Below are 68,754 nucleotides of genomic sequence, written 5' to 3'. Positions count from 1 at the left end.
TTCGCTCACACAAAGGAGTCTGATCACGTCACTTTGCTACTCAAACAACTCTGCTTGGTACTTGTAAGCTGCAGGGCATTTATCTTCTTGTACTTTAGATTGTCCAGTCTTTAGAAAAATCAGTACAAAGAATGATAAAACCACCCACCACTCTAGCAGCTCCCCATTCATTTCAGGATCCAGTTGAGGACAGATCAGTCAAAGTTGTCAAAGGACAGTTTTCAAAGCTCTCTGTAGTTTGATACATGCCCGTTTTATGGAATTCTTCCACTCATCTAGCGCCAGCATCTCTGGTCTCTATGCAATATCACCACTGTGGATGAAAGCCTTTTTCTCTGCACCTCTGTCCATCTTGAATAGACTTCCTATATCCCCTCTGCCTCATTAAATCTCTTTTTCATTTCAAATATTATCTATAAATATCTCATCTCTTCATATTTCTCTCTTGCTTCCCCATGTTAACTCTAATTGTGCCATTTAACTCCCTAAATCTTTTTTTTTTTTTTTTTTGGTGGGGGAGGGTGGGAGGAGATGGAGAGGGTCAGTTTGCACAAAGATGCTATGAAACCAATGTTTTGTCTTCTGGAAAAAAATAACGTTACTTGTTTTTTTTTTCATTTTAATCCTTGTACAGATTCACTAAAACTGCATAGGAACAGAACAAACTCACTAACCAAATTGCCAGGAAACTCTAATTCCAGACTGCTAGTTGTAGGTAATGCTTACTGCTGGTGGATTTGCAAAGTAAGAAAGATAAAGGCTGGTCTGCTTACAGTTATATTTTCAGCAGTTTAAAAAACTTACCTTGGCAAACTGATCAAATACACTTTGGAATTGGAACTGGAGAATAAATAAGAACGAAGAAGCCACTTCCTCAAGTCACTTTTCTGATCAAATTTCCACCTTAAAACTTGAACTTTGTGTAATCAATGCTTCAGTCTCAAGTGTCTCCTATTAATTGCCTGATATTTTCATTACTTGCCATGATGGCAGCAAAAGCTCTTCTACAGGTACTGGTATTGTAATTTATCTGCAAAAATAAATCACACATTATAGCACTGCACTTTCTCCCCTTCTTCCCCCTCTTTGGCTTAATTGAATCACTTCTTTAAATGTCTCCAGGCCTGATGATTTGAGAGAGGTTTATTGTTTGAAATATTTTAAGAATTATATTCCTTGAGTTGCATGCAAAATGATCTCAGTACTTAGTCCAGATAAAAGTGCAAGCCTAATGCTTCTAAATAAGGTTACTAAAGGCTCCTGTCTGAAGCAGTTTGAGTAGAATAGCACCCAAACTTACTTCAGGGATTTTACAGAGAAATATGAATTCACTGTAGAAAGATTTTATGTACCATAAAGGATCCACTTTGTGAATATGATGCATCTGTAGCTGCAATTGCTTAGTGAGGATTCTTGGATCTCTAGTAAGTGCTCCGAATGCTACAAAATCATACTTATATTTTATTTTACTTTTATACTAATGGTTTTAATATAGAATCCACAATAGATGGTAATGTAGTCAACCATACAGAATATAGATACAGCATTGGGGCAACATCAGGAAACATTCCTGGCCATTGGAAGTCCAGAAACTACCAGTGAAGAAAACTAGATTTGGCGTAGTACTTACTTGTAAATGAGACCAGTGGATCAGCTTTCAAACCTTTGATAGTATCCATTGCAGATCTATTCCTTGCTGCTGCCATTAATTTGATCCTAAATCTAATGTCAGCATTTTATTCAAGCCACAAATTATTCAGTCACTTACAAACCCATATGCGAGCAGAAGGAGTCTAGAGGGTTTGGGGTCTGTAGTTTTGGTCTGGCTCATTGGGGTCAGTTGCAAAGTCTGGTTTTCTCTTTTAAAGTCAATGGTTCAAACAATGTTCCCAACACAGATTCACCACTAGATTGTTCTGAGAGGGGCTGATGTTGCCCCCTATGGAAAGCACCACAGCAGTACCCACAAAATCTGAACTTCTCCTGAGATGTGCCTGAGGCCATAGTCATCCTTGTGGGTGTCCTCTGCCTGCCAAGAGGGGAAGAGCAATGGTCTCTCTAAATTTCTCCATCCATGTGCCGAATAAATTTTGTTATGTGCACCAAGGCATGTGTGGATGAGCACCACCAGAAGCATGCTGCTGCCTGTGGGCGCTCTGCTAATCAGCTGGGCAGTGTTTGAATTGCTCTTGGGTGCCTGTCCAAGCACTCAGCATACAGGGAACCCTGGGGAAGAGCCGCATGCACTGTTAACAGAGCATCATGAACACAAAAATAGTGATGGCGACAATGCGCAATATCTTGGGTTGTTGCTCTGTAAAGTGTGTGCTAACAACTATGCAGGTATGCCCACTGCGCTCTTGGGGCCACATGTGCTACGCTGAGTGAGATATATAACCTGCTTTGAACTTCTCTTCAATTTGCTTTTTTTTGAATTTACTATTTGAAAAACACATCAAGCCTCAAATGGACTGACCTTTCTGCTAATGTATATCGCCTAATGAACGGATGCAATTAACTAATTTATATTGGAATATTGCACTTTCCAGTTCACATTTATCATCTCTAAATGCTCGATCGGGTTTGCCAGTTTAAATTTTTTATTATTACCCTTTAAACTAAAGGAATAAGTCTTATACCTAATTAACTGAACTTACATATTCAATTAATAGATTCATTACACCTTAATGAATATGGATGCAGCAATGGGGTAACAGCAAGTTGCAGTATGGGGTTGTTTTTGCCTACGTATCCTGTAAGAACCATGCTAAGAATCTCGGAGTAAATTTTTTTCATTTAAACAAACCTGTGTGCTAAGAGCACCATGCCTGTACAATCTAACATTTCTGAATTGGACAGTTTCTTGGTCCTTGCCCTTATTCCCTCGTGTAAAATGACAGATAGATTCCTTTGTGTAAAATGAACCAAGTGGCAGCCCTTCAGTTTCTGGAGATGCAAGAAATCTAGATATTCCACATTGAACCATTCTGAATTTGGGACCTCTGGAAAGAACAAAGTGGGAGGGTGACCCTGATTTAGAGCTTCTAGACAGAGCAGAGCAGGAAGCATCTCACGAGTGAGGTAGCAAGGCAGGGACTGAAGAGGTGTTCCAAACAAGGGTGTGGCGTGAGCTATAACATTGCTGTGAGATGACACAAAAGTCAGAAGATAGAGAAGGACCTCAAAGAACCTAGAGACTACGCTAGCCTGAGCCTGGGTGTCTACTTTGAAATTAAATGGCCCAATGGCCTCAGATTCATGAGCCAAAGTTAGGTGATAGGAGCCAGCCATGAGTTTTTAATTGCAGGGTAGATACACTAGAAGTAGGGAGACAGAAGCACAAGGCAATTCCTTGATACAAGGAGATCTCAGGGATGGGGGAAGGGAAGGGGTGGACTTGGGAGTGAACTAATGGTAAACAAAGGGGAGAGGGGTTGCAATGTAAATGGAAGTTTTGCTGCCCTGCTAAAGATGCTGCCTTTTCCATGGCCAAAGATTCACTAGCCAAATGCAACATTTTATATTGTTCTCGTGGAGACAGAATCAAGTCCTCACCTCCCTTGAGTTTTCTTAAAATAATATCAGGTAGGCTTAGATCTACTGACCATCTAGCATCTTTATTGTCTCACCAGTAGCCATAACAAACTTTACTGCTCCTGCTACCGCAAAAAATTTAGGGTGTGTCTACACAGCAGCCTTATTTTGAAATAGACTATTTCAGAAGAGCTTATTTCAAAATAACTCAGCTACACACAAAGGCTATGTCTACACTAGCCCCTTCCTTTTGGAAGGGGCATGGTAATGAGTGAGTTGGAAAGATACTAATGAGGCACTGCTATGCATATGCAGTTTCTCATTAGCATAACGGGGGGCTGTGCACGATTCAAAAGCGCCGCTTTTGAATTGCGCGCCGCCCGTGTAGATGTGTGCCTTTCAAAAGGACCCCCTGGACTTCGAAAGCCCCTTCTTCCTAAAACCATCTACACGGGAGACGTGAGATTCGAAAGCAGCTGCCTTTATGCTAATGAGGTGCTGCATATTCATGGCAGTGCCTCATTAGCATCTTCCCAACTCGCTCATTACCATGCCCCTTCTGAAAGGAAGGGGCTAGTGTAGACATAGCCAAAAATGGGTTAGCATGGGGGGAGGCCTCAGGGCAGGGATGGGTTGGGGGAGGTTTCAGGAATAAGAACAGGGGACTGGGGATGGGAGGTCAGGACAGGAGGGTTTGGGGGTTTAGGCATAATGGCAGGGGTCTGGGCATTTGGGGGTCATGGAAAAGGGCTGGGGTTGGCTGAGGGCAGGGGCCGAAGGTGTGGGGGGCTCAGGACAGAAGGTCTGGGGGGATTCAGCAATAAGAACAGGGGGGCTGGCGGGTTGGGGGATTCAGGAATAAGAGAAGGGGCTAGAGATAGTTAGGGCTGATCCTGCTTTAGGCCGGGGGCTGGACTAGATGAACTCCTAAGGTCCCTTCCAGCGCGAGGTTCTATGATTCTATGATGGGGGCTCAGGGCTGGGGGCATGTAGGAATCAGGGCAGGGGGCTGAGGGTGTCGGGGGCTCAGAGCAGGAGGGTTTGAGGGTTTCAGAAATAAAGGCAGGGGAATGGGGAGCAAGGGCACCATTTCAGGAGGGCAGGAGCTGCAGCCACATATATCAGGTCACTGCTGAGCTTCCTCCTCTGATGATGATCAGGGAGCAAAGGGACAAGCACAACTTAGGGGCTGTCCTGCCCTCTCCCCTGGGAAGCTGGGAGCAAGAGGGAGGCACACGTTCTGTGCACTTTGCCCTTGCTTCCTCATAGCTGGGGAAAAGTCCTAGAGTTCCAGGACACATGGCTGCAGCCCTCCCTCTCCCCACACAAGGATGTGGTGGATATACTGACTGGGGCAGCCCCGTATGGGGCAGGGACACACACATTTCCCACCCAAACCTTTCACCTGCCTGACTACCTGCTTCTTAGCAAGGCAGCCTGCAGGAAAATCTTGGGAGTCCCCACTTTTCTGTATTGAGCTCCCTGTGGCTTTGGGCCCACATGCATGGCACGTCTTGCATACCCACTAGCTGTGTCCCTGCAGTGTTTATTAATGGAAGGAACATGAATTCACAGGAGTCTTTCAGATCTATTCATGCCAAGGGGCTGATGTTTCTTCTATGGACTGAGATCTCTATCTGGTTCATGTTAGTAGTTATGCTTTAGAGATCACAGGACAAGATTGCTGGAGAGAGAGAACAGAAAGAACATAAACACTATTTATGGAGCCCAGTTCTGAGGTTAAGTATTGGTACACTCAAGTATGGACCACATTAATGCTGGTCTCCCTGCTTTTGGCTACCTGAATACCCTTTAATGACACTTAAATGGCATGTTCCCACCTTGGAAACTCAAGTCCAGCTGAACCATCATTAGCAAAAAATCAATAAGCTACAGGCAGAGAGCATTAGTCTCTTTGTGCCGTTCTGCACACGTGACCCCCTCCACCTATTGGCAGTAATAACAGTCTTTTCACATGAGCCATAGCCTAAGGCCAGGATTCATCACAGGCCAGAGATGCTGCACAGAGCTGGGGAGTTCCATCCCAGTTGCCACTTTTTTAACTAAGCTCCTGTCAGAGTCTTGAAGGATGCTCCTGTCATCTGTTTGGCATTGCCACTATTCCTACTGTTATGACACCATGTACAGGGCCTGAGAATGAGTGAGGCCAATAGAAAACAGTAATCACGGGATATCAGCTGACTAGCTCTCTACACAGTAAAGATGCAGGAACAGGAAAGGTGGGTTGTATGGAATCCTAATTTGGATTTTAAATGGTTCATAGCATTTCTTTTTCCTTATGTTTCATGTGTTCTTTCCCCCTGCAATGCCATCTACATATTTGTTAGAGCTAGGAAAACACTTGGATAAACCTCCTATGATTACCACTCAGACAATAACTGAATTCACTACAGCAGTATTTGTGCCCCTTTTTTATTTGGTTGCAACAAAATTTCTAGCCAGTGACTTTAAATGGACCCAATAAATGTGAATACTGCCAATTTTAAGCAACCATTAAAGACTACAACTCTGGAATAAAGCAGATCTCATTGCTCCCTTGCTCTGGGCTATGGCTACATGCCACAGTCTAGGTCTCTGTTAGGGAAGGAATTGCTATCAGCATTCATCACAATCAATTACTTTTCTTAAGTAGCCACTTATGTCATCTTTCAGGAAGGAGACACTGTGCTTACCACATTCTTGCTGTAATGAACATGTCCTTGGGAACCTGCTGTGATTTTTTCACACAGGTAATGATGCAAGTCATTTCCTTTCATGGCTGTAATAAGGTTGTACCTTTTTACAGGCTGTTAAAACAAATACCCTGAGCATGTAGTTTTGTGATGCAGTGGCGCAAAGGGATCTCCCAAAATGGAATACATTGGCTTATAATCACATTGCACCTCATTACTGCCCAGAACCAAAGTGATTTCTAGAATTGCTCAGTGGAAGCAAGTGGAAGCATTTTACCCTTATCCTGATACTGCCAAATTGGGCCCTTATTCAGGATGGGACAAACCCAAAACCCACTAACGTTCATGAGAATGGGAATTCCCACTGATTTCAGTTGGTTTTAGGTAGGTCCTATAAACCTGATGCTGCCACCATCTACACAGCCTTATTTACACTAGGACAGAGGTTCCCAGTCTGGGGTGGTCTGTGAAAAAATCTAACATAAATAAAAACGACCATAGAAAATAAGTTGAATAAATTGCAAAGTTACAATCAATTATTTTTCAATTAAATATTTTCCAATAATGTTTTTAATGGGTTTCGGAAAATCTATGTTGTGATTTTCTTTTTCATTTAATGAAGTGTACATAGCGGCTAGAATTGGCTTTGACAGGGGCCTGCAAATGATTTGGGGGCAGTGACTGGGGGCCCATACTAGTGAAAAGGTTGGGAACCACTGCACTAGGCTATTTCAGACCCCTAATTCACAATGAATGCAGAGCTGCTGGAGTTAGGAACAGATAGACGAGATTTAAACACCTTTATCACCAGGACACCTAATCCACCAGATTGGCATGGGAACTGTGGGAATGCCTACACTGTGGGTATACTTACAATTAAGAACCCACAACTGGCCTCGGCCAGCTGGCTTAAAGGTCTTTAATTACAGTGTAGACATTCAGACCCACGCTGGAGCCTGAGTTATGGGATCTGCTCCCTTTGCAAGGTCTCAGACTTGGGCTCAAGCCCAAAAGTCTACACCAAATGTCAGCAATCTTTCCAAGGCGGAGTGCCAAAATTTGACCTTTTGACCACCATGTACGGTCCGAGTGCCTGTGATACTTTTTAAAGTCATTAATAGTCCCACTTGTAACAGCTTCATTAATAAATAAATAAAGATGCAGCGCTTTACCATTTAGGTGGTGGTTGGTAGCATTAGCTGGTCTTTTGTTAATCCATAGGCAGCATGGCTTTGAGTAAGCTCCCTGCTGCATTGCCGGGGGGGGGGGGGGGGGGGAAGAGGGGTTAGCTCCTGCCTCACGTGTTGATGAAAATCAGCTCACATGCCACACTTGGTACTAGGTGCCAGAGTTGCTGATTGCTGGTCTATACCATAGATAACCAGCTGCTTCGTCCAAGCCCCGTAAGTCTGCTTTAGGCCAGCCCTGGGTATCTAACTGTGGTTTAAATACACAGGAGGGATCCAAAAAACTAATGTAGAAATGACCGGCCTTGAACATCCACAGCCCTCCATGAAGTCATCTGCCAGGATGAAGCTCTGGATATTACTGTATTTAATACCAACAAAGCCAATTGACGAAAATGATGTGTCTGGTTGTTCAAGTCAATCAATGTGTTGACTGAGTTAGGGACACATCTGATAGGAACAACCAAGACGCTAACAACCTTTTCAAGAAAAGTAGGTAAGAGTCCCTGGGAGTAATATCATTCTATTCAGGGTCTGATCCTGTAGGGTGCTCAGAACCTTTCGCTCTCTTTCAAGTCCGTGTGAGATAAGGTCCAGAATACCATGCATTTTCAAGCCCCTAACCAGTTTACTTCATCATAAAGACTGCAATTAAGCTAGTGTTTTGGGGGCACAGACTTTTTCCAGGCTTTGCTGGACTGTACCTCACTGTAGAAAGCCACTGTAATGCACTGAAGCCAATTTCATTAGAGGTTCCTACATTATTCTGCCTCATAGCTGTGTCACAAACAGGGCTCTTGCCTCACTAGAAAGGTAAGGCATTTACCCCAAGAAGTGTATTACTAATCAATCTGCAGATAGACAAATTCACCGCACTTCTAAAGCAACATTTTTAAATTTCTCTAAACTGTACAGAATGTGCTTTTTATTTTTATTTTTATTTTTTTAAAACGGCAGACTAGAGCATATGTCTTTGGCAAGCTCTCACTTACTGGCACAGCCGCCCTTTAAGAAAGGTTTCAAATAGCCAACAACTGTGTAACTTAAATCCCAACTGGGAGCAAAACCAAGGGCTTGCTTCCATATTTGGCAGTTTATATAATCTCTTCTCTCATCTTTTAGGGAAATAAACACACACAAAAGTTTACCTTGGTAAAAGGTAGCCTTGGGGGGAAGACAATGATTAATCCATTCTGTGTGGTTTTAGAAGGAAAAACAGTTCATCAGCTTCTGGTGGTGAAGGTTCCAGTATAATCTAGTTCTGCTAATATAAATAGAAGCCAGCAAAGTCAGATAGTGCACAGGATGGAAAACTCATGATGAATCATCAGGTCATGTTGAGGGGATCCAGTCAATGCTTGTACTGTCAGATGATTTCACTGGCTGTACAGACGCCAAAAATATCATATTTCAATGTATAAGTAAAAGTGTCAAAGTTCAGCAGACGCAGGGATGATTACAAAGCAAATTCGAGGAGCGTGGGTGCATGCATAACTAGCATTACAGGGCAACAAGAGGAACCAAAAATGAACGGGAAAAGCAAAAGAACATTCAAGGAGAAATTTGCCTTGAAGAACAGCTTTATAAAAGAAGCTCTGTCAGAATTCCTGGGAACATTTGTATTGATAGTAAGTGTCAGCTGCTTTCCTTTCTTTCCATTAATTTAATGATGGACAGTATTTGTAACGGGGCATGTGTTGCTTTTCCTTGCACGCTACAACTAGCATGGATCACTGACTGACAAGTAGTGCACGGCAGTGAATGAATTGTTTCTATTTAGGAAAAATTTGTTATTACTTTAGTCACTTGAAGTAATTATGCACGACTATTAACTATAAACGTACAATATTCACTGAACAATTTTCTGTTAAAGCTTTCATGTGATAGCTGAGTAGGTTTTTAGTGACTTACAAACTTCTGGAAAATGTGCCGATACGAGGAATACATTTCAATAATTCTGCTTTTCTATTTTTTTAAAATCAGGAATTTCTCATGCCTGAGTTCCATTGGCATTATGTAATTAACCATATTGCACATATAGGTGTCTTTTCACTGTGTGTCACTGATTTAATCCTGTGTTTTCTAATGAATAGAATGACTGTTGCACAGCTGAATTCCCAGGGATCTGAAAGCTTATCATGTTGTTTGTAGCTTTTACACCATTATATTTGCTGGAACCTGCATCTATTTTCAATTTCAGGCAGATATTAGACCCATCCATTATTTGTTCACAACAACATAATGTTTTCCTCTTTACTTCTTGTTTAAAAAGTTTTCTGGGATCCTTGTATATTAAAAATTAGAACACAAAGTAGTTTTGATTGACAAAAAACACTGAAATGTTATTAATATTCAAACAGAACATATAGTATGCTTACATTGTGCTTTCCAAACATTAACTAATCCTTGGTGAGTCCAGTATTCTTTGTCATAGATGGGGAACCTGAGGAACAGAGCAGGTTAGTGATTTATCAAAGAGGGAGTTCACCAACACAGTGGGGATTAGAATGCTAGTTCTAACCAACTCTCCTTTTGTGTAGATGAAATAGAAGTGTCTTGTGGTTTTGCTAAGTATTTCCTCAAAGTGAAACTGCATCAGAAAATTAAAAACAAAAATGAAATAAAAAGACCTGCCAAGACCCCAACCAGATATTACTAGTAAGGAAAGGTATTTTTTTTTAATTTTTATTTTTAGTTTTTGCCTCTGGTCACGTCAACTAGATTTAAAGCATGTTCTCCTGACACTTATGTAAGAGTGACAAATAATATTCTTCATCATGTTTCAACCAGCTCTTAGCACAGACGTAACAGTAAAAATCCAACTTTAAAAATTTCTAGAACCTCTATGTGGTATTCTAGAATTGCTCTCAGAGGCAAGAATCCCAAAACATTTCACCAACATTAATCAATCAAGTCTTACAATGACTCTGTATGGAAGGAAAGTATTTTATATATTAGGAAGGGTGATTAGAGAGGTTATGTGAACCACCCAGGAAGTCCATTGCAGAGCTGTGAATATAACGCAGATCACTTGCCAGCCAGTCCTCTCTCTTAACCACAAGATCACCCTCTTCCCTCCTCCATTAATCAAATTATGTAAATGGGGATTGCATGATAGTGCAGATGAGCAAAGAAAATGCTACTGTTTAATCTCCCACCTCTAGATTGGACGGAAATGCAATCCTCCAGTGTGTTTTATTGTGGAACAAGGAAACCAAACTACATATACTGGGGTTGGCAAATGTGACTAAATTTCACCACCTACTTCCCCTATTTTAGTTTAAAGTTGTTTTGGCCTTGGATAATGCTGACAAGACCAACAAATAGACAAAACTGGATAGCTCAGCAACCAGCAAACTGCTAAGGAACTGTGTTGATGTTTTGACTGCACAGGATTATCTGAAATAAACTATAGCACAAGGGTGTCATAACAAGGTGCTCCCTTTTCTGCACTGATTTGCCTTGTGATTTAAAGGGATCCAATTGGCAACAGGATCTCTCACCTCATGGTTCAATTTAAAAATATTAACATTGATTTAATTTTGAGCCGGTACAAGAGGCAAGACTGCTCTCTGTGGAGACAGATGTCAGTACAGTGAGGGGGTGGGCAGCAGAAGTAAGAGCTTCCTCATACTGCCCCACTGAGATTCCTTAATCCCTTTCCAGGCTGAGTCAGACAGTTTAGTTAGTCTGTTCAATCCAGAGCCTCTCTGGAGACATAACTAATGTCAGTTGTGCGGGTTGTTTGTAGGTCATAAAATGGGCTAAGGACACCTATTGATTTCCCATTGACCATATATTGCAATGACTTTGAGTCATTACCAAGTTGGGATTTAATAGCATAATAAAAGTTCAAAAATAGGCAATCACTGATTCCTCAGAAGTTGAAATGGAAGGTTGCATACCTTATGGCTAACTTCAGGATTCCAACCCCACTGAATGCCCTCCAAACAAAGGCAAAGCAAACCTACTTGTGCTCCAGTTCTTCTGGGGTTGGACAACTCCAGAACAAACCATTCTGGAATAACTCCATAGCGTAGACATGCCTTGGGACACTGACACCATGGATATTAGACCACTCCATATCATTATGAAAAGTTCACTCAGGCCTGGCCTACAGTAGGGGATAAAATCGATCCCAGATACGTAGTTCTAGCGATGCCATTAGCATAGCTAGAATCAATGTACCAGGATGGACTTTGCACCCTAGTGTAAATCAGGGCTGTTTGGGCTTGCGTCGACATCCCTTACTCCACATGGCAGCGTGGAACACCAAGGTCAACAGACAAGACAGGAGAGATCAATTTTGCCATGTCTTCACTGACTCAGCAAAATTGAATTCTGGAGCATCACTCATAGTGTGCCAAATCTGCAGGAAGTATAGACAGATCCTCAGACTTAGACTGTTATTTTTCAAACTCTAAAAAGCTAAGCGTGAGGGCCTAATAGGCTTCATTTCAGGATATTGGTAAAGTATGAATTGGTTATGGGGCAAAACCTACCCTTCCATCAGGATTGTGGAGGTTCTGCCTACAGTAGAACTGGGGTGGATCCACTGAGGACAGAGATATGAGCTGCTCTTTCTTTGTCATGCCATTGAGGGCATGACACAGAGATAGCGACTCATACCCCTGTGCTAGTGCCTGCCTTCATGGGGGTTCACTGCACACCACAAATCCACAGGAAGCCACCAGGATGGATGGCTTTGATATGTAGGTCAACTGCCATCGCCACCTTTATACAAGGGGTCATAGGTGCTGCTGCATAGCCTAATCCAGTATTAGATCCCTCTGCCACATAGCAGGAGGACTGCTTTCACCATCAGTCACAGAGGTATTCCCCAGCCCACTGAACAGTGGCTCTAGCTATGCTCCGGGACCACAATTAGAGTGGTTCCACCACACACAGGCCGTGAAAATGTTACACTTAATCGTGTGTCATTTCTAAGCCGCCAGACTTGGACTAGAGCAGTTTCTATATGGGAGAGCGATATTAGCAGAAGCAGCAAATGTGTGCTAGGAGCAGTGTGCATTACACTGACTATTTTGACCTGCCAATTATTTGCTGAGGTCCAACTTGTTCATTTCCCTGGTTTTGCATGTGTGTTGGTGGCCTTATGTACATGTGAGCAACATCTAAACTCTCAGTGTAGTTTAAAGGCATTTTTAAAGAGGAAAGTCTATCTTTAACCCACCCAGTTATGGTGTGCCTGCAGTGTGAGCAGCACATATGTAAAAATAGAGACACCTGTTTTCTTCACAGCAGGTGCAATATAATGTGACTTTTGCACACTCAGTATATGGAAACCCTAGTGTGGGCCTGATCATTCCAGTTCTGGCCGAGGTTTGGCCCTGTATGATAGGATTTGTACCCCTCCAAAACTGCCTGCTGGTTCCTCTCCAAATCTCATGGCCCTTCCATGGATTTCCATATTACATCTGATGTCTCACACATCTGTGTATGCCCGACCCCTCCCCACACCAACCGCCCACACACAGACAGCTGCCTGGCAGCTCCACTGCTATCCCGTTACAGGGCTCCTGCAGCTGCTGCAGGCCCTGAGCTGGGAGGCCTGTGGGGAAGGAACAAAGCCTGCATCCAAGCCTGCCAACAGGGGAGGCAAAAGGGGCAGTTGCTCCTTTGAATTGCCATGGTAGTGCTGCTGTGCCACTGTGTGGGCTGGGGGAGAGGGGGATGGGCAGCACTGGGGGGCCAAATGCCCTAGGTCCTGCCCCTTCAGCACTTGGGTTCGCTCATTCTGGTGCACAGAGCTGAGCCACCCTCTCACCTTGCCCCAGGCCTGTAATGGCTGTTGGCCCTGTTGCCTGTGGCCCCTTTCCTCCCAGAGCTCTGGGGGACTACAGGGAGAGACAGCAGTGGGACAGTGATACAGCAGAACAGAGCAGGAATGCAGCAGAGGGGTGGAGACATGATTTCCCACTGATCCCAGGCATCTGTGGGGGGCTAGATGCCTCTTTAGTTTAAACTTTCTTTTGTTTCCTATAATTTTCCTTCTGTTTTCTTACCCTTTCCTAAAGCCCCTGTAAAGTTGTCTTGCCTCAGTGCAGCATACGCCAACACAGCTACAAAGGCACCAAAATGATGCTGATGGGCCGCTCTGGCGTGAAGTCCGACTTGTTCCATTTCACACCAGTGTCCCACGTTGGACGTGAAGCAGTGAAATGTTCCAAAGAGGGCACGTCCCCTTGTTTGCTCCATGTTTGCTCCTGTTTTATTTTCACTCTTGCGAGACTGTTTCTTGTTAAAACAATTTCCCAGAAAACTGTCTCCGCAGTCCAAGAGGCAGGTAGGACAGTGTGTGTTTACTTGCTCAAGTCGAGCACAAGCTTCTACTTCCAGTGCCAGAGCAAGCTGTACAGGCTCCCTCTACAAGGAACTTGTGTGTTATTTGCCTGTGGCCTCCTGCTGAAGCTGGAGAACATTTTGCCTCTTGTAATGGTGGATGGTATTGTATATGGTACATCTGTACTGTAATTGAGGCGTGATTGCAACATACGTACCCAAGATAGCTTTGTACTTGACTAGCGTAGCTGCTGATGGACAGACTGCAACACAGAGCACTGAAGCCTGCCTAGAATCCTCGGCATTTCTCAAGCATTTAGCCTGCGCTGAAATCCCACCCACCATGACTTGGCTGTTATTGGTACCCGAGCTAGCTAGATTAGACCTAGCTTGGATGTGTGTGTAGCAAAGTGATACTGACACATACCTCAAATGGAGTGCAGGTAGATCCTTAAACTTGACTTTGAAGGGGATAGAGAAGGGGACGTAGGAGATCTGGTGTCCTTCCCCACAGCCTTTGCTGTGGTTGAAGGCACAAGGCCTCCTGCAGAACTTAGGCATGCAAAACACCTATTGAAATGAGTGAGTGTTTGTGTGCATAAAGGCAGCAGTCTGTGGAGAGCCAATACACCAGCAGCGTGCAAGAAGCTGTCACAGGTTGAGGTAGCAGTGGTTGTTTAACTAATGACCAATCACCTATTTATCTTGTGCTCATCAGTATCTTTTTTTGTCTTCGTTTCAAACAGGAAGCATTTGCATTCCTGCACTCACCACTCTATTTTTTCTGGTTCCTTATTTGGGTTTGGACCAAAATACTACATCTTGGTTTATTCCGGTCTAAAAAATCTACAAATCAATCAGTACATGGATTAATGGTCAGGTCAGAATCAAATCAATAAATCCATTACAATTTAGTTGATTTCATATTTTCCTTCTTCCATGCACTGTATGAACTCCTGCATATTAAGAATGGCAGCTTTCTATACTGTAGATACCCAGCTGGGAAGACATATTGGCAGGCCTTGTAAAGTGGAGCTTATTGGACAATAGCCAGTATAAGCCTTGATTATTTACTTTTATTGACTAAATGAAAGATGTTTTTAGCTTACATTATGGAATTAGGCTTACAAGTTTTATATTTTTAAAAACAAAGACGATTCTTTTGTCACTATCAAATATTACTGTTTGAAAGAGGGGTTAGAGTATCTATGTAGTGTATGAGAGGGCTCAGAGCAATGTTCCCACTAGTTTCTTCTATCCATGTGCAGAATAAATTTTATGGGCACCACGGCATGTGTGGATGGGCACCATGCTGTTGGCTATAAACACTGTGGACACTCTGCTAATCAGCTGGGCAGCACCTGATCTCTCCTGGGTGGCTACACAATTACTCAGCTTACAGGGAACTCTGGTTCAGAGATATTTTTGAATTATAAGATAGATAAATGAAAGTTATCAGTGGCCTCTAATAGCAACCTATTTACTGGTGGCTATTAATTGACAATTTCCAAAAGGCATCATGTGAACGGCTAGTTAGAAAGAATTTGAAATAAGATGGGCCCGTTATTAATCAGAAAAAGCAATTATAAATGAAAGATTAAAATGCATTTATAATTGAAAGTATGACACATCCGTTACTATGGCAGTACCCTTTATACTAACCTTCTATGCATTGTTAACCTCAGTATGGTCATAATCGGAAAAGCGGTTCTAAAACATCATGGAGTTTTACTCAGTGTAGGACCTCTGGCAATACTGTAGTACAAACAGCACAAAAATAACTGCTCATGATTTGAATGTGGCACAGTTTGGTTCTGAATCTCCAGAATATTTTACAAGTAAAAATGCCTGGTTTTTTTCCTTATCTCCCAATTCCATAAATTAAGGCTGTGATGGGATAAGAAAGTTTTCTGGCTCTTGCAAACTCACCAGTAACAAATTCTGAATCTGAAATGTTATTAACAATCCTCTTAGCTGCGTCTACACGTGCACGCTACTTCGAAGTAGCGGCACCAACTTCGACGTTAGGCGGCGAGACGTCGAAGTCGCTAACCTCATGAGGAGATAGGAATAGCGCCCTACTTCGACGTTCAACGTCGAAGTAGGGACCGTGTAGACGATCCGCGTCCCGCAACGTCGAAATTGCTGGGTCCTCCATGGCGGCCATCAGCTGGGGGGTTGAGAGATGCTCTCTCTCCAGCCCCTGCGGGGCTCTATGGTCACCGTGGGCAGCAGCCCTTAGCCCAGGGCTTCTGGCTGCTTCTGCGGCAGCTGGGGATCTATGCTGCAGGCACAGGGTCTGCAACCAGTTGTCAGCTCTGTGGATCTTGTGTTGTTTAGTGCAACTGTGTCTGGGAGGGGCCCTTTAAGGGAGCGGCTGGCTGTTGAGTCCGCCCTGTGACCCTGTCTGCAGCTGTGCCTGGCATCCCTATTTCGATGTGTGCTACTTTGACGTGTAGACGTTCCCTCGCTGCGCCTATTTCGATGTTGGGCTGAGCAACGTCGAAGTTGAACATTGACGTTGCCGGCCCTGGAGGACGTGTAGACGTTATTCATCGAAATAGACTATTTCGATGTTGGCTGCACGTGTAGACGTAGCCCTTGATGACCTGTGAGCCAAACAAGAGCCTTTTCTCTCTCTCTCATATATTGAACCTGCTTGCAAACTGAAGTGAAACATAACACACATGTCCCTTATTTGTATCACTAAGGTGGACAGTCAGGTCAACACAGGCAGGGGGATATTTTTACAGAGTCCCTTTTCTGGATGCAATTGTACTTTTATCAAAATTAAGTTTCTGCTCCAAACAGCAGTTCACATCTCACTGTAGCTTTAATTTCTGAGGGAGCTGAATAGTTAGCAGTGGTGTGGAAGAACTGGAAGGAAGGTTAGCGAATGTTTTTCAAACCTAAAGTGTTTTTCACAGCAAATAATTTTTAAAAGTCACAGGAAATCCTTTGTGCTTCCTGTTACCCAAAGTGCAAAATTGTGGTAGTCAGGCTTTCCAGTATGTGACATTTCTATTTTTCATGTGCTGTAAACATTCTGTACTGTGCAAAGGTTTTCAAAGAGAATTCAGTTCAGCTTTGCAAGACCAGCAATCCCAGTTCATTGGCTCCTGTTGATTAGCTCTGAGGCACCAGTAACTAAGCTGGGATGTATTTTCAAATGACAGAGTCCCAGAGTCCTTTGTTAAACTAGTAAGATTTTTCAGACTGACACAAGAATCTGAACGTACACTGTGGGACAAGAAATTAACTTTTCACTATAAAGTGAGTTTACAGTCTTTTGCCAAAAAGTCAGGGATGGTGCTTGGTCCTGCTGAGAGGGCAGGGGACTGGACTAGATGACCTCCCAAGGTCCCTTCCAGTTCTAGGAGATGTGTATCTCCAATTATTTATTTATTTATTTTTAAGTGGGGAGGGATAGCTCAGTGTTTCGAGCATTTGCCTGATAAACCCTGAGGTCAATCCTTGAGGAAGCCATTTGGGGATGGGGGCAAAGAGAAGCATACTCTGATTGTTAAAATTGTAGAACCATTTAGGGTTAGAAGGAATTATTGAGAGATATCTAGTTCATTCCCTTGTATAAGAGCAGAATTAACTTCTAAGGCATCCCAAAAATTATTGACAAGAGATATGGCAATTTCCTGCAATGTTCTTGAAAAACCTTATTGTGTTAAATTATATTATTGTGAGCTGTGAGTGGACAGAACTTCTCTAGAGGAAATGGTAGCTGCCAGACCTGGTAGTTCAAAAAGATTATTAAAAATATGCCAGGCAAATATGGACTTCTGGAACAATAAGGAGCTTTTCCAAAATCCTTAGGAAGAGGCTAATGCAAATTCCCCAACTTCAGTTTTGCAAACACTCCAGGCTTCTGAAGCTAAGTCCTAAGGAAAGCGTCACTGTCTGTTACAGCAGGCTAACGGCAAAGGTCTGAGCAGTATAAAGAAATAGACTAACCTGCCCTCTTTTTGTTCTGGTTCTGGATCTAAAATGGATTTGAACTTATAACAAGCAGGAAAACCCAGTTGTGAGCTTTGATGGACTAGAACCTATCAGACCCCATGACTGGAGACAGCAATGACCTCTGGTAATGCTTTTAGTGCGTATGTAGGAATTTTTCTTTTTTTGACATGTTCTCACTCTAATGCCTTTACCTTAAGAAAAAAATGTGCTTGGTTAGAGGCAGCAGTGTAGTAACTTACACCCACAGGCAACACACACTCACTGGTCATAGCCTTCGGAGAGAAGGAAAAACACAGCTGCTGACATGTTTAAGCAGACTAGCTTGTGGGGGATATGACAAAGTAAATCACGGAACAGCCTTTAAAACTCCATTTAGATGAGAGTGAGAGAGATTTCCATCCAGAAGTGACATCTAGGAGCCATTAAATGTGTAACCTCAGTGGACCACAGAGGGAGAAGAACGAAGTCCAGCTCTGCTGGATGCTAAAAACCATAGATTTAACAAGTAAGCTTATTTGGGCTGATAGGCAGCACACACGATTGCTGCCCTTAATTGCCCACTTCACTTTAAGTGATCTTCTGCAGTGAACCCCTTATGCTTAACAATCTGTCCCGCCTACTGTTTACCTTAAATACTTTGGTTACCTTCTTCAGACCTAAGGAAAAGCTCTGTGAAGCTAGAAAGCTTGTCCCTTCCCCCCAACAAAAGCTGGTCCAATAAGAGATTAATTCACCTACCTTGCTGAGCTGTTCTATTAACATTTTTTAAAAAATTAAGCTTACAAAGTTTATCCTATTTTTGAATGAAAAAGTTCAACCACGAGGGCCACTTACCAACAGTATTGTACACATGGTCTAGGATGTGATTGTATATGTGGGAGCATGACTAATGCCCAGCATTCCCATTCATCTGCAGGATCCGGAGAATACATATACTGCCTTTTTAAGATACCACCCCCCCAAGAGCAAGCAGCCCTGCTTCTGTTCTATACAGGCACAGCACCTCCAGACACCACTGCCCAGGCGCTATGCCTCCCCAGCCACCATTGCTGTGGTTAAACATGAGCTTTTACTTTTTATTTTATTTCTTTTTAAGGTTTTACATTTGTAAGTCAGTGCAGGAAGTAAACGAAAGAGACACCTCTTGGGACAAGAATAAGTGATGAGGCTTGAAAGAAAACACCAAATTAATACAGCTTTGTTCATCTCATGAAGCAAAAAGGTATTTTCCCCCTCCTTCTCTTTTCTCTGCACCCCACTTCTCCTATGAGGCAGACACTTTCCACCCCTTCAAGTCAAGGTCTCTACAACCTGAACACCAGCCGAGTGTCGTCTTTCCAACCCTTTCCTGGATTTCTAAAACCCAGTGAGAACGTGAAAATAATTTCCGCCAAAGTAATTGCTTTAAACTGGTTGTCTTGCCTAGTTAGGACAGAAAAGCATTTCAGTATCCAGGGATGAAGAGGGTATTGTTAAATCTGTAAAATATGAGAGAGAACAGACATTTCCGGTCTCCATGGGCAATTTAACAGTTTATTCCTCCTCTCTAGCATGTTGCAAGAACAATAATAAAATTTAACACACTACTTTAAAAATTCAGTATGGTCTAAAGCTCAATATTTCTAGTAGATATTTTTATTTTACTTAGAACAATTTGAACCAGATCTTCATGTATATTAAAAGCTTAAATGTACACATTTCTGCCAGAGCCTTATGACATTTATATCACTGTATGTGAGTAGTAATATTTTTGCCATTAAAAAGAAACGGTTTCAAAATGATGATCATTTTAGGGTTTATGTCCATACTATTTAATTATCTAAATGATCAGCTTTAATTCCAAACCCTTATTTTATTGGATAGTGAAAACAAATGAAGGGAAATCCATTTGAGTCTGAAAGGATATTGATTGTGTCCCAGGAGATCTCCAGAAGAATGGATAGGGCACTCTTATTACTCCAAGTTTGATTAAATTGCAATAGCAGGATAAAACTAAATATGTAACTGATGATAAAGAGCCATGTGGTTTTATAGTGGTTATGTTTTTAACGAATAGACTGAATTTTTATTGCACCATGAAAATTAGAAATTATATCAGCCAAAACACTGTAGCTATGGGAAAAGATGGAGATGAGGAGTATTCTTTGCTGAAGATTTTCAGAAAGGATACCAAAAAAAAAAATAAAAAAAAAAATAACCACCTCAGAAAAATCCTGCATCCTGAATTCTTCCAGTGCTCTGACCCTAAATACTAGCTGTTTTAAAACATGCTTCTGTTATTATTGTTAGAATTGCTATAGTGCTCAGAATCTCTAGTTATGGACTAGGTCCTTTGTGCTAGATGCAATACACACACAGAAAAAAGATGGTCCCCACCCCCAAAGATCTTACAGTTTATTATGAGAATAACTAATCAGGAAATTAAATGGAAAATGACCACCGAAGCAAAGTGGTTTTTGCAAATAATTGGATTATAAAAGAAAGAGGAAATATACTAAGGAAAAAACTTTCTAAGAGATGCCATCAACTTGTTACTTGTCTTTCTGTCAGAAGACAGTGTAGCTACTATTATTAAAAACAACCCTGAACATTCCTGTAATTGAGAAAGATCACAGAAAAATATTCTTTACATTTTCAGTTTTACTTGGTGCATTTGAGAGAAATTTGCGTATTATCAATTTCACTATTTCCTCCATCGGAAATAGTTATTTAGCCAGTTTCCCCTCTTTATGCAGATCCTTCAGAAGCAAAAAGGAAAATATTTTTTAAATAGGAAAATGCAATTTTCCCCCTGTCAAGTTTTGTGGTTTTACAAAGAGGCAGGCATAGGACCTGTAACTTCTTCCTTTTTTTGTTTATATTACTGTCTAGCATCGCAGTAGCTGAGCAACTTTCATGAATGCTTGACCGCAAGACAAAAGCCCCAAGTGGAGTCTTTGATTTTCATTCCTTTTCAGAGTAAAAATAAAGCCAGTCTGGGGTATTTTTAGGGGTGTGTAGGATATTCCGAGAGGTGTGGGTCATTTAAAAATGTTTAGTTGGTTGATTTGCATCACAATGTTGTTCCTTTGAATTTTCTTTAATTGACTATATTTCCATGTGTTAAATGTTTAAGCAGGTCAGACCTGGCCACTGTTTCTTTGTCTGCATTCATTTTAGAAAATTAAACTTTGGAACTGATTCAGCCCTTGCTACAACAAAGTACCGATCACACCCTGCAGCCCATTATGTGCCATGGATGAAGCTAGAAAAATTAATCCTTGAGTAGGATTTCTGGGCTACAGCTGGATGGAGGTTAGGCCCATAAAAGGCTATTAGCCAAGGGGTAGGAATGGTGTCCCTGGCTTCTGTTTGTCCGAGGCTGGGGATGGATGGCAGGAGACAAGTTGTTTGATCATTGTCTTTGGTCCACCCCCTCTGAGGCACCTGGCAGTGGCCACTGTCGGCAGACAGGATGCTGGGCTAGATGGACTTTTGGTCTGACCCAGTAACGGCCCTTCTTATGTTCTCATGTTCACTACAGAGATATTTTGAAATAAGATATCTTATTAAATAAATGCCTAATAATTATCATATTTCAAAATAACACAGCTACACACAAAATGCATTTGGAAATAGCATTTCTGGACACATAGCACTGTTTTGAAATAGTGCCATTTGGTGCCATTATGGCTTATTTCAAACTATCACTATTTTGTATCTCAGTAGTACCTATTTTGAAACAGGTGTTATTCTTTCTGCAGTAAGGTTTACTAAATTTGAAGTAACAGTCACACTACTTTGAATTTATTTTGAACTAGTGTGTGCATAGACGCTAGCAAAGTTATTTTGAAATAAGAGCTGTTATCTCGAAAAAACTGTAGTGTAGATGTAGCGTTCGTGTTCTCACTGCCTCTCTTCCTTGAGGTGCCCACAAGTCAAAGAACGGTTTCAGAGCTGCTTGACACTGGAAAGTTAAATCAACATAGCTATGTGGCTCCGGGATGAAAAATTCAATCCTCTGAGACACACAGTGAGGTTGGGCTGAGATGTGGTGCAGATCTGATGAGGTAAGTGGAAGGATTCTTCCCTCAGTCTGGCTACTGCATAGTGGAGAGCTGGATTTTCTACAGTGACAGAAAACCCCCTTCCGTCACAGTAACAGGTGTCTGTGCTATAGTGCTACTCAGTTTCAACAGAATAGTCCACCAGAACCCCGTTGACAGAGGTTGTCATAGGGGCTCCCAAAATCAACACATTGCTGGAGAACCTACTCATGCCCAGGCTGGCATTAGCACTTTGTGGGCTGCACTTGTAATATCGACAAACCTTGGTTGTCTATGGGTGGAATTGAACCTGGGACCTCTGGAGCTTAGAACGTGATCCTCTACAACATGAACTAAAAGACAGTCAACTATTAGCTAAGGCTGTAGAACAGACTCATTATTCTCTCTCTCTGAGTGGTCTCAGTGCCACTAAATGGGACAGTACACCGCACCCAGAAGGTGTGGGTTACTCGCTGGTGTTAGCTCCCAGGTCTGCAGAAAGAGGGCTGGCTGATATTCCCACAGTGGCACTGGGTGGCCATGTGGAGGCACAGCTAGGGAGCACTGTGCTGAAAAAAATCAAACCCCAACTAAATGTACCCTCTGCCCTTCAGATTCACCAAGTACCCCAACTTAGCCCCCTGAGGCTGCCCCAGGACATTGCCTGGGCAACCACACAGACTTTGGTCTACTAGAATACCAAATTTCACCCATCTTCTGGTCTCTGTCTCTGATTCCAGCCCCGATTTCTGCCCCTCAGTTCTAAGGTGGTACTACCTCTGATTTCCAATCTCTGACTATGCCTGATTTTCACTCTTACTCTTGATTCTGGGACATGTCCTTGCAAGTGCTTCAATTCCTGCCTGGTGACTCTCATCCCTGATGAGCAAACCTCAGCGCAGCTGTGACTAGCTGTGCCCTTGTCCCTTACAACTGGTCAGACATATCCCCACCTGAACCCATCACAGGGTTGTATTTATTTAAACTCCCCACTTGATGGACTTTCTGAAATTCTATATCCTGATTTGTCCCTTCAAAATCCTAAACAGCCAGGTGGGAATGCGGCTATTTTCTTAAGGACACCATGTCAGACACCTTTCCCTTAGAGATGGTCCGCCAAGCTTCCTACTGGCTCCCATGATGATCTTTGTGTTTTCCCAGACTCAGAATGGATGAAGCTAGAACACAGCTTTCAGCCCACTTTACTGAGCTGCATTTGAGGTACGTCAGCCTCAAAGAGCCAGATGCAGCTGTACAATAATCCAGACAAATATTAAAGAGATCGATATTGCCTAAGAAAGAGGGAGCATGCATATTGCCTGACAATAGAGAATAGTGAATGTCTGCTAGGGTGGGGGGATGGAGGGAGGGAGAGGATGCAGAGACAAGTAGGAATGCAGGTCTGATACCAGAAAGGGGCATAGAAGGCGTCCTCCCTTCACAGAGAAATTTGTACTGAAATGTCTACAATGTCAGAGCGATCCTTTGAGCAAGCCAATATGTATGTCTAAGTGTGGCTGTCCTCCAAGAAGTGACTAAAACAAACACTGTTGTCTTGCAATGATGTCCAGATTAAGAGTGCTTCATGTACAAATTAAAGGGGCCTTTTTGGGGAGGACAGGCACTCCAAAGTACCTGCGGCTACACGCATGCTGACACTTCGAAGTTGCCATGGTGGAGAATTTGCCTAATGAAGTGCTGCATATTCACGACAGCACTTCATTAGTAACGTCCCATCGCCCTGATTACCATGCTGGGGGCAAGTATAGACCCAGCCAAAGATGGGTTTTGCAACTAGCACCACGTAAGATCAGCCTGTTTTTTTTGACTTCTTGTACAATTATCATCCATTGTAAAGATTTTGGAAACTGTATTCTGTCCTCAGTGACACCTGGGCCACTCCATTGTAGGCTCACACAACTGGTTGGAGCTTGGTACACAATTCTGACGATGCATTGCATGTAGCTCCTTGTTTAAACTTCGTTAGCTCTTTGCAGCTAAAAGCGGTAAAAAGCAATAAACTTAGTACTGGCACTAGAGGGAACCAGATGTGACTCCGAATACACAAGAAACAGCTCTACTGAGTAAAAGAAATACCTTTTTAATATACTTTTCAGAAAACCTTTTTAATACCAACAAATTCTATTATATACATCATTGCAGAAATCCTGACTACACACAGATGGAGACAAAAAGGCTGAACAAGGTCTGAAGAAGTGGGTCTGTCCCACGAAAGCTCATCATCTAATAAATTATTCTGTTAGTCTTTAAAGTGCTACTGGCCTGCTTTTTTGTTTTGATAGTATGTAGACTAGTATGGCTCTCTGTTACTATTCACAGATGGAGACAGTGTACTTTCCGTCTCTGATACTCCGGGGAAGTTCTACAAGTTGCCAGAGCATAACAAGGCTATAGGTTCAAAGGACTCCAATTGTTTTCCTTTCCCTGGTGTTTGTTATATTACCCAAGACAAAAGAAAGGCTTCAGTGTCTGAGAAGCAAGTCTTCAAAGTGCTACTTGACTGCTTTTCTAGCACAGAATGTGCAGACAGCTATCCCACATCCAGCCAAACTACATGTTACTGAAGACAGTAATCTTATTCGTTTTGGGACAAAGAGTCAGTCCTGCAGTTGCTACGGTAAATTTAAGCAGACAAGGCTGCAAACAACTGCTGATGAGATGAGAACCTGGAAGCACAAGATAAGATAAAGGTATCTGCCCTCAATTACACCCAGGCAACCCCCAGTGATTTCAATTGTTTCAGTCAATGCGATTGCCTGGGTGTAACTATGGTCTGAACTTGGCCTAGAATCTTAAAGTATTGAGTTACAACTTCACGAGACAGCCCAGGTTCAGAGCAGACAAACAGAGATTACCAAGCTATTAAGTTGCTGCTTGTGTAAATATATTATGAGGTGGTAGTTTTGGTTGTGTTGAACAAGTTACACCAGGTGTGAGGGGAATTATTTTTCCCACTTACAACAGCACCCTGCGAAAATAATACTAAAATGTCATGCTCCATACTTGCAAATTTAGCTCCTGGTATGCGCCTGATGGTGACAACAATAGTTAGTGCTCATTCAGTGTGCATGGGCAAACATTACACATACGTACTGGGCAAGGTATAAAGTGCATTAGCTACACGGGCAAAGTTTAATTAATATGACAGCTTCTGTGGATGTAGTTATTTTCAAGCACAAAGATGAAAATTTGTCCCAGGGTATCACCACATAGTTAGCAAAGACAGAATTTAGTACTCTCTGCCCCTGTCAAGTCCAGTTCTCGCTCAGACATACACATGTAGCCATGTTAGTCTGTAGCTTCACAAGCAACAAGCAGTCCTGCAGCATCTCAGTGATTAACGCATTTATTAGGTCATGAGTTTTCGTGGATAAAACCCACTTCCTCAGATGGAAAGAAAAGGGAAGTGGGTCACATTTTCAAGGCGCTGATCTCCTTTTTGAGCCTACAAAACTTGTGCCCAGTCACTAAAGGGACACCAGCTGACTGAGCACAAAATCTGAGTGAAAACTGTACCTGCAGAAAGATACGTCGGTACCACAGCAATATTGGGAACTTTTCATTACACATCTAAGCTGTGTCATTCACTAGGTCTTGCCAGGTGCAATTTCTCAGCTATTTCCTCTGCAAAGTCTGAATGAGGTAGCTGTGGAGCACAATTGTTTTACTCATCCTCTTCTAGTTCTGGTCCCATCAGCTATTCCATTACCCCAGCATGGTCATATCGTGAGCTGCTTCAGTTCCATTTTATCAGTTCTTCCCAGATTAAATACATTAAATAAAGGTCAACATAGGAGCCGGGGCAGGCTAGGATGTACCTCAAGGAAATAAAACTAGTCAAGTTTGAAAACAATTAAAAAAGGTATTTAGCTGGGTTTTTGGTTTTGGTTTTTTTTGTGTGTGCACATAAAGCAGATGGAACCACAGAATTGGTCGTCTGCCTCTCAAAATGCAATGCTAGAACCTATACCGTTGCTTTCTAAAACAACCACCCTATATTTAAAATATCCTGACAACCATAAAACTTTGACACCACCACATAATGTGTTGTTTGCACACATCCTGTAAGCACCAGCTGCACCTGGGTGTATGATGCAGGTGGAAATAGACAGGACAGGTCAAAGGCTTTTTGCTTATCTAGTAATGTCACTGGAGGTGTGGTTTGTTTTTGGCAAAAGCCCTAAATGTATATGAGGCATATCAGCCTGTGAGGTGGGAGAGGGGAATATGTGTGTGGCTCACAGAGGGTGTGGGGCTCCTGCTGAGGGTAACTTAGGTGACCGGGTGACACCTCTGTACTGCAGACAAAGAGGGAGGTGGACCCTGAGGGTTTTGAATTGGAACTGGGAGTTGGAAAGCAGTTAGCCTGGGCTGGGAGACAGAGAGCGAAGCAAAGGAGGGGGCAAGGCCCCGACTCACGGGGGGAGGGGAAGGCCCTCAGGGCCTCCTCTCCCCAAAATGGATTGGACTGGCTGTCTCTGATTGCTCTCCTGACACCTCTGTACAATGCTGTGCCCCTGTTGGCTAGTAAACCCACTGTTCTCCTACTGAGTGAGAGCCACTTCTGCCTGTGGATGGGGTGCAGAGCTTGGGGACCCCTGAACCCCACGACAGCTGGTGGCAGAGGTGGGATATACTACACCCCGTGGATGGAGCATCTGGCAGTAAGTGACTGGGGCACAGGAGGAAGAAGGGGCGCCAGCCATGGGGACTCCTCAGCCCCATGACAGCCTAAATGTGCTTTTGTTTTGGTAAACTGTATCAGCTGGAAGAAGCTGGAAGAAACACGTTTTTGCTGATGAAAACTACACCTACACTGGGGTGGGTTTGCTTGATAGCTGTACCAACAAACTTTTTGTAGTTAAGAGGATACCTAAGGCAAAGTAGACTGTTATTGCTGCTCTGTAAAAAAATGTTTTTCACACTCACAATGTGCTCTTCTACAAAACATATTTATATGCATTCAGAGAAACAGCGTTGGCAAGGCCATTTGCAGTGCAGCCAGCTGGTGGCTCACAATAACATTACAACAGTGAAGGATGGGAGGTGACTAACCAACGGGGGCACACAGACTAAGTTGGAATCACTTTTAAGCAACGATAAGAAAGTGACCATGCGTGAGTAGGGTGACTATCTGCCTGTGTTTAATAAGGAACATTGATAATATTACTTGTAGTTGAGCAAGGCCAATGGCAATCAAAAGTACGCAGGACGAACGTTCAAGTGACTCATAATGACTGAGCCCCTTTTAAAAAGAAATAGTGCATAGCTGGAGTCCTTTTAGTTTCCTTCGTATCGTGTGTGTTTGCATGAGGAGAGGTGAGACACACTCCTGTATACCCCTCTCACACGAGAGCAGGGGGAGGCGACTGACCTGACCCAATCCTCTGTGCCCAGTGCTCTCCACCCTCCATCCCTGGCTGGGTCCCTGGTACAGACCTACCTCTCCTGGTACCTAGTTCACTCTCTTCTCAAGGCAACATAGGGGGAACATGCAAGGTCACAAGCCTACCCTTCCCAGGTTTCTGTGAAGGTTCACAAGAGAATATGACCAGCAGCAGCCTTACATCTCTGGGGAGGAGACAAGGGCTTCCAGCCACAGAGGGGTGGAGGTGGGGCGTACGCATGAGACGGGGGCTTGGCTCATGTCTTTGCAGAGGTCAGCTCTTCCCCCCGCTGACACCCTGTGGCTAGAAGCAGCTTGTCCCTTCCTGCCCACAGAAAGACATAACACCTCCAAGCTGCTGCTAGCAACCAACACAACCCAGCCAACTCGTCACCCCTGGCTTCAGCAGGGGCAGTAAGGGGTTAAGCCCTACAGATGCATTATGCACCAGGGCCCAGGGAACCTGACTGCCAGGTCTTCAGTGAACCCAATCACAGAGGTGGCGATTTCAAAGGCACAACGTGACTTTCATGGGGAGCTGTGCGTCTAACTACTTATTGTGATATTCATCGTCTTCCCTACTGGTTTAATGTGGGGCTTAAGCACATGCCTAAAGCTAAGCCTAAGCTCTAGTACTTTGCTGGCTCAGGGTGGACTTGATTATATCTATATGATTTGTTGAATTGGGGCCTTGATGAGAACTAGTGTAAAATGGAAATTCATTATTCTTGTTTGAATGCAATCATGTGACCGGATTGAAAACTCGTTTTAATGAGGAGCCATGTGAAGAAATCAGAGACTGTGAAGCACTCAGATGAGTGTTTCCATGTGTCCACCCATCCCAGAACAGAGGGGAAGAGGCCATGATCCCAGCCACTGACTGCAGGGCTGCACTTCCAGCCACCTGGCAGCACTTCCTCCCTCAGCTTGAACACCACAAACGAGCTGTTTGTGGTGCTCCAGAAGGGAAGGAAAATTGCTAAGCATGGGGCCCCTGGCTTTCTTCATGAGCACTGCATCCCAGGAGCACTCAGCCATGCCAGGCCACAGATGTTGCTGGACAAGGGATGCCTGGATTAGAGGTTCACCTTTTTAGTTTTTCAACATGCTTGCAGAGGGAAACAGAACTTGCTCCTTCTTGTCTCCTTCCAAACTAGACCCACAGTATAATTAATCCTGGCCTTTAATTCTTGTTTCTGACCTTTGCTTATGTAACCCTGGAGTTCTCACTTGTTCCAACCTCTTCTCTATTCTGTCCTGTCCACTAACATGCCTGGACGCCTGGTATTTTAAATATTTTTACATGATATTCTAGCAACTTATATTTTTGTACATAATGCTGTTTTGAGATTAGATAAGCATAAAATCTAAGAAGAGTGTTCTTTTACATGTGGCTTGCACAGTTTGAGTTTCAAAACTAAACTACATGCTAAAAGACTGTTGGGATGTATTTCACAATTTTCTTACTGTTTGTACTAACCTCTTGGAACTGAAATCTTACCAGACAGAATGATCTTCCCCATTTAGCATCCAGCCCTGAAATGGACTCATTCATTTTGGGAACTGGACTTCAGAAAGGGCAGCAGTAAAAGGGTTTCATCCAAAAGAAAAGTCAAAATAAGAATATAAATGTGAACATGTTTCCCACAATAAACCAAGCTGAATTCTGGAAAGGTGGTACACCCACTGGTGTGTTTCTTTCCTCTGATGCTCAGCTCTAAGGCTCTTGTACAGGATTTGCACTGGGGTGAATTTCACCAACAGAGCTCAAAAGCATTTTCACAGGAGAGCCCTTCCAAAGTCTATGGACAGTAAACTCTTTCATATCCAGCATTCTATCATCCAGAAATCTCAAACAACTGGCATTTTAACCATAAGTAAATTTTAGTTGTTTTCTACATGTACTGTATAGTGAAATTAAACACAACTAAATACAACAAATACAGTGTAAGTTTACAGTGTACAATACTGCTGTTATTGGTAAATAAAGCACTCTGAACACATTTTTGTTTATTAATATCTAATTTTTTTTTGGAGTTATGTGTTGCTAGGTATACTTCTCTGTTACCCAGAATATTTGGATATCCAGCAACCTCCTGGTCCCAGGGCTGCCAGATATGAAAAAGTTTACTGTGCACTTGAGAAGCAGAGTTTGGAAGCAAGAGTTAGGTCTGTTGCCTTTTAATGAAGCAAGAAGAGAAATGTAACATTGTCAGGGCACTTTGTCTCCCAACATAGAAGTTCACTTTTATTCCACGAACACCAGATCTCTCTCTGTTATAATCTAGGACACTGGTGGGGGGTAAAATTCTTACCCAGAGGAAGCCATGCTTTTGGCCAGTGAACTGAGGGAGATGAAAGACCAATGCCCAGCATAATGGAAGCACTTGCTGTCCACATGCCATCAATTTCAAACCCACGCATTTCTTCACTAGCACGGTGCCCAGCGATTAAGGCCGCAAGCAGGAGTTATTTACAGTCCAGTCAGATCTCATTTACAGCCTGGTGTCAGCATGCTCACGTTTTCCCCTTCCTTTCTGAACTACAGGCACTCGGATGTGCGTGTGTTGCCCAACACGTCCTGAGCCGAGGGGCCCTGGGTGGGGCCATAACAGTATACATTGGATTTGCAATGGCAGTCACCATGGCAGTATATGTATCCGGGGGCGTGTCAGGTAAGTCACTATTTCATGAAGCATTCGTACCACAGCTTTCACAGGTTTATATATAGTTCAGCTTCATGGTACTCTTATCAGCTGCACATTCAGAAACTCCAAAGTACTGCCTGCCTCAAAGTAGCAGAGGACAGATCAGAGCTGCCATTAACCACATCCCTCTCCGTCTTTCCTTTGTCAATATTTAATAAATTCAGTCACCTGTTCTCGTTCTGGAATGAAACATGTAGCCTTAAGGCCACTAGGGATCCAGGTCCCTACAAATAAATGCTTTTCACCGGGTCAGGAACCAGCCTAGCTATGGAGAGGGGGCTCCCTGGACAGCATCAGGTAAGAGACAGTGAAAGCTGCTAGAGCCCAGGAATATTCAAGTATCAGGTGTAGGTGTGTTATTCATGTTACTCTGTATTCACAAACACAACAAGAAGTCCTATGGCACCTTATAGATAATTAAATTATTAATTAAACAGATTAACCCTAGGGTATGTTTATACTCACAGGCAGCTTTGTCATGCCACAATCAGTCTTCAGGAGACTGATTTTGCTGCGTCAGTGAAGACACAGCAAAATTGATCTCTCTGGGCTCAACCAATCGACCCTGGTACTCCACACTGCTGTGTGGAGTAAGGGACTCGGCATGAGCCCAAAGAGCCCTGGTCTACACCAGGGAACACAGTCGATCCAGATACATCCATTCTAGCTATATGCTAATAGCATGGCTAGAATTGCATATCAGGGATTGGCTTTGATCTCTAGTGTAGACCAGTCCTCCAACCACTGACAAAGAGGGGCAGATCAGCTTAGCAAAAAGCATGTAAGTTTAGCTGCTTTAGGAGGCATTGCTGTTTGTTTTCTATGCTCTCCCAGACAATACATTGAGATAACTGACAGAAATCTTTCCAGATTCAGACAGATAAGTGCCTCAGTGTATTGTGAAACAGCCAAATCTCATTACCTCCACTGAGACAGATAGCTAGGGCTCAATAGTACCACCACACAAGCTTAATTTGGTAGTACAGTGTGTCTGGATGCTATTCTAATCTGAGCAAAGTAACTCCAGCTGTTGCATGTGATGCAGGTGGGGCTAGGTTCAGTCTTCCAAAGCAGCACTGTGAAAATAACCTGGAAAGCACGTCACATTTTTGTACCTTTAAAGGATATTCAGCTGGACTAGTCTAAAATAGATGGGGCTGAACTGTGGCAAAGCAAAGTGGTTGCAAAAGCAGCACAGTTGTGCTTTCTGTGCCATTCCTCTGAAAAGGGATTTTACAAGCAGCACATTTTCTCCAGGAAAGAGCAGATTTGTCAATTGGATGTGACAACCCTACCTCTCATTATGTGTATATGTTACAGAATATCTGTTTCCACAAAGCCTCATTTATAAGCTCTCTGGCTCACTGGAACCCTGCATTCCCAGGGCATCCTTTCCATTGCTGCTTTAGAAAATTCTAACTCCATGGATGCTATGAGCTTTATTCTATGGTGCCTTTATACTAAGATACTGGTTTGAACCAGGATGTGAATTTTCTGGGTCATTACAGGGGCTCTTTTGCATACTTGGCTAAATCTAATTCCTGACCCTCCCCCTCCCCTCGATTTACTCACCTTGATAATTTTTTCTGATTTGTCAACCTTGATTACTATTTTTAGTTCTCTGTGCCTTAAATATTGAGTCTGTTCTGGTCTGGCTATGATCTGAAGAAGTGGGTCTGGCCCACAAAAGCTTATCACCTAATAAATTATTTTGTTAGTCTTTGAAGTGTTACTTGACTGCTTTTCTGTTTTGATAGTATATAGACTAGCACAGCTTTCTCTGCGATATAAGTTGTTTCACACATACACCATTGAAACTTTGAGGAACATGATGTAAAAAATCCTTGCACTTAAGTCATTATGTTAAGAAAATGAAAAATTAGCATGCCCTCTCAGCATCCTTTGCGACTCTCCTCTGTATACACACATTGCACATAGGATAAAAATGATTTAAAAACGTACTGTGGGTTAGGATCATTTCTTTCAATGTTGCTGAAATGATATAAATGTATGGTATGTGAGTGGTACATTAGGGTTTAAATGGTCACAAAAGCAAAATTTATGCTCTTACAGTCCCTATCCCCCTCTATTTACATTATTTCTTACAGAGGAAAATTCCTCATTACATGTTGTTTCACTTTAAGTTGCAACTTTACGATCCCTACCTCTGATGTGCATTGAGAGCCACCTGTATATCACTTTTTCATCTCAATGCATTCCTGAATGTGGTGTTACCTGGCACTTGCTACTTGGCACAGTCTAGCAAAATCCAAGTTTGTCATATATCCATTTTAGAATATCTTTAAGCCTACTTCCTAATGTAACCAGAGATATATGTTTTTTAAGCATCTGTTTTTCAGCCAACATGAGGTTTACAAAGGCATTTACACTTTTCACTATCTGTTACTTTTTCCCTATGTGGATGAAAAGGTGTTGGAAGAAGTAAATAATACATGACCTAATGCACACTACCATTCAGATTTTGATAATGAAGTTGTTACAGTTAACTCAAGTACTGGAGAAATCTTGTCCTTCCTAAATACCTAGGTGCTTACAGGGTCCCTGTCACAAATACATTTGAGCGCTTCCCAACTTAAGTGACTGGTGCTGTAGTGGGGCAGGAGGGGGTGCGGAAAGGGCCACCCAGAGGAACAGTGAGGGGCCATGGGTGGGCACCTCATCTAACAATTCAATTTTGGTGGGAGCACAAGGGGGCAGTGCACCTCCTAAGTGCTAGCATGAATCACCTCGGCTTCCCAAATATTTAAAAAAAGATCCCTCTGCTTACACAATCACTACAGCAGCACCCAGGCCATACCTCTCCTGAACTCCTGTGGTGTGGGGTGAGGGCGTGTCTGTTCTCCACTGAGGAGTGAAGGTGAGCCTGTTCACTGGTGAGCCTCAGATTCCACATAGACGAGCAGTTGGAGGTAATTCTACTTCATTCCAGGGAAGACTCAGGTCCATCTAGCCCCATGATCGAAGAGGGGAGCATAAGGATGGCTTAGTATCACCTTTTCCAGAGTTTGGCTCAGACATATCCAAGTATCCAGGTCAGGATTTGCAGTGTGACAAATCAATGTTACTTCTTAATCTCAATAAATGCTTAGTGAACAGAAAGAATAGCCATTAATGTTCTACTGGCACCTTACCCCATAACAATACTGCGAAGAGCGAGAGGCAGCAAAATAACCATTCACCAAGAAAACCTATGCACATGGTCTAGAGTCCAGAAGTGCTCACATTTACACAACCCCCCACCTCCTCCTTTTACTCTGTTATTGTTATCATAAGTATTGTTTTGTGATTTATTTCTCAGGTGGTCATATAAACCCAGCTGTTTCATTAGCTATGTGTGCAACTGGACGGTTGAAATGGACCAAGTTACCTTTTTATATATTAGCACAATTCTTGGGCGCATTTGTTGGAGCAGCGGCTGTCTTTGGGGTTTATTATGGTGAGTACATAGTAGACACACCTATTGGACTTGCTAGAAGTAAGGAAACTGCTGAGGATCCAATGCTTCAGTGGGTTCCATGGAGGCACAGAGGTATGCCACATGCTGCTCATTGTAGGAGGGGGCCCTCTGTCACAAAAAAGGAAGGAAGAACTAAGGGGAGGGCTCTGACCTCTCAAGTATTTGACAACTTTGCTGACACTGATGTTTCGGAAAACAGAAAAGGTCCTGAACTTCAGAAAAATTACTCATTCTTGGGAAATTAAACACTAAGAATATGCACGTCCCACAAAGCTTTTTAATGATATAATTCTTAGCATGTTTATAGGGCTTCTCCTCCTCCTCAGAGGACTTTAGAAATATTAGAAGACAGATCCAGTCGCTCTTATGTAAGTAATATGGAAGTTGTTCACTGAAGCTGCAGATTGGAAGATCAAGGCTCACACAACCTCTTTGGGGTAGGTATTGATCCTATTAATAGCTGGAAACTGAGGCAGAGGGGGTTAAGTGGTCACTTGTTAAAGTCATGAGTGCAGGAATTTCTGACTTCCCACTCTGGGCCATGCTTCTCTCTATGACATGCTGTGGCACGAGAGGAAAATAAACACTAGACTTGTATATTAAAAGTCCTCCCTGGCTAGATAAATCAAACAAGATTTGGTCATTTCTGTAACTACTGCGTCTTGTTGGAAAGCACTCACCCCATGCTTCTGTAGTCCCACTCTAACAATCAAGGATGGGAAAGGTCAATATCTTTGTGTGTTTGTATTTCACAAATGCTCCCTTTCTTTGTTTTATGCTACCTTCTCCTAGGACCTTGGATTATAGGAACTCTCTTTTCTCCAGTTTCCCTTGGCCCTCCTTTATTCTTTCCTCTTTTGTGCTTGTTCAGTCCCTCCAACCATATATGCTCCTCCCATTATACTCTTGCTTGTGGTTCCTAAAGCCAGGATAACATTTTCAAAGTGGCTTAGAAGCATGTGTCTCATTTAGGCACTTAGGAGCCAAAACCTTTATGAACGTCAATGGGTGTTAAGTGCTTTTTATAATTTTACCCTACAGAAACTGCCTGTGCTATTTTCTTTCTTCACCAAGGATGTCCCAGAGAGGGTATTTCACACAACAGGTTTCTGTTGTAATCTGACTGATGTACATAGAGAATTTTAAAAGCAATATACAATTAGACAAAAGCAGGGCACCATTAAAAAGCTTTCCCCTCTTTTATTAGAAGGTATCTGTGATGGAATCACTGAAAAGAAGGGGACCCAAAGCAGGAAAGCCAGTCAAGGGTTTACACTAAAGTTATTCAGAGTTAACTAATCCCAACCTTACACAAAGCTAGAAAGAAAAACCAAACAAAAACAAAAAAACCACCATGGGGCATACATGGCAGTTTTTTCTCCCTCAATCTCTCTCTTTTTTTTTTTTTTATTAAACAAAAAGGGGAGACCTGAGCACTCTTGCCTCTGAAAGCCGAAGCCCGCAATACATACCAGTGACTTTCATTATGAAAAAGGCAAAGCTATTTCTACACTCACATAGCACCACCTGAAGGCAAGAGTGTGGTAGAAAGGGCAATGCTTAGTCTGTTTTCTTTGTTTTTCCTAGGTTCACTGGTGCTTGTGGGTGGGTGACCTCTTCCTTCCTCCTTGTCAGGGTGCTAAGGTGGCAAGTTGTTTTTAGGTAATTAACACATTATGTACTCACAGGCAGAAAGTTAAGTTATGAACCCCTCACCCATCATATGAGTAGCGAAGGGGGCTGATTGACTGAAAGAAAAAGGGAGGTGGAACAAAGGGATGATTAATGCAGGTTTCCATGGCCTAAAAGCCTAGCCAAGGTTAGAGCCAATTCTAGTAAGAGCTCACTCCAAGTTAGGATTTGGGCAGGATATCTGATCTTTAGAACCAGAAATGTGTTACCTTAAATTTTGCAAGTCATATTACAGGAAGCTTTATGTTGCAATATTTCCTTTTGATATATATACACATAATATATTCTTATTTCTTTCTGTCATAATCAGTTTCCCCCACGATACCACACTGCAGCTGTAGCATGGCAATAAGGTATTCTCTTCTCAGGTCAAGACTTTCAAAACTGAGAAGGAGTTTAGGACGTCTGGCTTCAGACACCTTAAAGCAGACCTGACTTTGACAAGAAGAGTGCTTAGCACATCGTGATAATCAGGTCCCTGTAAGGTGTCTCAGGTTTGGAACCCATTAAGAGTACTAGTCCAGGGGTGGCCAACAAGTGGCCCACAGGCCAGAATCTGGCCCACAAAAACCTTAACTGGCCTGCGAAGCCTTTTTCCACAGCAGGGGTGCCATTTTACCCAAGCTAGCCAAAGTGAGTGTGGGACACTGAGTGTAGTCAGGCTGCAGCAGGAGCCAGCAACCTGCGGCTCTTTAAGTAGCCACTTGCAGCTCTCTGCACTACCACAGCTGAAACAGTGGAACTAAATTTAATTGGTTTAATGGCCAGAAGGGCAGTGGGAGGGATCTGGCCTTTAAACCAATTAAATTTAGTTCCATTATTTCAGCACTGCAGGGCAGGGAGCCACCTGTGCTGCAGGTGGGGAAGTGAACATGGGAGCAGGGCAGGGAGCCGCGCAGCCATGCTGAGAAGGAGCTGGCAGCCACAGAGGAGCAGTGGCAGCATGCAGAGCTCATCCTCTCAGGCAGGTTATTCCTGAAGATGGAAAAGCAGGTTTGGGGCTGAGAGGGGTTAAGCCTGGGAGATGCGGGGGAGGCGGGTTTGGGGCTATTTTGCATTTGCCCCCGGAACACGTAAAAAATTGCCAGGTGGCACCTGATGCAAAAAGGTTGGCCACTCCTGTACTAGTCACTTCTGAAAATCTTGGCCATACTGAAGATGGAGGCTACAAGTGGTAATACCATATATATGGACAAAAAGATAAGAAAGAACTAACTGTATTCTGTCTGCTATTTGATAGGAAAAGTAGGTTGGGTGAGGAGGAAAATAAGACAGCCATTTCTTTTAGGCCAGGGGGGACTACAATTTGGGAAAGGAATGCAACTCTGACGACACTGGTAAACGCTAAATAAGAGTAGAGAAACCAAGGGTAATAAGGCACCTGAATTCAAGCACTAACTCCCATTTCCTTCCAAGGAGCTGAGATTTTTGTCTGGGGAATGGTCATATTTGACAGAAGTGACTCACTCTCTCCAGACAAGTAGACGTTCAGGTATCAGAAGAAATATCTGGAAGGTGGTTGAAGTAAAGCCTTCACACAGAACTGAGACTTCAAGCTCTTTTGGGACCAGAGACCACTCAGGAGTGTTCCTTCACTATAACAAGGAACTACATAATGTAGTATAATGCAGACAGTAATATGGCATTATTCCCTGGCTGCTGGTAACCTGAGTGGTTTTACAACAGTAAAATCAGAATGCTGCTGCTATCTTGGATCTCTCAAGATGTTATATCAGGTCTAGAATCATTTTGGAGAGCAATAGAATAGCGTTCAAGACCGGGAAACTTTTGTTGAGGGGTGGGCAATCAGAAAGGAGGAATGCGTGAGAATTGATTGGAACGATGAAACATAAGAGACAAGAGATATGCTGCTGTGCCTGAATGCACAAGAAGAGAAACGAGACACCAAGGAGGTGGTCTTATCACTCCACAGCCATTATTATAAACATGGCCCCACAGCCAAATAAAATAGTATCTTTCTAATGAAAATGTGATGTGCAATTCCCACTGTATGTAATGTTGATAAGCAAGCATAACCAGGCAATGGCTATGTTTTCTGTAGATGCATTCATGAACTACAGTGGTGGACAGCTTATAGTTACAGGATCTAATGCAACTGCCCATATTTTTGCAACTTATCCAGCTCCACATCTGTCCCTGATAAGTGGATTTGCAGATCAAGTAAGTACACAGAAAAAAAAAAAGACAAAAATAAAAACAAAAAACCCAGTCTTGTTACATTTGTTGTCTTGATTGTAGAAACAAAATGTTGAAAACACAAAATTGGCCAATATAAAAAACTATTAAAATTCTAATAACTGTGCCCAAGTTTAGGATTTTGGTCACTCCCTGTTATGCATCATATTAATGACAAACACATTATTGTCTAGTGAGAAAATATCATTCAGATGGCAAGCAAAACTCTTTAAAATTGCTCTTTCTGGCTGCAAGAGCCATGCTAAGCCCCAGATAACAGCTACTCCTATCAGCATAGCCTTTGGAATTCTTTTAATCTTGTATATTTTTGAATTATTGGGACAAAAACTCTGCTGATGCAAGTCTGCACAGTTCCACCGTCTCCAGTGGAGAACACCAGTTTATACTGATTAGATGTTCTGGCTTATTTGGTAAACATAAGTAGCACAGTTTACCCCTCTAAAATCCCAATAATTTATTTGTTACTTTGGGCTCCCTCAGATGCCTTTTCACCCACCCCCCACTCAACACAAATTTGTGATGATTAAAGAAAATTTTAGAAGATCCACCACACTCTCCATCTTTCTCCTCCTCTTCCAACACCTTCACGGTATCCTCATTCAATGAGAGTGAAATTTCCTCTTTTTGTCTTCTCCAGCACTGCAGAAAAATTCTTATCTCATCATGTGTGTAATGACTAGAGATGTCAGAAAGATGGAAATTCCATTTGGTGTAGGATTTTGAAATTTTGAAAACGGCTTCATTTCAAACCTGTGCAAAACCTGAACTTTTCAAAATCATCTGAAAAATTTTTTTTTTTTAAAACTGATCCATATTGATCAATATTTTGCAACACTTCACATTTTATTACTATACCAAATATTCAAAATGAAAAGTCATTTCAAAATAAATGACAAGTGTGTCATTCCTAAAATGTCAACAATGGACATTTTGAGACTGTCAGAACTTTCCCCTTCCATTCCTCCCCTCTCCCCGGCCCAGTGTTTTTTCCAAGACAACTTTTTGGGAGGCAATCGACTCAAATTCGCAAAGTGTTTTGCTTTTGTCAGAACTGTTTTTCTCTGAAAGAAAACTATTTTGTCAGAATTATTGCATGCAACTCTACTTAAAATTGTGTATAAGTCATATGCACAAAGGGCCCAATTTAAGATTGTTCAGGCAATGAAAATTCTGACATTTCTGAACTTTTGAGTGCTTAACTTTGTAAACTAATGTCCTTTAAATGTGCGTTTTGGATGTAATACCAGAATAAAGGTTCTCTTGCTCCCCCCATCCCCCTGTACATTTAGGGGAATAAGCTGTATCTGCATAAAGCACCATTATTCTGGTATATAAAACTTACCCTACTAGGAGTTAATGATATTTGAAAAAAGCTTCATACTGATAGCCAAAATGAATAAGTTACCAGAAAAACCTGAGGGTAGGTGAGTCTTCAAAAAAGGAGGAAATCATCCTCTCTTCCCAACTCTGGTCTGTAAACAAATCTTGCCACTTCCTTCTCCATAATGTTACTCAGATTTGTCCTTTGCTTTCTGTTCAGTTTCATCCTCTATGTCACACACACACACATATCCATACTTTACATGAGGAACTGAAGCAGAGCTGGCTGTTACTGTATGAAGTATTTAGGGGCGGGAAATCTAGTTTTTCTTCAGACATGTCCTAGACAGCAAGTAAAGCAGACCCAAATATATTTTAAGTCTGCACCCTGAGCTGACTAATGGAAGTTTGCCTGTACTTAATCTGCAGGATTTAAGCCCATCATTAACAAAAATGATTCTGTAGCAACCTTTTTAATGTGTATGGATGTTATGGTTAAACAGTCACTTCAGCTGACTGTCAAGATATGTAACAGGGACTGCTAAGCTAAGCAGAAATATAAAGCAATTAGTTTGTGCTGGCAAAATCATTGTATAAAGGAATGTGATCTGCCAGGTACCAGCAGCTTTATTTGCCATTACATTTCTCTGCTTGCATTTCTCCATATTTTTATATCTGTTGTTGCTTGGGCTCCTGCCTATTATGTGTTTTCAAATGATGAACATTTGGGTGGAGTTGGATTTTGTTTTGTTTTGCGTTTTGTTTTGTTTGGGTGCTTATTGCTAATAGGAGACCGTACTCCTATCACTGTGAACTGCAGGGATAGTAGGATCAGGCTGCTCTGTGCTCTCTCCATAATGGGACAAATCTGAACATCAAACCCAAGCTTCACCAAATTTTGGAGAAGTTCAGATTCTGATCCTGATGAACCCCTCTCTCAGAGCCTGTATGTGTATTTGTTCAATATATTTTCTTTTCTTTGAACAGGTGATGTCAACAGCTCTTCTTGTTCTGATTATCTTTGCTATTTTTGACAACAAAAACATGGGTGTACCAAAGGGCTTGGAACCAATTGCAGTTGGACTTCTTATCCTTCTGCTCTCTTGTTCCTTGGGAATGAACAGTGGTTGTGCCATGAACCCAGCCAGAGACCTAAGCCCAAGGATTTTCACAGCCATAGCAGGATGGGGCTTTGAAGTATTCACGTAAGTAAACATGCATCAGTGAGAAGTGCATATGTCCCTGTTTAGAGTTGTTTTTCTGAAAAATTAAGACTGATCATGCATGATACTTCAATGCATACCATATTCAGATGTATAAGAAATAGTCCCAGTCAAGTCAAAGTAATTGAAATTTAACACAGGATTAAGGACCATGCCTTCAGAGGCAATGTGTGGGAGTGCACAGGGGGGTCACACGAACCCCCTTCCAGTCTCATCTCCCTGCACTAAGTGTCAGAACCATACCACTTCTGGTGAGTGCAGGGGTGATTACACCTCTCCCCAAAATGGCACAACCCTAGAGAAGTGTGAACTTCCTAGCTCATGCTGGTCTTGGACCATGCCATTCCAGGGAGTGCAGGAGTACATCCACACCCCCTGGAAGCTCTGTGGTGCTTCCACAGGAAGTGGGGGCAGAGCAGGGGTAAAGAGCAAGGTAGTGGTTGGAGGGGGAAAGGTATGGACAGGGCCAGTGGTGGATTAACATAAGAGCAAAGGAGGCAGCTGCCCCAGGACCCCCAGGTGTGAGGGGTCCCAAGGCTCCATAACTCCATTTTGTTTAAACAATTCACTCAAATGAAGCAAAAGAAATGTGTCATGTCACTCTTGTTTTAAAGTTAAGTGTAATTTTGTTATGCATCATAATAAGCATCAATAAACTTTAAAGCACGATAATTACATTACATTATAATATATGGAGGGGCCTGTTGTCCCAGGGCCCCACCTGGTCTTAATCTGCCCCCGGTAGGGCCTGTGCACATGGCCAGTTTCCCCCTCCTGAAATCCCCACACTAGTCACCTGTGCATGCCTTAAGGAGGATTTTTAGCGCACCTAGAAAATAAAATGTGCATTTCCTCAAACACATGCACAAGTCTCAGGCAGATGCACCCAAAATATTATAAGATCTCAAATAACACTGAAAATAGAAGAAAGGAAAGAACAAAATTATAAAATATTTCATGAAGAACAAAAACTACTGTAAAGAGTCAGCAATTAGTACAGTGATAGGTGATAGACCAGACAAGATGGGTAAGATAACATCTTTCATCAGACCAACTTCTGACAGTGACAGAGAAATCTGAGCTTACATAGTACTCTTCTTCAGGTCTGAGAAAGGTAACAAAAGCACCATGTAAGGTCAGGAGCTTGTTTCTTTCACAGAAGTTAGTCCAATCAGAGATATTACCCAGAGATATTACATTGTCCCTTTCGTATCCTGAGACCGACAGCCACAATAACACTGTAAAAACATACATAGGTCAGACTAACTTGGACTGTTGTTTTGAGAACTGAACGCAGGTATCTGCAGAAATATAAGAAAATGAAAACCTGGATTTTTAGTATCAAAACAAAAAGCAGTCAAGTAGCACTTTAAAGACTAGCAAAATAGTTTGTTAGGTGAGCTTTCGTGGGACAGACCCACTTCTTCAGACCACATCCAGACCAGAACAGACTCAATATTTAAGACACAGAGAACCAAAAACAGTAAGCAAGGAGGACAAATCAGAAAAAGATAATCAAGGTGAGCAAATCAGAGAGTGGAGGGGTGGGGGGGGAAGATCAAGAATTAGATTGAGTTAAGTATGCAGACGAGCCCCTATAGTGACTCAAAGTTCACATCACGATTTAAACCATGTGTTAATGTTCTGAATTTGAATATAAATGTCAGTTCGTCCGCTTCCTTTTCTACAAAGGAGCGAGAATTTCTTTTCAGTAACACACATACCTTGAGGTCATTGACAGAATGGCCCATTCCATTAAAATGTTGACTAACTGGTTTGTGGATCTGGAGTGTTTTGATGTCTGTTTTGTGCCCGTTGACCCTTTGTCTAAGGGAGTTAGAAGTCTGTCCAATATACAAAGCATCTGGGCATTGTTGGCACATGATGGCATATATGATGTTAGTAGAGGAGCATGAGAAAGTGCCTGTGATTCTGAGAGTAACCTGGTTAGGTCCAGTGATGGTATTTCCAGAGAAGATATGTGGACAAAGCTGGCAGCGGGCTTTGTTGCAGGGAAAGGTTCCAGGACTGGTGTTCCTGGGCTGTTAGTAAGGATCCTCATGAGGTTGGGAGGTTGTCTGTAGGAGAGAACAGGCATGTCACCCAGGGCCTTCTGGAGTGTAGCATCCTGATTAAGAATAGGTTGTAGGTCTTCAATAATTCGTTGCAGTGGTCTGAGTTGGGGGCTGTAAGTGATGACCAGTGGTATTCTGTTCTTGGCTTTTTTTGGGCTGATCTTGGAGTAGCTGGTTTCTGGGTATGTGTCTGGCCCTGTCGATTTGTTTTTTTACTTTTCCTGGTGGGTAATTCAGGTTTATGAATATTTGGTAAAGTTTTTGTAGTTTTTGGTCTCTGTCAGTTGGATCAGAGCAAATGCGATTATACCTAAGAGCTTGACTGTAAACAATGGATCTAGTCACGTGTGCAGGATGGAAACTAGAAGGGTGTAGATAAGTATAGCGATCAGTAGGTTTTTGGTACAGTGTGGTACTGATCAGGCCATCCTTGATTAGTAATGTAGTGTCCAGGAAATGTATCTCTTGCATGTTGTAATCAAGGCATAAGTTGATGGTGGGGTGTAGATTGTTAAAGTCTCTGTGGAATTCTTCTAGAGCCTCTGTACCATGGATCCAAATCATATAGATGTCATCAATGTATCTCAAGTAGAGGAGTGGTAATAGGGGAAGAGAGCTGAGGAATCGTTGTTCCAGGTCAGCCATAAATATATTAGCATATTGTGGGGCCATGAGGGTGCCCATAGCAGTTCCACTAATCTGGAGGTGTAAATTGTCCCCAAAACGGAAATGATTGTGTGTGAAAACAAAGTAACAGAGGTCAGACACCAGAATGTCTGTGGTGGCATCAGGGATGGTGTTCCTGATTGCTTGTAATCCGTCTTTATGTGGAATATTAGTGTACAGAGCCTCTACATCCATGGTGGCATGGATGGCGTTAATCAGGAACTTTTCCGATGTTTTGTAATTTCCTCAGGAAGTCGGTGGTATCTTGGATATAGCTGGGAGCGTTGGTGGCATAGGGTTTGAGGAGGGAGTCCACGTAACTGGATAGTCCAGTGGTAAGGGTGCCAATACCTGAAATGATAGGGCGTCCAGGGTTTCCAGGTTTGTGGATTTTGGGAAGTAAATAGAATAATCCAGGCTGCGGCTCAGATGGTGTGTCTGAGTTAATGAGGTCCCGAGTAGCAGCAGGCAGTTCCTTCGGTGGTAGTTGTAATTTCCTTTGGAATTCCAAAGTGGGATCAGTGGAGAGAGGTCTGTAAAATGTGGTGGTGGAGAGTTGTGGTGTTGGAGAGTTGTCTGACTGGATTTTTAGTCTGTGCGATGCCACCTTAGTTTTCAATGTTTCAGGCTGCTCTCTCAAATCACTGCCTGGCACACTGAGCTGGTTAGGCACACAGGTAGCCACGTGCACATGCAGAAAACAGAGCTTGCCCAATGCAGTTGTAATCAAGGACCTGCTTTGCACACAACACTATTTCCACACTTTCTTCTGGAAGAGGCTCCTCTGGTTGGTTTTGTATTGCTGATTATTTACAAGTAGGAATCCCAATTACTAACCACAACCACTTCAAGCCTCTAGATATTTCCAGGATATATATTCAGATACTCTAATATTCCATACAGAGACTTTTTGTACTGCTGTGTAGCTCTTACGTATTTCCATCTATAGATCTCAAACCATTTGTCAAAGAGCTCAGTTGCACATAGGGAAACAGAAGCACGCAGAGCCGGTGAAGTGACTTTCCTAAAGTCATCACAGAATCATAGGGCTGGAAGAGACCTCAGGAGGTCATCTAGTCCAGCCCCCTGCTTCAAGCATGATCAACCCCTACTAAGTCATCCCAGCCAGGACCTTGTCCAGCTGGGACTTAAAAACCTCAAGGGATGGAGAATCCACCACCTTTCTAGGCAATGCATTCCAATGCTTCACCACCCGCCTGGTGAAGAAGTTTTTCCTAATATCTAACCTACACCTCTCCCTCTTCAACTTCTGACTATTACTACTTGTTCTGCCATCAGACACCACTGAGAACAATTTCTCACCCTCCTCTTTAGAGCTCCCCTTCAGGAAGTTGAAGGCTGCTATTAAATCACCTCTAAGTCTTCTCTTCTGTAAACTAAACAAGCCCAAATCCCTCAGCCTGTCCTCACAGGTCTTGTGCTCCAGACCCTTAATCATTTTTGTTGCCCAACAGAAAAGCAAAAAAGTTGGGAATAGAGCCCAGACCTCCCAAGTTCCAGGCCAGTGCTCTATCGGCTAGGCAACAGTATCTTCTAAAAACTGAGCACATTCAGGCTATGTCTACACTATAGCAATCTTTCAAAAAATGTCCTTATGGAAGATCTCATCCAAAAGAACTTTTCGAAAGAGTGCGTCCGCACACATAAAAGTGAATCTACTGAGTGATCTGCTGTTCTGAAAGACAACATCCACACAGCCCCACTCTTTCCCAAGCATGGGTCAGGGGTCAAAAAATCTTGTGCCATGAGGACTGCAGAGCCTCTACACGTGGTTGCTTTCAAAAGAAGCTTTCAAAAGAAGGAACTATTCCTGAAACAGGAATGAAAGAGTGTTTTCAAAAGGAGCACTACATTCTTTCAATTTAATTTTGAAAGAATACTTTTTGCATGTAGATGCTCTGCTGGATACTTTGAAAAAGCCCCTTCTTTCGAAAAATATTTTGAAAGAACTTGCTAGTGTAGTTGTGACCTCAGTGTACGATTTCATATCTGAGGAAAAAAAGCTTTCATTATAAATGAGCAAGTTTGCTGGAGAGGATAGGGAAGCCCTGTTATGCAGTAATCTAATCACAGACTTCTCTCTCCGCCTATGAGGTGTCACACACATTTATGTTTAACATCTGTTGAAAAACTATGTTCAGAAGAAAATGTGTTCATTCCCCGTTTCAGCTCATTTCTGTTAGTTTTGCTTGGGATTTATAATAAGGTGAGACATTCACATCACAGAGACCATACTGAGCATTTAAAAGAAAGAGCATAGAATGTCTTGCAGAAAATCTCTGCTCACCACTAGAAAAAATAATCTGAGTAGTTTGAGAGACATAAAATTAAATTGGACATCTTGCTCCCTTCCCTCAATTACCCAAGAGCTGTCACTGGGGAGCAACTTACAACAAGATTGTTCCCTTACCCATTTACAATGTAGTCCCATATTGGGAGTACAGAAGGTGCTAAAACTTAAGTATGTTAGCTGCAGTATACAGAGGAGGTCCTGCCTATGCTAAATTATGAATAATGTTGTAACTCTTCTGTGGCAGGATTTCTCTATTCATGGTGGACAGATTTGGTTTTGCCAAAAAAGCTTTCATTATACATAGGCAAATTTGCTGGACAGGATAGACATGTGTCAAACAATTCTGTGTACCTGAAAGGGGGACAGAAGTGGTGCCCACTGAGGGAGCCTGATCCTGAAAATTACTCATACAAGTAGGCCCTTTGAAATCTACTGTCTCAGTGGAAAGTCAAAGTTTGTAAGGTTTAGCTCCCAGAACAGGGCAACCACACTAGAACCTCCTAGCAGTCATGCTTAAACATGATTTCCACTAACAGTTCCGGTTACAGTGATTAAAAAAAATGTGCAATTTTGTGGTTGCTTAGGTGGCAGGTTAACAAAATGTGAAGAGGTGATGAGGGACATTGCTAGAAATGAGTATATCACGACAGTATCGGAAAACATCTAGCAGCAGTGGAATTTCCACCCCCCCCAGGTTTATCACATCTTTAACCACGGCCCATGATGATTCTGAAAAGCTAGGTAAGCACACAGTGTTTCACTGAATAGCAGACTGAAAGTTCTGTATGACCCGTCTGGCCAGTGCTGTTCCTTTCAATATTACATCTGCAGTGTATTTAGCCTCCCTTGAAATGGCCTCTGAATTCCTTGAGAGAGATAAGGTGTGTGAGGTAACATCTTTTATTGGACTAACTTCTTGTGGGGAGAGAGACAAGCTTTCAAACCACACAGACCCCATCTTCAGATCCGGCTTCCTTTGTCTCATTTAAAATCTGCTGTGGATTATTTTGGTTATATTGTATAGTAATGGTGCCATCTGGTGGCTAGCTGCAAGGAGATCAGTCCTAATATTCCCATTGTGAAATTTTAAAATAGGAGAACCTGATAGCAGACACTCCTTAAAGGTTATAGGCAGCATTCAGATATCTAGGGTATGTCTACCCAGCAAAATTATTCTGGAATATTTTATTCTGGAGTTATTATTCCAAAATAAAATATTCCAGAATAACATTTTAGATGCGCCGAATAAGCAAAATGTATTCTGAAGTAGTGTGTCTACACAACAATATAGCCTATTTTGGATTAGAGCCCCTGGAAACACTGCTTCCAAGGGCTCTAATCTGAAATACTATGTCTGTCTACACAGCAGAATTATTTTGGAATAATATTCTAGAATACTTTACTTTGAAATAGCCTCTATTCCCTGGCTACACAACACCTATTCCGAAATATGCTATTCCTCACACAGTGAGGCCATTTCTACACAGGCCACTTCCTTCGGAAGTGGCATGCTAATACATGGAGTGAAAGATGCTAATGAGGCCTGGATGCAAATTCCACGTGCCTCATTAGCATAACTTCATGTGATTTGGAATCCGGAAGACCGTGCTTTCGGACTCCAAAATGCCATGTAGAAGAGCGCTTCTGGAAGGAAGTCCTCCTTCCAGAGGCCCCTTCTTCCCAAAAAATTTCAGAAGGGGCCTCTGAAGGACTTTCATCCGAAAAACGGTCTTCCGGACTCCAAATCACATGATGTTATGCTAATGAGAGATGGAGAATTTGCATCTGCGCCTCATTAGCATCTTTCGCTCCACGTATTAGCACACCACTTCCGCAAGAAGTGGCCTGTGTAGAAATGGCCCGAGGTTTACCAGATTTAAAATAAGCCGTCTGCTATTTCAAAATAGCAGTTGTGTTGTGTAGATGCTCGAAGTTATTTAGGAATAAAGGCCATTGTTTCATTGTTGCTGTGCAGACATGCCCCTAGGGTCTACATACATCTCTGCTGCCATGTCTGGTTTGAACAAAGGCAATTACCAAACAGCATTAAACTAAAACCACCTTCTGTTCTGGAGAGGCCCAGAAGAAGTATAAAAGTCAGTGAGATTTTGTGCATCAGTATATTTTGTATTTGTTTTAAAAAGTGAAGGAATATCTAGAAATCTCCAGAATTTATACAGTTTTAATTAGCTAATAAATCAAATCAGAATTATTCTGACCTCAACAGACTACTTCAAAAAGATGACAGACATGTCGGCAGGTATCCCAATAGCCTTCAGTTCCCTTTGCATGTACCCTTGACAAGCCACTTTCTCCTGTCATTAGGAAACTTCCAAATCGCAACAGGAGAGAAGAAAATGTGACTCAAACAAGAAATATGGGCAACAGGGCTTAAGCCATCTGTGCAATGTTGTATTTTTAAAAATGACTAGATTTGATCCTAAGTGTCCATTTAAAGTGTAACCTATAAATGGTTAATTGGCATCCATATGTATAACGTTCTCTCTGTGATGCAGCTGCTCTGTGTTTCAAAATCTACACAGGATCTTGCTTAATATATTTTATCCCATTCTAGATTTTCTGATTGACCATCTCTTAACATGCAGTTCCAGGGATATGGGACCAAATCCCCACTTATCAGCGTGTGAGGTGTCTACTTAAATCACAGAAAAAATATCACTTTTAAACAGCAAATGTGTTATGCCATGCAGCACATGGGAAACAGCTGAAATGCATCTGACAAAGTGGATCTTTGCCCATGAAAGCTTGTGCTCTAATAAATCTGATAGTCTGTAAGGTGCCACAGGACTTCTCATTGTTTTTGCGGACACTGACTAGCCTCGCTGCCCCTTCTGATAGCTGAAATTTAGCTAGTTATCCACAAAAAGTGGGATTTTGCCACATCATCTCTCAGACTGGTGGCCCTGGCCCCAAAAGAGGTTGGAAGTCTATATGAGGAGCACAGGGTTGCTGTTCCCCCCTCCCCACCGCCTGGTTGTCGAAGGCAGCATTGTCTGATGCTGGGCAGTGAGAAGGGACAGCTGCGGGCAGAGCGCCCAGGTCCGAAGGACACAGTGCTGCCATGGAGAAGTAAGGTTGGATAGTATTGCCATCCTTACTTCTGTGCTCCTGCTGGCCACAGTGCTGCCTTTAGTACAGGGCATCCAGCCAGCAGCCCCCACCCTTTGCTCTGCCTTCTCAGCTGGGAGGCAGCAAACCAGATTTCACAGGGGAGACCGGATTGCACATCCAGAATGTGATGTTCTGCAAATTCAGTAGGTCCCCTCTATCAGAGCTGTCCCTTTTGGGGGGAAATTTTGGAGTGTGCTATGTGGTATTTTGGCAGAGATTTAAAGGATCCAGGCCTCCAGCTTTTTCTGTAGTAGTGGAGGTGGCAGCTGGAAGGTCTGGACCCTTGCGTATCACCCGGTCCTAGGGCCATTAAATGCTTTCGCCCCCTTGCCCCGCATCAGCGGGCCTGCAGAGCACTTCTACCACTCCTATTCCCCAGCTCTACTGTACTATAGTTTCAGAGCCAGGGACTGCAGAAAACACAGGAATCAGCTTTGTTAGCACTGAGTGCGCTGTGTAGTCTCCCACCCCAAGGGAATCCCTAACTGCAGCAGAGGAAACTGCCTGCAAGCTCCCTTAGCCTTCAGTTGCATGAAAAAAAGGGGGCAGGATGTGTCCCTTGCAGAGTAGTAGTAGAGAAAATACTTCATTAGCAAAGACGTCATTGGAAAATTTCCTTCTGACAAGGCAGCACAGCTGCATGCTGGGGAACAGGAAAACCGAGTGTGCATCAGTGGAGCCAAGGGATGTCACCAAGAATACTTGCCTCTGTTTCAGTGGAGGACGACAGAGTGATGGCAACTCATAACTCAAGCATGTTCTCAACACACTTCAGCTTTGGCATCAGCTTCAGTGGCACTGCTCTCCCACCCTCTTAGCAGGAGGGAAAAGGTCAGAACTGGAGGTGTTCACTGCCAGCAAGAGCCATGGTTTGGAGAAGATATAATAGCGAGCATCAGGGCCCCATCTTCACTGGCTTTGTTTGGAAGTGTGTGTGGGAGGGGGCTGCTGTCTGTGTGGGCGTGCATGCAGCTAGACAGAACAAAGGCTACTGACTGAGTACACCATAATTCAGAGCCAGATGGCCATTCAAGTCTGAACAATGAACAGAGCTACAAAGCCAGTGGGACAATGTCAAGGACTATTTTATACCCTCTAGCAAGAGCTGAACAACTCTAAAGGAGAAACGCCAAACTATGGCACCAAGATGACTAAAGAAAAACTAATTCCATTAAATGGGCACTGTGAACAATTAAACAGGCACGGTACTTGTACTATGGCTAAAGATAAATTCACTTCCACATACAATTATACTGTCACGCACTGAGCATTTATTTATATAGTATACACATTGATTTGGCATTATTTGTAATAATCTCCTGGAATTGTCTTCTAATAAAATCTTCTCAGATTAATCTGTCTTTTTGTATTTGTATGTTCCCTCTTCATTTCCATTATGTATTAAATGGAGGAGGCTCTTTTTTGCTTGAGAATCACACATCCAGTGGATATTTCATGTTACTGAGCCAAACCAGCTCATTATACCACTATAATTGAGTTCATCAGAGCCCTGGGACCAGTGCTCAGAATTAACAGGAGCTGTTGATTGTATGTATCTAGAATAGGGAGTACAGGAGCATGGGGGCTGGTGGCAGGGGCCAGAAGCACAGCCCTGTGGCTGCGCTCCTGGTCGCCTGGCCCAGGCCTCTGCAGCTGCTCTGCCTCTTTCCCCAGAGCACCCTCTCCCCCACATCCCTGCTGACGCCAATGCAGAGCCCTGCTGCTGCTGGAGTAGAGCCCCACAGCCAGTGGCAATAGAGGGGCTGGCTTCAGTTTCCCTTCATCCAGCAGATTCCCTGTTTTGGGACCAGTGCTGGACCAGGGAGATACAACTTGTACTTAAGGAAACCCATATCTTAAACCCAGAGATGATAAACCGCATTATGAAAAGTGAATGTTGACCACTCTGGTCAAGACTAAGGTGGTGTCTACACTACAAGAAAACCTTCCAAGTTGCTTAGTTTAACTTCGAAGTATCGTGTCTGGAGATGCTCAGCTTCGAAGTTGTACTTTGAAGTTAAACTTTGAAGTAGGGCACTACTCCTTTCCCAGGAACCAAGTAAGGACTTTGAAGTTAGGCTCCCTTTCTCTGTGCCTTAAATATTGCGTCTGTTCTGGTCTGGCTATGGTCTGAAGAAGTGGGTCTGTCCCACGAAAGCTCATCACCTAATAAATTTTGTTAGCCTTTAAAGTGCTACTTTACTGCTTTTTTGTTTTGAAAGTAAGGGAAAATGTGTGTAGACTCTCTGCTGGCTATTTTGATGTGGTGCCTAACATTGAAATTAACTTTGAAGTTAGTTCCTAGTGTAGACACACCCTAATAGAATTTACATTTTAATATGTTAACCTATATGCATTAAGATCTCTATAAGATACTATACTTCTTGAACAAAACTTCACAATCTATGAAAAGTCCTGTGGTACCTTATAGAAAACAGGTTTTTTGGAGCATAAGCTTTCGTGGGCAAAGACCCCAGATGCATCTGACAAAGTGGGACTTTGGCCACAAAAGCTTATGCTTCTTGTTGTTTTTATGGACACAGATTAACACACTCTGATACTTATCACAATCTATGTGAATAAGGGGCCCGATCTTTCAAACTTTTATTGGTGCAAGCAGAAAAATTATTGAGCCAGCTCCGTGCAATCACAGGTGAAGTTGCCAGCTGCCCATTAATGTGCAAAACAGGTGTTTCATTTAAATTTATTACAAGCCAGCAAACCCCAGGTTTCACAAGTTTTCTGGCTCCTTTCTCCCAGGTAAGCCATGACGTTTTTGTCTTCTGTAGAGATGTACAGTAATGAGACCTATCATCCAAGCAGTTGCTAGCATGCTTTCAAGCAGAGTGTACATAGAAAGATTTTGGTTGTCACCAACCTACCAGAGTACGATATGTTTCACTGTGATGTGAAATAATGCAGTAACACCAATACCACCCTACAGTATTTATAACTCAGCTGCCAAACAATAGATATATTAGCAACCTAGTAAGAACAGTAATTCTATAATTTTCTTCCTTCCAGGGCTGGAAATAACTGGTGGTGGGTTCCAACAGTTGCACCCATGATGGGAGGAATAATTGGAGCCATTACCTATATTATTTTTATTGACATTCACCATCCAGATACTCAGCTAGAAGACGACCCTGACCTGTATGAGAAATATGATCTTACCAGTCAAGAGAAAGATGAAAAACTCTGCAGTCAACACCCTCTTTGAATTTAAAGCAGAATGATTGTATAGGCCATTCTGCAAAAACTGTATGCCTCAATTAAAAGTACACACTTAACTTACATGTGACCTGCATAGAAAACAAGCCCAAAAAGGATTTTTTCCCCTGAAGCAGAGGGGTGACTATTTCAAAACCTAGGGATTAAATTACTTTCTAGATGAAAATGTACTGGGATGATACACCAACCTGCTAATTCAACCCATACAATCCATACGCCTAGTAATCTCAGTGAAGTTCCCAAATGTTAACTGAAGCCATTTGTACCTAATTTTGTATCACTGTATTAACTGGACAGCTGTGAAAGGAGGGTTGCTAATAGAGAACATAATGAGAAGCCTCTGTCTTGAACACTAGACCAAAATGGATAATACTGACACTGTTACTGAGCTTCTTCATTAGCTGTAATGCTCCAAGTAGGTTTTCAAATCAAATGCTTAATCTTAATGGGATCTATGTAAAATCTAAACTAGATTATTCATCCAAATGTCTCTTGCTATGTTCTCTGGGTGAATTCCATCCTCGTGCAGAGGGCCAGCAGCCCAAGGCTTACACAAGGCAGACAAGTCCTATCCACCACAGAAGCTCTTAAGCGTCCTCCTATGGGCAGTCTGCACAGGAAGAATTTCATCTACTAAGAGGGGACAATTTTCATTTTGGTGGCTTCAAGCCACCTCACAAAAACAGTCATTAAAATTAGAAGTAGCTCAAAGCCAGACCCCAGATTTGAACTCCCCTGAGCTCTGGGAGCCAGTTCACTTCAATGCAGACAAAGCCCGCTCTTCAGAGCCTCTGCCTCTAATGAAGATGGTTAGATGTGTTCTATTTCCACACTACTTAACTTATGATTGTCAATATCATCATCAAGTCCTCATGTTGAAAATCCAGTTTCCTGTTTTGTCACTGTAAACCGAATGCATCACATTAGCTCAATGCCATCTCTAATTGTTATAGGGCTGTTGGCTGGTGATTGTGAACAAAGATTTCATGTTCAAAAGCTGTGTTCTAAAACTCGGGTTATCACTCATTTTAAGGTGCTATTGTTTCCTGTTTAATCTCAACCCATCCTTGAAATCCACACTATCTTCTCCAAAGTATCTGCAGAACTTTGTCTATTGCCAGACGTTACAATAACTTGTAGCAGAGGTGGTTTTGAGAATATAGGTTGAATCTTTCTGGTCAAGGAGCTTATTGTTTCAGCAACATCCATGTCCCTGCTGGACCAGAGAGCCCTGGCATCTGGGAACAGAGGCCAGTTAGGAGTCTGGCAGTGGAAGGGCTGGTGCCTGTAAGCCTGGCCAGGGGACTTGGAGCAGATCTGGTCCTGCTGCCAGAGGGCTGGTGGCCTGGAGCTGGGCTAGAAGTGGAGCTGGTCCAGAAGTGGAGCTGGTCCAGCAGCCCAGGAGCAGGGAGCCCAGCCAGGGCTGGCAGCAGAGTCTGGTGGCTGAGGCTGGCAGTAGAGTCAGCAGCTGTGAGAGGAGCCTGGCTGGGAGGCTGGCAGCAGAGAGGCTGACTTTGACCATCCCTAGTCTGGCAAACTCCCTCATTCAGGACCACTCAGTTTCAGCAAGGTCCAGCCTATAATGTGGTCAGAAGCCTTCCCCCAGTTTTCAGAGAGCCAGCCTGTTATTCCCTCCTTGCCTAGCGTGACCATCCCTCCTGTTTGCACTGGGACAGTCCTGTATTTTCAGTAGCCTCCCTGCCTTTTGTTTTTTAACAAAAACGCTAATTGTCCCATATATTCACTCCCCACTGCTGAACTGCCCTTTCCCCAGGTCAGTGCAGCTGCAGGTAAAATTAATCAGGAGCTGGCCAGACACCACATGCAGCACATACCAACTGGCCAGTGCAGGCAGCAGCAGGAGAGGGAGGCAGGGGCCCTGCAATAGGGGTAAGGCAGGGTATGCTGGCGGGGGTGGGGGGGTTGGATAGTGTGTTTTGTCTAAGATTTTAAGTAGGACCTGTTGCCCCAGCAGTGCTGGGCAACCACCCCTGAAGCTGAGGAGATCACTGTGGAGAGGTAGCCCCATCCCCGCTGCAGGACATCCTCCCATGTAGCCGCTCTCCTGCTCTCCATGGGGCAGCTGCCTCCACAGCTAGGGAGGCCCGACAGCTGGGGAGCTCTCCTGCAAGGCAGCGGCAAGATTCCAGCACCCTGTGGCATGGGCCAGCTGGAAAGCTGCACTTTCTTGGCAATCGCAGACCTTCCCCTCTGTCCACATCCCATATTTGCCAGAAGGAGATATGGTCACCCTCTCCTCGCCAGTAAAAATTCTGCGACCCAGCACATGGCACAAAAAGGTATCAAATTATCTGGTCAGACAAAAGCTTTATTTCAAATCACACTGTTGACTTGACTGCAGATATCTGTTAACCTGCAGAACGGCACAGAATCACAGGACTTGAGGGGACCTTGAGAGGTCACTAAGTCCAGTCCATTGCACCCAAGAGATGGCTATTATTTAAACCATCCCTGAGAGGCGATGGTCTAACCTGCTTCAAAAAATCTCTGCTAACAGAGACTCCACAACGTCCCTTGGCATTTTATTCCAGGACTTCACCATCCTTACAGGAAGGTTTTCCCCAAATGTCCAACCCAAACCTCCCTTGCTGCAGTTTAACCTCATTTTTTCTTTCCCTATCCTTAAATTGTTCTAGTTAGCCTCTATTTCTGTCCTCCTCATACCAACCTTTTACGTACTTGAAAACCATTATGTCCCCTCTCAATCTTCTCCTTGCCAAACTAAGCAAACCTGTTTTTTTCAATCTTCTCCCATAGGGCATGTTTGGTAGATTTTTAATATTTGTTGCTCTTCTCAGGACTTTTTCCAGTTTATCGACATCTTTCTTGAAATGTGGTACCCAAAACTAGACAATACTCCAGCTGAGACCTCAGCAGTGCAGCGTAGAGCAAAAGAACTACGTCTTGTGTCTGGCTTAGAACTCTTATTAATATATTCCAGAGTGATGTTTGCCCTGGGTGTGGGGATATAAAAATGATACTAACACTGTTGACTTGTATTTAGTTCGTTGTCCATTATCACCCCCAGGATCCTTTAAACAGCATTCCTTCACAGGGAGTCACTTCCCATTATGTATGTGTACAATGGAATCTTCCTTCCTCAGCGGAGTACTTTGCATTTATCCTTATTAAGTTTTATCCTATTTACTTCAGACCATTTTTTCATTTTGTCTAGACCATTTTGAATTTGAAGCCTACCCTCCAAAACACTAGCAACCCCTCCAGCTTGGTATCACCCACACACTTTATAAAAGTGTACGCTCTCTGCCATTATTTAAATCCTTGATGAAGATACTTGAACAGATACAGACCCAGAATTTATCCCTGCAGGACCCCACTTGATATGCCCTTCCAGCTAGACTGTGTGCAACTGATAATTGCTCTCTGGGGACAGTTTTCCAACCAGCAAAATTCCATTTTGCATAACATTTCAAGGAAACTTATGCAACCTACATAAACCACTATGACTGCCAGGTCACCATACAAGCACAGTGAAAAATGTGGTATCTGCTTAAAAGCAGTTTGCTTTGGACTACTGCATTCAAAAACATGTACTGTATTCAGTTAGATCCTTTTGCATGTGCCACATTGCACTACATTTTGGAAAGCCATCATAACAACATGGGAGGACAGGCATAGCTGGTCCATGTCTTGTGGAGAACACACCACCACAAGAAAAGCAGTACATGGCACATACATGATTTCTAACTTTACAGATCTGTATGCAGGGTTTACAGCCATGGTACAGACATGTAGCTTCCTCCTCTGCTTTGTGTTGCAATATATTTAACAGTTACAGCTTGTGACATCACACAGCAAAATAAAAGGCTGTCAGAAAATGGAATTTATAAACTAACAATAACTTGCACTTACAGTGCAAATCAGTAACACCCTTCCCCCAAAGCTCACTCTGCAGTATTCTGCAGTTTAACAATGAACTGAGTGGTTAAGTAGCTTCCCCACAGTCACATAAGGTATGATCCTGCAAGTTGCTGAGTGCTCTTCAGCGTCTTGCCAGAAGCATCTGTGTAGAAGGTAAAAATAAGTATGTGCTATGCAACTGGACGGGAGTCATAGGTTTTGCCCAGTTGCAAAGAACAAAACTGTTGTATCAGGCTAAAGTTTGTTGTGCCAGACTTTTCCACGAGGACCAGCCAGCTAGCATGTTCCCCCACCCCCTCAACCCCCCACTCCACTTGCCACATGCTGACGTGTCCTCTTATGCACCATGGTGCAAAGAAGGGAAGCAGAATAAATGAGTCAGGAATGTGGGAGTAAGACAGTTTACAAAGGATATAGAACTGGTCTACAGCTATGACGTCTGTGTATTGGCTGCGGTACAGAAAGCTTCTCTGCTGCATTTCCTCCATGATAGCCTGACCACTACAAGATAAAACAGTGATATAGGTCCTCTCTAGGTCATTCACGTACATTGACTCACTGTTTAAAGTTACTATGATTGAAAAAAAATGACAAGAAGCACCACAAATCTCGTTGATTTGCCTCAAAAACCTGTTATCATTAAGTTACCAAGTCTATACAGGCACCTAATTTTTAAATTAATTTTAACTCAAACCAATACATGGGTTCATTTCTACATATTCAGAAGATGCCCTCTGTACAAATGACAGTGCATGCTGGCTTCAGTTTGGCCAGGATTTAACCCAGAAACTGAGCACTAGTGTTTTAGATAGTGTTATGTTGTTCTCTTTGTGCCAACCAAAGAGACTGAGTCCCAGCTTTGTGCGCAAAAAACTCAACTCAACCCTTAATTATGGAGCCACGATCAGCATCTCCATAACACTACTGCAAAGCTGACCTCTGGCTCACATTACAGGCTTCAACTCACAAAGTTCAATTTGTGCAGAGCAAATCATGAGGTTGTCTCTTACCAATTGATAGCACAAATGTGCCCATTGCCTGAGTTAATAGAAGATGGTCAGGTACAAAGAAAGCCTTTTCCATTAAGAGAGATTTTCCAGTCAGTGAATTGACACTGAGCAGGCTTGAATGCATTTATTTCAATCTGCAATATCAGCTCCTGGAGAAAACACACTTGGGGAACATCATTTAATGGACAGATTATTTTTGGGGCATTTTAAATAGGATAGGGTCTTATAGCTAATTAAAGTCTGATCTGGCAAACCTTACTATCATTATTATTTCATAGAAATTATTGGCACCCCTCACCAAAACAAGCACTGTGCCCAACAGCAAGTGACTTTAGGATCATGCTCCTAATGTACATGAAACTTCACTTAAAAGTAGTTTTGATTCAAAAATTTGGATTATACTGCAGAGTTAAAATCCAAATGGTAACAAATACATTCTCATACCGATTTTTATTTATACCAAAATCCTTCCCTTTGATAATGAAGAACATTTCCAGAAATAAATTGCCGCTAATCACGATATAGGTGTTTTATACTCTGGTGTTACAAAGACACATTCACTAATCCTGTTCCTGGAATATAGACACTACCAGGTTATTTGGTCTGAAGCAGGGACAGGACCCTGGGATTGCTGGGGCACGGATAACTACCACGGCAGGTGGGACACTGCACCCCTATATGTTTATAGAAATGTATATTTGACTATGAATACGTATAGCTGCAATATGTCTATGCAAAATGGGTCAAGTACCCTGTCACTCAAGAGCATAGAATCCCCTAAATGTACAACTTGTTTGCATGTGGAATTAGAACTGTAAAGTGTAAACTGGCTTATTAATCAGATTCTACGTCCTCTAGTAAAAGGGTTGCCAGCTCTCTAGTCACACAAACCCAAACAGCCCTGCCCTAACCTCTGCCCCACCCCTTCCCTGAAACCCCGCTTCCATTGACTCCATCCCTCTCCCTCTGGCACTCATTCCTCCCCAGACTCACTCACTTCACAGGGGAAGGGGGTTGGGGATTCAGACTCTTGGAGGGTGTTTGGGTGCGGGGGTGTGGGGTGCAGAAGGGGTTCTGAGTAGAGGCTCTGGAAGGGGATTCAAAGCAGGGGTAGGGGTTGGGGTGCAGGCTCTGGGAAGAGACTCAGGGCTGGGGTAGTTTGAGTTCTTGGCTGGCCAATGGGAGCTGCAAAATTGTTGCTCAAGACAGCAGCAAAGCACAGGGACCCCTGCCCCTCTTCACTACCTAGGACCCTGAGCGAGAGAGAAGTTCCAGCCACTTCCAAGAGCGGTGCAGGGTCTGGGCAAGGCAGGAGCTTGCCTTCGACCTGCTGCGCCACTGAACTTTTAGCAGCTGATCTCCCGGTTTGACTTCAGGAGCCTTTTGGAGGAGACGGAGCCCAATTCTGGGTGACTCTCAGAGAAACTGGGAGGGTTGGCAACCCTACCACGTATCCTCAGTGGGGCTCCATTGAGGTTAACAGAATTCTACCAGGGATGCATTTTACTCCTTAAGTTTAAAATCACCTAACAAAACGTGATGCACAGATTACAATAACTAAAGGAAAAAGCCAACAAGGTGAAGTTCTTCCATTTGTCACACAAAACAGAACAAGCAAGCAGATGCAGAGCTGTAATTGATACTGCATTCTCCAGCTACCCTTCAGGGTAACGCCTCCATACAGCTTATGTTTTTTCTGGTAGTATGTGCTCTACTCTCTTTCCTTCGCCATCCCTATTTTTTTCTGCATAGTGCAATGGCTCTCCAGAGATTTATATTCAGCTTTTTTTTTCTCTAGTTACTTACAAACCTGAGAACATTCTCATGAGAACAACTACAAGTTTTACCTCACATGCTTTTTTTTTGGCAGTTGTTTGCATTTTTTGATCCCGCCAAAAACCTTCCACTGGAAAAATACAAGTTAACTGACTAAGACCCAGTAACAGCTGTTCTCTGTCTGTTCAATTATTCAGTTGTTATTGCACAGCAGATTATTGGCTCTGTATTTCTAAATTTTTTTCTACATTTTAGTCTGTTGCTAAAAACTAACAAAAGAGCATTTAGGGGGAAAAAACCATCTGTACATAACAATCTTTTGGGGGGGTGGGGTTTAATCTACATCTTGTTAAAATTATTTCTCTCTGTGATACTGTTACTGTCATTGCTTTTCTAGTCAGCCTAAGATGTAGCATATTTGTTTGTTGATTAGCCAAGAATGAATTTTAGTAATGATTGTAAGCCATTGATACGAGCGCTGCATATCTAAACGGTACAACTATACAGGTGTGAAAGACGCAGCTGTGCACACTGTGCTTGTGTCTTTTCCCCTCATTCCCACCTATTTGCTTCCTTAAAGGGAACTTATCAGGAAAAAATAATGAAGACTTATTCTTCTGTACATTAACACCACCCTCCATAACTGCATACAGTTCGGATTTACGTTTCACTCTGTCTGTATTGCCAACCCCAAGCAATCAAAAATCATGAGTCAAGCCCCAACTAACCATGAGATGAGGTTAAAAATCATGGGATTTAAAAATAATACATGTGAGGGCCCTTTTTCATTTGCTTTCTGGAATTTGTACCTTTAGGAGGTCACATTTTCATATTTGCTTCATAATAACGAGGACTAGACATTTTTGCTTTTTTGATTACGTGGAAATCTCTGATTTCATTAAAACTGTCATTTGACTCCAGCTACCAGGACTTTAATTAATAAAAACAAAAACAAAGACTCTCAAAGCCTCAGGAGCTGGCAACTCTGATGCTGTTGTGCTTTTGCCTTTCACTCAGGCAAGGCAACATATGCAGACTGATCATTTTCGTTTTTGTTTCCAGAGCTCATGTCCTAGTAGGCTGCTTATCCTTAAACTTGACTTTTCAAGTGTACTGCCACCTGTCATACCCCAGCTCCAGCTGAAATCAATTGGAAAACTCCAGCTGACTTTGCTTTGATTGACTGGGGTTGGCAATACAGAGAGTGAAATGTAAATCTGAACTGTACGCAGTTCTGGAGGGTGGTGTTAATGCTGGAACCAAAGTTAGGCCAAGGCTGAGTGATTCTGAAGACACCATCCTATATTAATTAGTACTTTACTGAAGTCAGAATGAATGTCTGCTTCAGAATCAGTTAAGAAGGGTGCCTTGGCAAAGTACTTTCTTTGGAAGTAGGTTGCCTTTTAATTTGTATGGTGAGTTCTTTAGCAGGGATAGATCTAGAGCCCAGACTGGGATTAATCTGTTCTGCAAGTCCCAAGCCACTTTTTTTAGGGCTGTCTGGGGATGCTGTATTTTTAGGGAGTGTGTTGCACATGATAAAAGACCTGGATTATGAAAAAAAACAGTAATGGCACATAATACCAGGACACCACAATCAAGCAGTTTCTTAAACTTTTAGACCACCAAATTGCAAACAATATTTTCATGCGGAATACCTATTACAATTTTCTTCAAAAAATTGTCACACAACATACAAACAGCAACATGTACAGCCAAACCAATATGAAGTAATTTAATCAGGTATCATTGCAATGAAGAAGTAACATTGTATCTGTTTTAATAACAGAAACTATATACTTTGAATTATATTTCCAAACATTCGTGGCACACTTGCGAGTTGTTCACAGAACACCAGTGTTCTACAGAACATAGATTAAGAAACATGGCGCTAAACTGTTTGGTAAGCAGTCCTTATGTGTACACAGGGATACGTCTCCTCTGCCCCTCCATTTAACTGTTCTTAGAATTACACTCATCCCTTGTTTAAGGAGTACTTTACTTACGAGTACTCACTAAAACAAGGAACACACACTTACCTTTGTTCACTGTGCGAGTGAACTTCCCCCACTTATATGAACCAGCCACGGGGTCCCTGGCAGGGGGGCAGGGAGACCCACAGCCCCGGCCACAACACTCCCCTTGCGGCAAGTCCCCGTGCACCCTGCTCGCTCCCAACACCTACCCTGGCTGGGTCCCTGAACCCCCAAGTCCACTGCACCCACCCCCAGGTATCGCTGCTGCAGCCCAGAGGAACGAGCTGCCACCTCCTCCACCGGAGCTACCCCCAGGTTTTAACCCTCCCTCCCACTCATGGCCCCAAACTGCCCCCAGCCTTTAACCCTCTGCAAACCCGCTCCCCGCCCCAGGTTCACCTACCTTTCAAAAGCAGCATCACATGCTGCCTCTACTTTCCCAAGTTAGGAGCACTAGGAACCAATCAGAAACTTTAACGTGTATTTTAATGGTAATTTAGTGTCTCTCTTACGAGGTTTCACCTAGAGCAGAAAGTTGGGAACCAACTGTGCTCGTAGGGCGAGGGACGAATGTATATTAAAAATAAAGGTGTGGAAATAAAGCATGAAGATAGATAAATTTGGAGATCTTTTGTACAATAATTTGCCACCATCTCCAGAACCTTGGACTCCAATGGCACACATATTTAGGTACACATACTAACTCAAATTTTGGTCTCTGATATATTCTGGATTTATAGTAGAGTAAATCAGAGGAGAATGACACACATTTTTCTCCATGTTGGCTCTTCATTTTAAGACTACAGTACAACATAAAATGTATTCCTTATATTTAATGCAATGTTTCAAAAATATTCCTAATAGGTAGCAAAATAAGGATTCTCTGTCAGTTAAAAAAAAAAACCAGACAGAAGTCAGATAAAAACAAAGATAAATATCACTTACAAAAAACAAAACAAAAAACCCAACACAGATTGTTCACTAAACACCACCAATACGATGGAGCTTATAGTTATGGAAAAACTACCGGAAAACAGAAATACTTGTTGCTAATTTAACCATATTTTTCCCTCAAGCATCTCCAGTCCACCTAAAGTGTAATATCACAAAGCAAAACACTACATAACTGCAGCTATATAGCCTTCCCTGTAGTTTAGACCACATTTCAAGGCCTGCCCCTTCACCCGTATGTAACAAGTCTGATTGTGGACAATGTAAAAATTGGCAGTGTAAATCAACCACATCAGGTAACAAGCACACACACACACACACACCCTGAGAAAGACTTTGTAAGTATAAATGGAGGGACATGGATGGCCTGCTTGTGTGCATCAGAAATATAAACTATTCTCTGATGTTTGTGGAAAGCACACACTTGTATCCGGAGTGTGAAGACCTTTTATCCCCTTCTCACAACAAAACGGCAAGACTGTATATTTCCATTTATTCGAGGAAAATTTTTTTTCCCATTATAATGAAAGGAGAAGAGGCCTGATCGCTGTGTTGCCAGGCTTCCCTCCCAATTTTCTAGAGACTTCTGGTTTAGGTTTAGACTCTGCCTCTGCACCCTGTAGGATGCATAAGGAGGAGAACAGGGGAATCCCTTCCTTGTGTAGGATATCCAGTCCTTGGTTCAGGGAGTGCTGTGCAAGCTCTATTCTCCAGCCGTCTGTTCCAAGGTCGGAGATGTGTTAAAGTCTCCACTCTGCTATCACAATGCACTGGCCAGCACAAATGAGCTACAGCAAAGGATGTCAAATTAGATCAGCAGCAAAATTACTTACCCCCACACCAAAGCAAGGGAGAGTAGGTAAAGAGCCATGCCTCAGAGGGACATTCCTGAGACACTGTCTCCTAAGGGTATTCCTGGCACGTTGGTGCATGTTCCAGGCTGGGTTTAATGGCACAATCTGATCCTCAAAGAACATGAGCCCAGGACTGAGAATGGAAACAGTGATGCTCAGGTAGGAATCATAAAAGTCATTCATAAAAGCATTCTTAAAACTGCAATACCCACCTGAGGAAGTGAAAAAACAGATCAACAGAGCCAGACGTGTGCCACGAAGCCTCTTACTACAGGACAGGCCCAAGAGAGAAACCAACAGAACACCACTAGCTGACTAAGCATTGAAGAAAACTTTTTACATATACATCTTGTCAAAAGTGCGAACATCGCTGCCCTGAAGTCAAGAGAGTTTTCCCATTGACTTCAAGGTGGCAAGGTAAGGTATTGACTTCAAGGTGGTAAGACCTTAAATGTCTAAATCTCCATGGCCAGAGCCATACTCGCAAGCTCTTTCAGAAAAATCAGGCCTTTTTTCGAAAGGACATCCAGCACATCCACACACAAAATGCGTTTTTGATCGGAAATCAAAAGAAAGCAGCACTTCTTCCGGAAGCCCTCTTCCGCTCCTGGATCAGGTAGAGCGCCTCCTTTTGAGCTGCTTTTGAGAAAAAGCTTGTGTAGATTCTCCATGGGTCCTTTTTTTTCCGAAAGAGCACTCCTCATGTTGCTGGATGTTTCAATCTCTTGCCTGTTCTTTCAAAAGAGTGGGGGCTGTGTGGATGCTCTCTAGCAAAAGAGTGGCTTGATCGTGATCTTTCAATCTGCTTTTTTGCATGTGGATGCGCTCTTTTGAAAGAAGAGCTCTTCTGGAAGATCATCTTTCAAAAGGTCACGGTAGCGTAGAGCAGCCTGTATGTTTGCAGTGGTGTTGTAGCCATGTCAATCTCACAGACCTGAAGAAGAGTTCTGTGTAGCCCAAAGTCTTATACTTTCCACCAACAGAATTTGGTCCAATAAAAGATGTTAATTACCTCACCCACCTTGTCCCTCTTTGATTCCTGTGTCCATCTAATGTTCAGGGTCGTACTATTAGCCTCCTACACAAAAGGGAGCAAGACCAGGCGCATATGTTTTTTGTTTTGTTTTTGCTTATTTGTAGAGGGTGGCATGGAAGGGGAGCCATCTGAAGCATAAGAAAAATAATTACTTTCTCTCTGTCCATATCAAAATAATCACAAGGAAAGCAAGGTCAGGAGTGTGGCTGTTACCCACTCCCACTGCTTAATTACAATAAACTGGATGGTAAAGTGCACAAGTTGCTGCATGGATTCTTGGGAAGAGAGGAGCAATTGCATAAATCTCTGCATAGAGGCACATGTTCCTAACAACTACTGGCTGTACAAGAAGAAGTGGGTTTTAATAGCAGACAATCTAGTCATGGGCCGTGTACATTGTTGTTAAGTGATCAAACCACTGCATGCATCTCAAAGACTTCTGAATCAGTAAAACACTTCTGCAAAATAAAATTTAAAAAGCAAACCACACACATTCCAACCTGCTCCACAACAAAAAGGTACAAAATAAATCAAAGCTGTAAAACCAGCAGCTGGGTTTTTAGAATCTCGGCCTCACATCACAATTTGTCCTTTGAAATCTGAGAATCTTTTGCGGTTGAACAGCACAGCTTTTCAAACAAAGAGAGGAGGGAGAAATGCTCCACCTAAAATATTTACCCTGCCAGTGAAAGTGTTTGTATCCTTTTCTTGTTCCAAGTCTTTTATCTGGTTTACAGTACAACTGGCAGCTGGCCCTTTTCTCTCTCTCAGCAAGATTTCTTCTGTCTCTCAGCAGCTCCTGTCTTAACTGTGAGCCATGGTCTTTCTAGTCCCTTGAGCACAAGCTCCAATTAGCAACATTCTCTTTTCACAGAGCCAACAACAAACAAAGGTGATTTTCAAGCTAAATCTCCGCAAATTCATTAACTGGATTTCCACCAAATTTTCAGGCAATCAAACTCCTTTGCCTTTTTGTTTATTAGATGTCTTATATACAGTAGCCTGACCTGACAGAGATTACTGCTTCAAGGGATTTGGATGAGTCCCAAGGGCATCATGAATGTTTGGTACATAAGTGAGACAGGTGCTTTTTGTTTGTGTTTTGTTTTTTCGCTTTTTGAGGCGCAAGTGTTATGATTTGTGGTGTATTTGGAATATAGAGGATTTGTGAAAAATTAATTTGTAGTGTAAAACATGCAAAATCTGAGCAGGCTGGAGATTCTATTTGCACAAAATCAACCATAATTTTAATGAATTAATTGGGAATCTTAAACGTATTCATTTGTGAACTAAGCTCTGGTTGAAGAATTTGTATTTATGGGTATGACACATGAACCAGTAAGGACCCAGCTTGCTTTTCAGAGCCCAGATTGAGTCTGTGATATTGTCAATTAGAAAAAATGCCTTTTGCCTTTCATCTGAGGTGAACGGACATGCAAATTAGACAGCACACTGAACACAGAACTCCAAGATGCCATTTTCAATCATTTATCAGAGTAATGCTGTATTTTTTTTTAATCCCAGCTTAGAAACTTTGTTCCATTCCCACACAGAACCCACATGTTTAAAAGGGAAATGTCAGAAGTGACTAAACGCCTTTCAAAATTTTAAAAACCATCATTGTGGCTGTGATAGTGATATTTTTAAGACGGCCACTAAGACAAAGACAACAGCTGAATAGCCATACTAAGTTTTTGCTTTTATTGAGGCACTAATATAATTTCGCCTCCAGCTATTCTGTGGGCCTCAGGGGTTTCCATTGAGCCAACTCCTTATTTTTTATTTTCTTATTTTTAGCAACAAAGATAAATCAGTTTGTTCCACAGCATATTTATTTCTGTTACTTAGTTAGGAAATGGGTTTTCCCTTTGACCGCCGAGTGTCAGAGGGTGACTGTAGACTGCACTGCCACACCTCCCTTTTCATGCATCTCTAGCATGTCACAACTGAGTCACATTATGGATGCCTCCAGAGCATTGCAGCACTGTAATTAGCAGCTCGTTCATTGATTGAAGGCCTGATGCTGCTATCGTTTTGCAGAAAAAAAACTCGCATCTGCTTCAATAACTTCATTTGCCTCCAAAGGAATATTTTGCCACAATGAGAGCTAGATTAGTCCTTGAATCTTTAGGACAGACTGAAAGGGTGGTCCAGCGGTTTAAAAGTTAACCAAGGACTTGAGAGACTGATGGGACTCAATTCTGTGTTCATAATTGTTTGACCCAGAGCAAGTGGACAACAGCTCTTCTAAGCCTTGCAGTGTAGTTGTGAGGATAAATAAATACATTAAAGACTAAGATGCTCAACAGTACAGTAATAGTAGATTTATAATAACCCAGAGAGATGTTATAGCAAATATAACAATCACCACACCAGCACTGAAACAGCAAGAAATGACTGTGAGCAGATACTCTGGTCATCTGATTCCTCTCTTGAGCCAGGTTTTGGTTCCACAAGGCTAGGAAAGGTGAATAAAAGTTGCTAAGGGACCTGCCATAAACATTTCACTGGTTAAGCTTGGGGAAAGGCAGCACATCAAGCAGTCTGGCTTTCTTTAGTACTGTAAGAATCCCTGGCACCTTTTCAAAGCAAAAATTATATGACATGGCATTGGTAAGTTATAATGATCATTTCTGTGCTGTTGCTAGGATTTTCTCAAGGCTTTTTTTAATTCTTAGTTTTAAATTTAATTCATAAGGCATGTCACAGTTCTTCATTACTCGCTGTATTACTTTGTGTAGTCAGAAATACATGACTAAATGCTACAGAAATATAGTGTTTTAATTGTGTGTGGGAAATGTGTTTGTAAATGTGCAGAACGTGGCACGATCTGATTTATTTTTCAAACTATTTAGCACCGTCCTTTTCCTTGAAATACAACGGCCATGCCTAAACGCTATTTCTCTTTCTTAAACTAAATTCTTTGCCTATTTTGACACCTTAATTTGTACATTTTCAAGTGTTAACTTGTTGCTAAAAGTTAATTCATCAACAAAGTATTTATTGATCCCTGCAGCTTGTTCACTCTCTACCATAGGGCAGCTCACAGCAGACAGCAACAATGTAGACATGAAAGTCAAACATTGTCATTTCTAAACGTCACGAATGAAATGCATAGGGACGGTGCCACAATTGATGGTTCTTGAAAATAAAGTCCTGTCTCCACAGAGCAGGAGGATGAAATTGGAGCATAAGCTCTGAGAGGCTGTGACCTTCGAAGAGTTTTTGTTTCATGGTTGTGCAGTGTAACCCACATACATCCTGGATGTGGTGTCCTGTCCCACCTAGTGGCACCAAGATCACTTACAGAGAATGAGTACAGGGCATTGTGTGGGCATGCACAGGGGATCACATGCACCCCCAGTGTCCTGTCCCCTGCCGCCATACTCACCATCAGCACCGTCCTGCTTCTGGTGACTACAGGGGCAGTTCCACCCGTATCCCCCAGAGCGACGCAGACCAAGAGCAGTGTGAGCTCTCTTGCTGACACTATGAAGTGGTTGGAAAGCCAGCCAAGGAAATGGTGCAGTGCTTCCTCAAGACGACGTGGGCAGTAGCAGAGCAGGAGAAGGGGTGGGAAGAGGTGGGGAAGGGATGGATTATGGATGGGCAGTGTGAGGAGATGGGGCAGGGGCACATAGCCAGCACTTTTCCCTCCTTGCCCTCTACCCCAGAACTTCTGCACTACTTGCCACTGACCGAGTCCGCTGCACAGCCTTAGCTAACAGGCAGCTGGCTTTTAGCCCATGCAGTAGAAGCCTCATATACTCAGCTTCAAAGATCCAAGTTTGCTTCCATCCACAGATGGCTGCAGCCTTTCCATGTTACACAGTGTCTAACGCAATAGAGCTCTGGCCCCTATTAAGGGCTCAAGGCACATCTTTAATACACATGAGATAATGGGCTTCACCAAACTGCCCCAGTGCGCCTCAACTCTGACCTAGAGAAGTTGGGTCGAAGAAAACGGTGCACATGGCTCATTTAATCCTCAACCACACTGCTGAGACTGCCCATGAATGCTGATAGTGGTGGGATTTTTTGTGACTTGAATATGCCAGTAATTGGATACTGTCAAACTCATGATACAAATTGGGAGAATGGACTCAGGTGCTTGTTTAAACCCCCAAAAATGTATGGAGTTACTCCACAGTTACACTCATGTCAATCAAATCCAGATTTGGTCCTTTAAGTAAAAAAAAAAAAAAAAAAAAATTTTGTATTTGAGAAAAGTTCCTGCATGTTGCAATATCAAAAGATTGTGGTTAACTCAACTGTAGTGGCCAGGGGACCAGGGCAGGACAACTATGTATACATCTGTTAGGCCTCTAGTATCCTCAGTGATATTGTTTATCGCACTGTTTTACTTTATGTTACTGCCAACCAACATGAATACTTTTGCCAAGTAGTAGCATGTATGTCTCATAAGATTATCCCATGCAAGCTAAATTTGTAATACATATACTAATTCATTCTAACCACCTCACATCCTATGTTGTTCTTTTTGTCATCTTCATCATTTAAAATCTTCTTCCAAAAAAAAGTTACCTAAGGGAAAAAAACGTTACTTTTTACTAGGACTTTTGAATAACTGAAAATGAACCAGTTTAATATGCAAAAAGGTTGGGGAAAGAAATCTTCCATGATGATGTTAGCTGTCAGATAATGGAATTGCTGGGTCAGGGACCAAGATTCAGTAAAATGAGCCTAAATGGTAATGTAAGCGGAATACTTTTGAGCGATTCAAGAGAGGTAGTAGTTAGGTCGATTGGCCTTTCTTGTCCAATTGGGAACCTTAATATAACCTTTCAATCAAAAGAAGTGCTCGTTATGGAAGCAGATGATTGGCATGTCTTCAATCAGATTATTGGAGTGTCTCATGTCAAGAGGGACTTGGCCATAGCAATTTATTCATTATCTACACCTCATACTTCACTCAGGGTTAAATCCCATGCCTGGGGCATGGTTCTGGAAAGCCAAAAATTGAGCAGAAATTATATGTTGCCCCTATGTTAGGGGAGCTACAGCAACTACAAAATGGCTTCTAAACCCTGCAATCCAAGCATTCTACAGAGGGATAGGGAAAGACTGTGAGGCAACTAAGTGGCAGGAGTGTGGCTTCTGGGTCTTTAAACAAGCTCTGTAACTCCGCCTGTGAATACAGAGGGAGACTACAGTCCTGGAGCTGAGGGGAGAGGTGTGGTAGGGGCAACAGCCAAATTGCAATGGTTCTTTGTGCCCTTTTTCCAGGTTAGGTGAGTTCCATCAGCTTAACTGCCATGTAGTATCTGAACTCTAAGCTTTTACACTGCAGAGTTGTTCTGACAATCTAATATTCACTCACATGCACCCACCTTTCAAATGGGGCACATAGGAACTTGTTCACCTTTGCAGTTGCAAACTTCTACTAACTATCCCCAAATTTGCAGGTAACAAGTGAGGACATGCATCTGTAAGTCTATGTAAAGAGCAAGCTGGTTGAAGTTTTTTTGGCTGAAAGCTGAACAGGTTTGTATCAAAAAGAAAACTAAGGAGAAAAGTCTTTCAGTGATCATGGATTTTCCACAAGAAACTTCAGAAGAAACCAACATTTTAATTATAATTCTGCTTATGAAAAGACAATATGCTTATGTTCCTGAAATTTCTGAATTATTTTGGAGGGAGAGCAAAGAAGGGAGTTGAAAATTCTCTTTCTATATAATTTTTTCCAATTTAAACATTTGAAAGTGGCAAAATATATCACTCACTGAAAGACAGCCCAGGTTGTTGGGGCAAAATAATTTTTAAAAATTGGAATTAAAAAATCCATTTTTAAAAGAAATTCCAAATGCAATGAAACAAGAGAATTTCTGAAATTGTTTTTCCGTTTTCCAACCAGCTATACATGCAGGTGTTTGAATCTGCAATATTCAGATTTCCATGAACATGTGTGGAGGTCAAAGACTGAAAAAAGACCAAGCTATAAGAGAAAGCCCTGAGTTAAACTGCAGCAGAGAGACACTACTGAGAATAAAACATCGTCTACAGAATAAGTTATAATACTGGAAGGGATAAGAAAGGAGTAGTGGAACAAC

General features: G+C 42.6%; 1 protein-coding gene across 1 annotated transcript; it reads left to right on the top strand.

Moving 5' to 3' along the window:
* The first annotated feature begins 8,854 nt into the window (after window positions 1–8,854).
* AQP9 (aquaporin 9) lies at window positions 8,855–52,392 on the top strand. Its single transcript, XM_075006738.1, has 6 exons — window positions 8,855–9,042; window positions 29,670–29,796; window positions 33,149–33,286; window positions 37,062–37,180; window positions 39,524–39,741; window positions 50,971–52,392. Exons 1-6 carry the CDS (start codon window positions 8,941–8,943, stop codon window positions 51,164–51,166), a joined length of 900 nt encoding a protein of 299 aa, XP_074862839.1. The 5' UTR covers window positions 8,855–8,940; the 3' UTR covers window positions 51,167–52,392.
* The last annotated feature ends 16,362 nt before the right edge of the window (window positions 52,393–68,754 follow it).

Source organism: Carettochelys insculpta, chromosome 12 (assembly GCF_033958435.1).
Source record: "Carettochelys insculpta isolate YL-2023 chromosome 12, ASM3395843v1, whole genome shotgun sequence".
Taxonomy (NCBI): domain Eukaryota; kingdom Metazoa; phylum Chordata; order Testudines; family Carettochelyidae; genus Carettochelys; species Carettochelys insculpta.
This window is presented reverse-complemented; position numbering and strand designations above follow the sequence as displayed.

Coding starts and splice junctions, on each gene's coding strand:
- AQP9 (XM_075006738.1), top strand. CDS start 8,941: ATGAACGGGAAAAGCAAAAGAACATTCAAGGAGAAATTTGCCTTGAAG. Junction 9,043..29,669: donor TGGGAACATTTGTATTGATA/GTAAGTGTCAGC, acceptor TCTGAACTACAG/GCACTCGGATGTGCGTGTGT. Junction 37,181..39,523: donor TAAGTGGATTTGCAGATCAA/GTAAGTACACAG, acceptor TTCTTTGAACAG/GTGATGTCAACAGCTCTTCT.